The sequence below is a fragment of the Watersipora subatra genome, unplaced genomic scaffold (assembly GCF_963576615.1).
Source record: "Watersipora subatra unplaced genomic scaffold, tzWatSuba1.1 SCAFFOLD_29, whole genome shotgun sequence".
Classification (NCBI taxonomy): Eukaryota; Metazoa; Bryozoa; class Gymnolaemata; order Cheilostomatida; family Watersiporidae; genus Watersipora; species Watersipora subatra.
In genome coordinates, this window is record NW_027045232.1 from 286,670 (window position 1) to 358,758 (window position 72,089).

The window sequence follows — 72,089 nt, forward strand, 5'->3', positions numbered from 1 at the left end:
CAGCATTAACTTTTAAGTGGAGGTTATAGAATTCTACTAACCAGCTTGTGAGCTAGCAAAATGTTTTTTTACACAAACGGGTCCATTAGAAAACTCGAATTCATCAAAGTCGTAGGGTTCGTAGAATTAGCTATTCTCAAATTGTTTGTTCAAAACACAAGTTTTAAACAATAAGCTTAGAAGATGTGTCAGTTTTAATGCTTGAGAATTGCTTCCATCTTATAAACACTTGCTTTGCCTTCATGCTCAAAGATAGTCAAGTTTAAAAATGAACGTTTTAATATGATTATATAATATTGCAACTATTTCTAGTCAAAATTTCCCAAAGCTCTGTCTATTTTTACAATTTAAAAAGTTGATAAAAACCAGTACATGTTTAAAGTTACACAACAATATTACTCAACCACTAATCTGTAATGTTATCTCTGATTATTAATACAGTAACAGTTTGTGTCATCACTGTACTTTTAAACAGGCCATGATAAGTGAGTGTTGTGTCTTGTTACCATATTAGCTGTTGTGAATGTGTTTTATCAGAGCAGCTAATCCGCACTTGAATATGATAGATTATTCATTGTATAAAATAAACGTGTACATGGTCATATTTTTATAGCAGCCTCCTTAATGGGCTTAAAATAGGCAATAAACCTATAGCGTTGCATTTCACCAGATATTATCTACTAAGAAGTTCTTGTTTTACCACCACACTTCAATTTTACACAACATCTGAATTCTCAGTAGTGATTAGCCCATTTCTCACAGCACAAACTACTGCTTCCAATTAAAAGGCGCCCAAACTTTTTCATAGCTTAGAAATGCTGGTTCTTTTGTAATTAGTATTAAATGCTTGTCTTTATTACTATTACTACTATTTTCTTCTGGCAGTTAATGTTTTCATGTTAAAATATAGAAGGTTGTGATCAGACACTCAAATATTAAGTTTGTAGTTTCAGTGTTTTCATGTACTAGGTCATACTTTAAAATTATTAACAAAGACAAATCCTTACAACTAAACAGTCTGCACCCTAAAATATTTTACATGTTATTATCAAATTGTATACTTCTTTATACCCCTAATTGTCTGTTTGTTTGTTTCACCTGACATCCAATAGCAACCCAGAGCGGATGTTTAAACAGTGACAGCAATTATTTCACCAACATCTATGGGAAATGGTTAAACAATGATTATAGTTTAACCTGAATCTTCCCGTTATAAAGGCACAAACAAGCATACTTTTATCTATGACAGGAAATCATAGCATAAACTAATAATAAAATATGATTCTGTAAAAAATTCAGAACAAATTCTTAACAATTAACTTGTTACATACACTTAAATCATTTCAATTTGTCTCAAGGCAGAATTCGTATTAGTGCAATCAAGCTAAGAAGTTTCATCTTTCTGAAAAGCTCTTATCACAGCTTTTCTTATCAACTTAAACCATAACTGCCACGAACAACTTTTATCGTATTTACTCGGTAAATCAGACATGCTGATTCCGATTTTGTAATCAAAATAAAGATTAGGCCACTAACTTTCAGAGTAATAAAGGATTTTTTATAGCGTTTTAATATCGGTCTCGAAAACAACACGATCGGCATAACAAGCTCCGCCCGTAAATACTTGATGTAACCTAGCTTTTTAGGAACAGAAGTTACGTAAAGATGTTTAGACCGATTTAGAATAATAGAGATGGGTGTTTTAAAATCTATTAATATCTAAATCCAGCTTTAAAAATAATATCAGTTTTTTCTGAAAGATAGATAAGCTATTCAGCATTGCGTATTTAAAAAGCGCGATGACAACGCTAGCTCGTGATAAAACCGCGCTTTTTGAGCTCCTTTTTCTCGGCGTCCAGCCCATTTAAACGTCATGTAACAAGCTGCGAGCAATTTTAAATAGTTTATATCCCTTTAATAAAAAAACTGAAAATATTTTACAGGCTGGATTTAGACAATAATGGGTTTTAAGACACCCATCTCTATTATTTTAAATCGGACTAAACTTTCCTAACTTCCGTTTCTGAAAAAGCTAGGTTTCGTCACATATTTATGGGCGGAGCTTGTAATGCCGATTGTGTTGTTTTCGAAACGGATATTGAAACGCTTTAAAAAAGCCTAAATGACTTTGAAGGTTAGTGGACTAATCTTTATTTTGAGTACAAAATCGAAATCAGCGTGTCTGATTTACCTAGTAAATACAATAAAAGTTGTTCGTGACAGTTATGGTTTAATAGATGATACAGTTTTATCAGCTTATGTATTTACATTAACTGATATCACAATCTACGGTATCTTTTACAGGAACTAAAATTTCCGTTACAAACATTTGCGCACATAATTTTATTCTGTAAGCAAACTGAGCAAAGCAATGAATTTAAACAAACTACAAGACTTAAAACTATCCCAATGACTAGAAATGTTTCAATTAATAATACAAAAATCAGCTTGCATAAAAAATCAAATGACAGAAAACAAGACTTTCTATAAAAAAACAATGGCAACCCAAAATGCTGGTAGAGATAAAAGAGAGAATGAAAAACCTGTGAACAATGAAGCAAAGAGTAGCGAAATTGACAACTACAAAGAAAGGTACTTTTTAAGTCACCTAAAAGACCACACTGTGGTAACAATGATAGACCTCTGCACAGCGGGGTTCGAATATACACCATGTAAATGTTTGCATTTGCTTGTGTAACTATTTGGGTACTTACTAATGTACACCCATTTCAGTATTATGTTTGATATTATCCAGATGTATTTGATTGCTATCTACCTTTTCATCCTTACTGTAAAATATGAAGAATGCGGAGCCATACTGAGCAACCGGTGGTGTTGCTTGCAGCGATTGAGGTTGTGCATGAAAGCTCTTACTTATCCCTTGTAAGACAACTCGGACGCCGAACAAACTCACCAGTGGCTGGTCGACACCGACTTTCTCAACACTTTTTATACAAACTAACCATCTGATCTCTTGAAATCTTCTGGTTTTTCGAAATGATATAATGCATAAAAAGCTATTGAAAATTCACTATTTACTATTTTTGATTATAGCCGTGTGATCAAATTTTAAACGAACAAAATGATCATTGAAATTACTATTGAACTTATTGTTTGTTAGTCGTTAGTATGACTAAATTTTCAAGTAAAAGATCAATGAGAATAACGAAAGCAAATTTAATTTTCCTTATCTGTAGAAAAAGTCAGATCAATATTGTAAATCAAGTCTTTTAGGTTAATTCATGTAGCCCTTGTCGCCAGTAAGGCTTACCAAACAACTGAAAAAATAGCACACCTGAAGCAAATGTCATCTGTGACATACAAACAATCCCTCGCATTACACAGCCTCCCGTTATTACGATGGCAGACTGGATTCAAACGGTCAGGTATAATTGCAGTGGCTCAAAACCTGGTCAGTTTCTGGGTCGTTTTGTAAAGGTGGAGCTTAATCCGGAAATGCAAATGTTTTGTCGGCACTAAGCGACGAGGTTTTACGCAAGTGCCGTTACCTCCACAAGCACAAGTCGGTTAGAAATTGAGTCTGTAATCTTTTTATTTTTTGTAACAAAATAAAGCATAAACATCATTTTAGACAAATCTTTAATCAAAAATATGAGATCTTTCATCAAACTAGCATAACGTATTCACATAGTTGTTTATCGTAGTTTTATCGTGTTAAGACGAAATAGTAGCATGCTCACGAAACGGAAAAAAGTCTTCTCAAAAATACATCATTAATTATTCTGTGTTCGTTTATACAGTGTGTATGAAAAATATCTTACATACGTTGTAATATGATTGCACTTACATGTATGTAACGCAGTATTATATAAGTTATTGAATATTTGTGATTATGTTCTAACCAAATAAAATGCACATTGAAACAATTGTCTACTTTGCTACCATTCTGAGAGCTAAAGAAGATTCTATTTCATTTTAGTGTAACTATTTATGTTAGCGTATCGTAAGACAAAGATTGTGAAAAGGCAACAGAAGACATTAGTCTATCTTATCTTTACTACAAACACCGACTTCTCCAACAACTAACTTTATTTAGATTTTGAACATGACCGCACTCTGTAGGTATTCATTTGTCAATTTGCTTATATATTTATTATTTATGTACAGCATTGTGTGACCAAAAAAGTTTTCTTGATTTGTTGGGCAAAAAATATTTTCTTACTGTTGGCATGATGATGTATTTTCTTGCTCCAATATAAATAATGCATGTGGCAATTGTTGTGCATCATTGTTAGCAGCTTTGCCGTTACCTCCACAAGCACAATGTAGCCAATTCTGGAAAATCAGAGGGCAGCACACACACAAAACCTTTAGCATGATGTATGTCTATTGGCATTGCTGACGTTGTACAACATATATTGTTTGAAAAGTCGATGCGCAATGACAAAATGTCTGGTGATGGACCACTGGAACAATGATGGGAAGTAGGTTGTTTTAGTTATCGGACAAATCTATCATGATAAATTGTAAAGTTTAATAATTTTATTTTATATAAAAAGAAAATGTTGCGCATAACTTAATTACTACCACATCAGCACCAAAGTCATAAAAGGCCTTTAACAAGCACAAATGAGAACAGAATAACACAGTAGAAAAGGGCTACATATACTACATGTAGGTATGTGAAAATAAGTGAATATAGGTCTGGGTTATTTAAAAAAAATCAGTGTTGAAAATCCTGTATGTTTTATGTATGTAGGTATGTTTTAATTTGATCAATATATACACTCAAAATTGAGCACAGTACAAGCTGAAACAGTTCGAGTTGTTGCATATAAAAGTATTCCTATCTAGAACAAGTTTGTTCTCTATGGCTGCAGATGAATTGGCAATGAGGTGGAGGGCACGCCAGATGCCCTCTGGCATGACCTCCCTTCATTGCCAGTTCACCCACAGCTATAGGGAACAAACTTGTTTATGCCTATTTAGATATTGCATGTATTAGAAAGCCTCAGGAAGCATTTATGCTCTGTCATTTCTTACTCCCTGCAAACTCCTCTTGGAGATCCTTGATCTAAAATAAAAACAATCATAGCATGTGTATTTACATCTCCTTGAACTCGTAAAGTACTGTGAATGCAGTATTCAAGTGGCATTATTTGCGACGATTTTTGACTTGGACAGGAATATTATTTGTTAATTTAATGAAGTAGATTGGAAAGTTACATTGGACATTGTGATTAGCTGGAAGTTAATTTGGCGATCTCAAAGAACCGGGCAAATCTGCTTTTGCTAGTTCCTGACTTTATTACTGTTTTTACAGTAGTTTTATTTCATAATTATTTCCTGGCTTCATATATCTTCTCCGATCCTACATTGCTCAACCGACTTAGCCCATAGAGTTGACTTGTAGAAGACAACAGCGAAATTAGTCCAAGTACTCAGTCTATGAATCGGATGGTGTTGCGGCACCTTGTTATCAATTTCTCAAAGAGTTGATAACAACTCCAGAGATGCTCCCAAATCCTAATTAGAGATTTGCTAATAACATCAAATCACCAATCATGAGATTGGCATCAAAGCACCATAAAAATGGATTACCCAGTTTGTAAATTAAATCAAATTAAACCCATCAATTACATAGTGGATGATGGTTTTAATTTCATTTTATTTGAAAGCTGAGCAGTCACCCTTCTAAGTGATTTGATTTGGAGCAAAACGCATGCCAGCAATTTGATATGCTTTACAAATCTGGAATCAAAGATTTGGGAGCATCGCTGCACAACTCTCTCCAATTCAGACACTGAGCACTTACACTAAAGTGACACAAAAGCATCATGCAACAGGGTTCTAATTTTAAAACTGAGTTACTGAATATTACCACTCACCGGACTGTTAGGTATGAAAGTAACATCAGGTGTCTGAGTTACATATATAATGCTGTCGTTTGTGGCGTTTCGTAGATGCTCCCCACATCTATGGAAGCTCGCATAGCCTCTGCTCTTACTACGTACCCGTTCTGAGCAAGCACTGCATTTCCTCCTTATCTTGAGCTATAAATCAGAATGCTCGAGACATTGAACGTTCGGCTGGGTGTGAACAGGCAACTTAACAAATATCGAAGTTGGCAGCAAATAATTTGTTTCTAAAACCTAATCCTGCCTACACAAGGGGTTCTTCTGCATTATCCTACTATAACTTCACGTTTTTCTAGCTACTAATCTAGGGCTATAAATGGCTTGAAGATCCGCCTACCAATGAAATTCCACATTTAACCATAATTAATATTGCACGATTTGCCTAAAATTTTATTGCTGGTTATGTGAGTGAGTACCTCCGTGTTACTATCAGATGCATTGTCTTGAGGATGCGGTCTCTTGGTTGGATTCTGTGACTAAAAATGTAAACAATACGTAAATTATGTATATCGACACCATGTGACAACATATATGAATTTATGCACATGCATAGCATATTTATATTTGTGGGCACAATTTAACTAAATTCAAATTGGCAAAAGAGTCCAAACAAAGGCTTTGTTGCCAGGGCTCCAAAATAAGCATTCATTTTATCTTGCTTTTAATGATTGTTTTTGCGAATTTTAGGTGTGAAATATTAAATGTAAAATAAAATATTACATCCAAGTTTAACCAAAGGGGTGAACTGCGATATAATACTATCTGGCGCATGTGTGAGGCCTCGGGATGAGAAATTCTCAAGAAAAATGAGACAGATTGCCATAAACTTCACTGGCTATTGGGTCAAGGATATTGTATCTGAGCATTCCAATCAAGTCCTTGTTTTTTTGTAATTCTACCAAATTTCTATGAGAGTGTAGTTGAATTAAAATAAGAGAAAATGTTTTTGAACTTTGATGTACTGTGAGACCGAAAGCAAAGTATCGAATACAGCTTAGACATGTCGCAACCCTCACAGTAGTGTAGACTTAGATTTACTGCATTCTCTGATTTCGGCTTACAAGAATATAAATGTGCACGCATGCTTTTGTTACAAGATAGCTATTTCAGAAATAAGACAAATTAAAATCCATAAAAGTAATAAATATTATTTATCATCTCTATGTAAAATCCATACTATACTATCTGTGCATTTGCAAAGACATGGAAGGATAGCCCTGTCTAAATATATTGGACATACAATGACCGAGTTTTGCTGTCCAAAAATATCCCTTATAATAGGCTGAGTAAAATATTCTTGGTGTATACCGGTAACTTACCCTCCGCTGTTCTTTGTACTTTTCCTTCTGGATTTGCTGTCTTTCAGGGCCGTACATGCAGCCATACTCTTTTTCTTCGCCATACTCTTTTTCTTCGCCATACATACATAAATAGCCTTGACTGTCATGAATGACGTTCTTACCTCTCCAAATATCTTCACCTTGCTAAATTAGAGCAGATAAAATTTTAAAATTAAGAAACATGGTACAGATTTTTTAGATTCATTGGCTGAAGACGTTGTAGATTTTTAGCCTTACTTGATTGCTAACACTCAATTGGGAACTAACTGCTGCATGTATATGATGCTTGATACATTTATAGCTTGCTTGATGGTAGTTATTAATATATACAATGATTTTTAATGTCATTTCAATTGCATGCCAATGCTTGTACACTGAAGCCCATGTATATCTTCTAATCAAGGCTGCACTATAAGCTTGATTGTAATCCACTGCATGTCTGTATATACACGAATATCCACTTCGTCAAATTAAGCTTAAGAGTTGAGTGTCTATAGAGAGTAATCCTTTATTGCTGAGAGGTAGATGGTGTGTATCCAGAGTGAGTTGCTAGTGAACTGATGAAAATTGTGTCAACTCTGCTTCAAGTAGGGCCTGTGACGCCATAGATCACATGGTACAAAAACAAACCAAAAAGGGCTTCATAAAACTGCAGCATAAAAACATATAAGCTACTATTGACATGTACTTCTATTGCACAACAACCAAGCATAGGCCTACATTTTACAATCAAGGTTACACTTCGCAATCAAGGTTACACTAAAATATCCGAGGTATAAAATGTTCATTTTCAGCACAAGATCACAAATTACGCAGTGGAAAAAAAGTGCTTTAAGGATATGAGATTACCTCCAAAAAGTCATTCATGCTTGTTGAATATGCCGTCCTCATGGTTTGTGTAAAACTTGTTGCCATATTCGATTTCATGGGCTTTGATGGCTTGCTCAGCCTCGTCTAACAATGAGGCAAGAAGGAGCGGCATAATGCTTAAATGCACTGCAATTAAAAAATATATTTGGTAGGCCCTCAGGCTCCTCGTAGAAGTTGACTGTCGTCAGCGATCATGTCATTCAGCTCTCGAGGCTTCGATAACCTACCGACATGATTGCTGACTACAGGCACAGGAGGCCTATAGGTAGGCCTATAATTAAGATCAAATGATGAATACAAAAAGTCAGTTATGAATACATGATGACCCACTGAGGTCTTCTTTTAGGGTTGAAGCAATATGAATATGCAGTGCATTTCAATTAATTTTTTAAGACAAATTGCAAGCAGTAAGCGACTCTGACTACTGAAGACTACTGATCACAGACAGGCTGTCTAGTCCGAAAATATAACTGCCCTGCATTGCAGAAGACTAAAAAAACTTGCTTTACCTTGCCTCCTCTCCTACACTTTTTGTGAACCAAACAGATGAGATACAGCCTAGGCCTGGCGGTGCTACTGACAGCGCACCATTGTAGTAACAAGTTCAAATAAAATTTGAAATACACAATTAAATGGTTGTTCCTTAGGTAGCTACATACTGTCGTTGTTTCAAAATGTGCTACAGTTGAGACTTGGTAGTAATATAAAGTTAGTTGTTAAAAAAGTGTGTGCTTGCAGCAAATACAGTAAAGATAAGAAACTGATGTCTTCTGTTGCCTTCATTTTTACAATCAATGCCTAACGAGATGCTAATACTAATATTTACAGTGAAATAAAATAGAATCATTTTAGGCTCTCAGAATGGTAACAAAGGGGACAACCGTTTTAATGTGCATTTTATTTGTTCAGAACATAATCGTAACTTTTCAATATTTTATGTAATACCGCTTTACAAAAGTGTATTCATATTAAAAAAATATAAAACTATTTTTCAAATATAAACGAATACAGAATAATTAATGGTGTATTTTTGAGAAGATTTTTTCCGTTTTGTGAGCGTGTTACCATTTATTCTTAACAAGAAAAAACTACGATAAACAGCTATGTAAATACTCTATGTTATTTTGCTAAAAGAACTCATATTTGTAATTAAAAATTTGCTTGGAAAAGATGCTTACGTGATATTTTGTTAAACAAAAAGATAACTACTCGATTTCTCAACAACTAAACGTTTGCAGTGGTTCGGCTAACTTTAAAACTTTTGTATTTCCGGATTAAGCTCCACCCCTACAAAACGACCCAGAAACTGACCAGGTTTTGAGCCACTGCAATTATACCTGACCGATTCAAACAGCTTCGTTACTAAGCTCCGCCTACTTAATTAGTTAATGACATAGAGCGTGTATGTGATTGCACTTGCGAGCTTATGTGTCAAAAAATAGTTAGCGTAACGTAAATGTCAAGGAACTCTGCCGTCATAACGTGTCCATTGTTGTACGTTTATACAAAAACAAATCGCTCATAATAACCGTGGCCAGGCTATTAGCAAACCATTCACAGCTAGTATTATGAACGGTTTCCACTGTGCAATAAACTTTTCCATAGTGTAAGTAAAACAAAGGTCAAGTAGCCCTACAACTTTGTATTAAGTCATTATATCTTGTTTTGTTTATCGCGTGTCAATGGCGTACGTGTCATTTAAACCTCGCCTTGTTACATATGAGCAATCTTTATTGTGGTAATCAATAGTCATATTTTACAATATGTTTTCCACAAGGTACCACGGCAAGTAAACTAACTAAAAAGCGGTGTACAACAAAAAAAATAAAAAGGACTGCAAAGAAACTATAGTCTAACTAAAAAACTAGTGAATAGTCTAACTAATATAATAATATTAGAACTGAATGCATAAAATATGTAGAACACAAGCTTGAAGATTGATATGAGTATTGTTTAAACAAAAAGTGGACAAATAATAGCTCAGTGAAAATAGTATACAAATAAATGACAAGTTTTCTAGTCATGAAAACAAAGTGTAATATGAAATGGTTAAAATAGGTAAGGCTATATGGTGAATGGTATTATTGGTCAGAGGAAAGTAGATGTAGTTTGAGTTTTTTTTTAAAAGATTGCAGAGGAAGAGTTCTTAAATGAGTGCAGAGATTATTAAATGAATTTAGCAGGTTGCTGTTGAGTTTGTTGTGGCTTATGGCACTAGGTAATTTGAATCTGTTTCTGGTTTTGTGACTATGGTTTACGGTTTGAAAGCTATAGCTGAGATATTTAGGGCAGTTATCGTGGAGTATTTAATGAGCAGCGAGGCAGGTGAAGTAATGTGATAGCTTAGGTAAGGGAAGAACACCGGCAGTGCTTGTTATTAAGTTGGTAGATGGTAAGTGCTGGTTTTTATGGGGTATGTTTAGGTCTTTGCATATAAGTCGTAAAGCTTTTTTGTAAAATAAATAGTGTGTTGGTATATTTTACAGGTGTTGTAGGGTAAAACACATGCAGGCCATATATAAGATAGGAATGGATAAAATTATAGTGATATAGTCTGGCAGTATCAAAGTTCATAAGATGACGAATGTTATAAAATAAACTTAGGTTAGATTATATTTTATTTGAAATGAATGAGATGTGGTCTAGCCATGATAAAGCGTCGTTGATGATGAAGCCAAGTAGTTTAGAAGTAGATTGTCTTGTTAGGGCACTGTCAAATATAGAAATTGTCAGAGGGAAATTCAATGGTGGATTTACTAAGATATTGTGAGATTTTGAAATTGTTGCTGTACCTTTTCATCACATTTGCTTGCAGTGCTGGACCATCGTTGTCATTGTTTGCTTATCGTTCATGCGGTGTTATTTTTGGTATATTTTTGTAAGGTATATTGTTATATTGCTCGGGGGAGCGATTAAGCACTCACCGTTGACTCAAGATCACAAGAGGCCTTTGTCAGCTTTGTCTCCAGTCACTATATATCCATGGGGGTCACGTGTCTCCTAGGCGTTTAAGCCGCAGCCTAATAGCCGACTAAGCCGTAGCTTCTAGTAGCTATAACTTCTAGTAGTCTATTTAGCCCAGGGGTTCCCAACCTTTTTTACTATGTTCCCCCTCAGACATGTTCAGAAATTTGAATTCCTCCACACATACTTCATGGCTAAAAAGGAAGACTAATACAAATTATAATGAGACTTTATTGTATATTTGCAAACACATAACAAAATATTTTTATACAACATGTAACTATGTAATTATTGAGAATTCTGTTGCCGCTCATTCGCGCACAGTACTTCAACGAGAGGCTTTGTTTTGGACAGAGCACAGCGCTGATCATTTTGTACGATCAATTGATCACAAGTTTTAGACTGAATGGGAAGTACGTGTAATGTTGAGAAGCCTGACTCGCACAGTTATGTAGTCACAAATGGCAGCAGTTTGTGGAGTTCAATTTTCACTACCTTGGGATAACATGCGGTCATTGTTGGCTAAAAGTCAGCAATGGACGTTATTCCAAATGAAAGTTTTGCAGCCGACTCAAGTTTTAACTCTAGAAACTTTTTCTGACAGTCATCTGGTACCATGTTGACTTCACACTGAAATGGATGGTCAGATCCAAGTCTTCGCTAGGTATTTTAGGGAAATATCTTTTGGACTCTGTGTGAAGGTGTTCTAGATGTTCTGCAATCTCGTCCTGGATTTCAGGAGGAAGATCCAAGTTGCCACTGTCCAGCAAGTTGTCTAAGCTTTAAACATTGCAAAGTTTCCACAGCAGACTTTCCTCTTCTAGCTCATCAGCTTTGCTTGAAAAGCATTCAGCTGGTTGATAAATATGATCATGTCAGTATTAGGACCCTGCATCTTCAGATTTAGTTAATTAAACTGCTCAAAAATATCTACTAGATATGCAATCTGAATAATCCAGTTGTTGTCTGTGAGATGCTTATGGAAACTCTCTTTTCCCTGTTGCTCGGTAAACAATATCAGTTCATTTCGGAGGCTGTAAACTCGAGCTGTGACATTACCTCGTGATAACCAACAAACATGTGTGTGATACAAACGTGTTTGGTGCTCAACATCCATGTCTTTGCAAAGTACCTTAAATAGCCTTGTGTGCAGTGCATTGCTCTTCATGTAGTTAATTAATTCGATTACCTCCTGTAAGACAATGGAAAGAGATGAAGGAAGGGTTCTAACTGCCAATGCATGCCGGTGCAGCATACAGTGAGTGCTCTCTACATTAAGTGAAACTTTTTTACAAGAGCTTGAAAGCCTGATTTTGTGCCTAGCATAGCTGGTGCCCCATCTGTACAACAGCTAATAACATTTTCCCATTTTAGATCTACTTCATCAAAAAAGTTGGAGACAACATTAAAAATGTCTTTAGCTTTGGTTGTGGTTTCCAGAGGTACACGAAACAGAAAATCCTTTTTTATTTCTTCGTTGTGTACATAGCGGGCATACACCATTAACTGTGAGCATGAAGCTACATCAGTTGACTCATCCAACTGAATAGCAAAGAGCCCAAATGGAGATAACATTATCTGCTGGACAACCTGATCGTTAATGTCATTGACCATGCTGCAATTTCTTCTCTGCACTGTGTTATTAGACAATGACACTGCAGCCAGCTTCTTCTCAGCCTCCTTTCCCAATATAGGTTTCGCCATCATCAGTGTACATGGCTTTAATAAATCTTCTCCAATGGTATGGGGTTTTTTCTGATTAGCGATTTCATATGCTACCTTGTACGGAGGCTTCCAGTAGTTTGGAGTTTCATTCATGAAAAGCCCCAATTGTGTCTAGCCTCATCTGCTTGAACGGTTTTCCATGTCGCTCAAAGAAGTTTTGTTCCTTTGCTGAGGAGAGATGATGCTTCAATTTGTTAGGTCGTATTGAATCATTGCCCAATACTTTTATGCATTACATACATTTGGCTTTTCTTCACCCTTGCTAACTAGACATTGAAATAAATATTGCATGTAGCTTGCATCATATTTTTGTTTCTTGCTAGTACTCATTCTGTAATGAAAGATATTATTAGTTCAATATTTAGGCCGCATTTTAACATGAAATCTGTAGTAAGAACAATATTACACACTGTATTACATCCCAAATACACAAATGCAAATTATATAATATATACCGTAAGTTCTCGTGCTCAAGTCGCGCGGCTTGTCGTTGGGCATGGCTTCTGGTTCAAGGTCATAGACAGGCGTGGCTAAGGCCATTCTTTTAAAACTTATGTGGAGCTCAGGGCGGCTTCTCGATAAATGCGGTCTCTGCTCAGTTGCCGCACTATAACCATAGAAGCGCATTCATAATAAACTTTTATGTATGGGGTCTTGGCAACCTACTTGTTTATTTTCAAGAACATGTTTAAGGAATACTTTACACTAAAGAAGAATTTATCGCCCAAGTCGAGATGAATTATCAGTGAATTATCAATGAAGAATTTGTTTAGTTTGAATTCATGACACTCAAATTCTTGGGTGTTTTTTCGGTATTTTTTAAAAGTAAATTTAAATTCCAAACGAAATTTTTATCTATGAAGATGATGAGGTATGTTTAGCTCACCACAGTCATAGATTATTAACACCTTTTCATTCTTGACCGGCATCTTTTCATAAAGATGAAGCCCTCCAACAGTGCAATAATGATCTAGCTGAGACATGGCAAGTGAGTTCTTGATGCAAGGGTTCAGGAATTTTAATTTGAACATGGAAGTGAACGAAAATTCTTTTCACATGCACTGATGTAGCCTGTTTTCTTATTCAAAAGGACACAAGTATAGCGAAACCCGTCTCAACACTCGCTCCCGAAAGAGTCAATGATGACAAAACTTCAGTCGTTAGCCGCGTGTTCTGTGAGCATATGGGGCTTGTTGGTAAGGGCGGCTAGATACCACTGACAGCTTATTTGAGAGTTATTTTTCCGTCATGAGTCATCTGTTTGTGAGCATAAGCCCACGGCTTGAGCATGAGGACTTATGGTACTGACCTGATGAAAATCAGAATGTACTGTACTGCAGCTTCCCTGTTGACTGTAGAGTAATTACTGTAATTAACATCCACTATTACTTGGTACAAGCAGCCAATAAAAATGCAGCACTACTAAACATCATACTACAGGAGTTCCCAACCATAGGGGAATTCCCCTGGTTGCCTTATCGTACTACAGTGCACCCTCGAGATACGATGTTAATCCGTTCCAAGATTGGCATCGTATGGTGAAAAAATTGTATGTCCGGGTATAGAAACCATTGTAATTATACAAAGAAAAAAAAGGTAAAAATCGTCCAAATTTTTATAAAAATGCGGTACATATTGAAATTTAGTAACAAAATGGTATGTTAACTTTAGTAACTATAGTTACATACAGTAGCTACATTATATTAAGAGCACCTAGTGATTATAATCTGCAATACTGTAAAACGCAAAATTACGTATAATCTGTTTACCAAATGCAGATTGTACAGTAAGAAGTTCTTACCTTCAAAATGTACACATAACATAAGCATTGAATTCACTTCGAATAAGTTTGGCTTGCAAAACTTACACTTTAAACTGAGTTTTAGTATGTATTTTGAACTATTTTACTGAATTTCAACTGTTTATCACAAAGTTTTATCATTCATAAGTTTCTGTCTTCACTTTCATTATAAAATTTAGCATGTCTGGTTGAGACATTTTTTTTAACCAAAATTAATAAGAAAGGCCGAGCGATGCAGTTATCGAAAGCGGCCTCTCACACGCCTGACCATTTAATGGTTACCGACAAAAATGAGATTTTATTTACTATGCAGGACATACATACCTTTGGAGTAACTTGACTCTAGCTGGCACATATAGCAAATGAAGCAGAAATGAGGGAAAAACGTATCAATGCTAATTATGTTGCTGTACACTTGAAGATTAATTTAATATTTAATGAAATGGAGTTTTTAGCAGTCTAAAGAAGTTGTCTAGTCCTGTCCAATTTTTCTCCTAGTTTAAAAAAAAACTGCTAACTAGCTAACTCTTGTAGAAGGATCCAGAGAGAGTGCTACAGTATTTTTTTTGTATGAAATGTGCACAAGAATCAATGTAGCCATACGTACAAAGTTTGTACGTATTTATACCGTAGAGGACAGGGCTTTAACAAGTTTCAGAAAGTAAAGTGGATGCGTCAACTATCTTGAGTAGTTAGATATATGAGTTACATACATATGATGAATTGTATTCACGTAGGAGATAACAAGCCTACCTGCAAAGACATGGTTAAACAAGGAAATAAAACATAAAATCAGAAGGAAACAAATAAAATGAATAAAATATGAAAAACCTGTCACACAAGAGATAAAATATTATACATGCATTGTTTTAATATACCAGTCCATATAACTAAATTAATCACTTGAAATATTTCTGCCGATGTGGGGATTGCTGTATCTTCTACTTCCTCGTCCTTGCTAAATGTTTGCTCATTTGGAATGCTGGTCGAGTGCATGGCCTTCTAACTGCTTTGAATCTTCAGTCGTAAGCTCCTTCTTGTGCTTGCTTTAATGGAGTTCTTGTTTTGATAATAATTGCAAATGCTGATTGGCTACGATCATATTTATAGTTTATAGTTCATATATCATAGTTTATAGTAAAATATATTATAACGCTGCAAATGAATATTTGCCCTCTTGTGAATTTCACACGAAACTTTCCACGCGGAATGATGCCGTGAGAGAAGTCGATCATCGTGTCTCTTCTAAACGTTCTGAAAATGTATTCGGCAAACTATATTTTGGTGTCTTTTTTATTTCGCCATGCGTTATGAGCACACCGACCGCCAAATTTTAACACGGGCAAAACTTCTTTCAAAATCGTATGGTGAAATAAAACTCGTATAGCGAGGTAAAGATCTCACAATATTCGACTTCGTAAGGTGAAAGAATCGTATATCAGGGTAATCATATCTCGAGGGTACACTGTATAAGCAAAGCATTCATGCCTGGATGTAGCTGAACATGTCAGCATGGCAGTTGTAACTGCCCTCCCAAAATTAGGAATGAAGTTCCGAACAGATGTATAGATGCATTTGTTGTGGTATATTTACATCTTAACACCGTGAAATTAGGTTTTTAAAACTTGATTAACATATGACATTTAGCTAATAAAACATAATGTTAAATGTTGACAAGAATTGCAGAAACTAAAGACATAGATAAACAACATTAATCTAAAAAATAAAGGAATACGTATAGATAGACATACCTTTTTCACTCCTTTCCAGGAGAGAGTTAGGTATACAATCAGTTTTATTTCTTTTTAGTTATTAAAAAGTCTACACTTTCTGAGAGTATAATATGAAATGAATGAGACAACGGTTGCTTAAAATTTATATAAAATTGGAGGGAAATAATCGTATAACAAATAGTGACAACATAAGAGCAGCAGTGATTTCATTTATTTCTTTTACTTTGTGGGGCAAAACTAAAAACAGCTATTTTTAAAGGTAGGAGGATGCTGAAGAGTGGTGAATCTTACCAAGGTAAACAATTAGAGCAGCTTGTGGTTGTCCATTTGAATAAGAATCGGCAGCGATAAGGCTTTGGACTTGATTGCAGACTGGTTTGCACTTGTGGTTATATCATTACATTTATGGATTGGCAGCTAGCTGATAATAAACAAGTTGACCAGAATTTACGTTATAAAATTTCACAATTATTATTCAAAAACATTACAGCAGTTGATTAGTTTTACTTATGGTGGAAAGTGGAAATTGTTAGAGGAAGGCACTCGAGCTTACACTAAAGGGTACCAACAAAACTCTAAAAAGTCAAACACCTCTTTGTTCCATCCTGTATGTTCAAAATTCCCCCCAGGGGGCAATTCCCTCTTGGTTGGGAACCCCTGATTTAGCTGTGGCTCTTTATTGCTGAACATGTTACGGTATGAATATATAACATGCTCTTTTTTTCTCAAGACTACACTGCCTAATCCAAAATACAAACTTTGACTCCAATACACTCAAATTCACCCAAGTGCAACCACAATCAGCAGAACAAATAATCTCTCAAGAAGAGAGTTAAATTCAATGACGCGGGGTTATCAAGCCAAGCAGGTTAGTTAGTCACAAAAGCTTCAAATCATAGTTACCGTATCGAAGATGAGATAAAAATCTTTCTACTCACCCAATATTCTGTTTAATTACTCGTCTTTTCTTCAGTCATCAGTTATCGCAAATTTAACAGTTTTACTCGCAACCCAGTCCGTCTCAATCTATCTCATCTTCATTTACCCAAATCACCTTCATACTGACAATATCCCCATACCAATTGGCCTTCTCAGGTTTCGCCTCCATTACCACCGGGTTATCTGAAACTTTTGGCTCGGAACCAGCAAGCTGGTCGTCATTTCCACTCTAAACTTTTGACTCAGAACCAGCGAACTGGTCGTTGTTGCCACTCTGAACTTTTAGCTCGGAACCAGCGAGCTGGTCGTCATTGCCACTCTTTCCGGAGCTTTCAGGTTGGACCTCCTTTTTGGGTTCCTCAACCTTACTCTTCTCAAAACTAGCATCTCTGCTAGGGACTACTCTCACAACGGAGGTTTCAGATTGGATCTCCTCTTTGGATTCCTCAACCTTACTCTCCTTTCCGGTAATCGTTACAGAACTCGCGTCCCTTGCACCCCTCCTCTGAGCCCTCTTTTGCTTTACAGCAGACAAGTGCAACAGAGCCTCTCTATACTCCTCACTCTTAATCTCCTCCTCCAACTCTCTTATGTCTTTCTTTATAGCAGACAATGCGTGCTTGTACTGCTCCTCTACTTGCCTCCTCCTATGCAACATCATAGCTTTCCTCTGCCTGATGGTAGTCTCAGTCGAAACATACTCTGTCTCCATCTGTTCTGCAAAACTATCCATCTTAGCAACAGAGGGTAAACTCGAACTAGGCTTCTTCAACTTAGAGTCCGGTCCCCTATTGTTACCCTCCTCCACCCTACGCTTAATACCCGCTGCAATATCTCTATAGGAAGACCCACAAAAATTACAACCTTCAAGTCCATGGTCTAACTTCCCACGAAATCTACACAATATCTTTTTGAAACCTACAGCATAATGTCCTTGAACTTTACATTTATAACAAATAAATCCAGGACACTGAGCAGCCTAATGGTCTTTAATGCTTTTGCAGACAACACACTTAATGTTACCTGGCTTACCGTACACTTCTTTCTTACCTTCGCCCTCATTCTTACCCGACTCGCTCACCTTCTGCTTACTAAACACCGTGTTACCCTCCGAATCCTTTGTCACCTTCACACCCCACCCCTGCCTCTACTTACACGGCTGCTCTCGGCACCACCACCTCCCGGCGAATCGCCAGCACTATTCATAAGTGATAGTCCAGTGAGAAGTAAGATTTGTCAGATATCAATCTGAAACTATAACAAAAACATTTATAATATTCCATATCGTATTTCTTAGGTGGTTTACTAACTCGACCTGAGATAGTGACGGCAGGTCTTTTACTAAGAGGCACAATTCCATTTCTAGAATTTCTTCTAGGCAAACATTACTATTTTCTAGAACAAGTCTATTCTCAACAACAGAAGTCTCCTCCTCGTGTTCACCGATGTCGGGAGTTTCCTCCACGTGCTCAGCCACACCAGGTGTTTCCTGCCCTTGTTCAAGAAGCTCTAAATCAGGGATCATGTTCTCCTGACTTTCAGATAAACCGTTGGCATTTTCTACTACTTCAGAGTTGTCATTTTTTTAGGAGTAGCTACCCAAGGGAAGACAATATCATCAGAAGAGTCAAACGATGTATTTTCGTCATCAGATTTCAACAAAAACAAATGTTTTCTATTTCTGCAGATTTCACTCATGCCTACATTGACCCAGTAACTTTCAGAAGATTTATCCTTTCTCAAAACTATACCTTTTGAACCTACATCAGTAGAGGCTTTTGCATAAACCATTTGACCAGCTTTTAACTGGTCTAACTTAGAAACTATACTTTTTATCCCAATGTTTCCTAATTTTGTTTTTGCGGCTAACTTCATTTTCTTCAAACAGTTCATAGTCTTCATCACTTTCTAATGGGAAGCTCAAGTTTGATCTAATAGCTTGACTAAAAATCAGATCACTTGGCGTATATCCTGAAGCCAAAAGTGTAGTCCTATATGCAGACAAAGCCACATCTTTATCTCGACTTTTCTCCCATAATCCTTTAACAATTTTACGGCACTTTTTGCTAAACCATTAGAACAAGGATACCGTGGGCTACTAGTAGTTAGAATGAAACCCATTTTCTCTCAAAAGTTTTTAAATTGTTTACTAGCATGACAAGTTCCATTATCAAACCTGATAACGTTGGGTATACCAAATCAAGAAAACAGATACTTGAGTACTCGAATTATCTCTCTAGCAGTTTGAGATTCTATATGCAGACATTCTATCCACTTTGAATAATAGTCTATAGCTATCAGATAATATTCGTTATCAAACATAAGTATATCCGAACCTATCACCATAGGCTGGTGTTTGACTTTACTATGCGTAATGCAAACATTACATCTATTTATATAATCTGCAATTTCCTTACTATAACCAGACAACCAAAAATGGCACTGAGCTCGTCTACGACGTTTCATTATGCCCTGATGACTTTCATGACAAATTTCTAAATACTTTAGTCCTAATGACTTAGGAATATACAGCCTAGAGTCATATAACAATATATTATTATAACTACTTAATCTCTCACGATCCATATAAACCTATCAGTTCTTTATGAAAATCATCCAATTCAGATTGCCAACCAGATTAAAAATACTCTATACACTTGAGAGCGTCTGAATCTTTACTAACCTCTTCTCTTAGTTTCTCTTCTTTAACATCCCCATATTCAGAAGAGCAAACTATCGAGTTGACATAAGCTTCTAGCTTATTACAAACAGTTTTACTTACCTCATCACAAACAGCCCCACTGTTCGGACGGCTAAGCAAATCAGCAATAAACATATCTTTTCCAGGAGTGTGAAAAATGTCATAATCATATTTCATTAGTCTTAACTTAAAACGTTGTCCTCTTACAGGTAGCTTAGACAAATCCTTTTCACCTAAAATTGCAATTAAAGGCTTGTGGTCAGTTTCTATTTCAAATTTTCTACCAACTAAATATTAATCAAACTTCTCACATGCCCATACCGTAGCTAAAGCTTCCTTTTCAACTATGGCATATCTACTGTCAGTTTCAGTCAGTTTCCTAGAAGCATATTCTACAGGTTGCCACGCATCTTCTTCGTTATACTGTAACAAAATTGTGCCTAGTGCATTTCTACTAGCATCGGCAGAAACTCTATGTTTAGCATTTATTTCAAAAGTACATAATACTGGACTATTAGAAATTTCTTTTTTAACAGTTTATAATGGTTATTTTTTCTTTAATTAAGAGTAACAGAGGACATCCGGAACCTTATACTTCTGCATGCCATTGACAGCGAGGACAAGCTGTTATCAACCTCAATGAGGTCACACGCTTGCATACCAGTAACACCTACTGGTAAAAAGCTCAACTTCCCACATGATCTGATAAATCCAAAAAGTCAGCTCGCTGTTCTCTACTGCAAAGGTACCAGTCAACCTGACAATGTAGAATTGACATCACAAGATAGTTTTAAAACAGTTGTTTTCAAATAAACATGAGTGTTGAATTTGCTTGTCATATTATTCTATTTTGACTATGTTTAGTTTGTGCACTTTTACTTAACTTGTAGGTGCTAATTCAAATATTATTGGTTCAGATATAGTGAAAGTGTTAAGCCCTTGTAAGTAATGCTGATATTTACCAGTACAAGTTACTTCTTTATTCTATAAGTCAAACAATCATCTATTGTACCTGATATATTGTTAGGTTCTATGGTATCTTATCTATTATGAAGCTTTATGGTACCTGATATATTGTAAGGCTCTGTAGTACCTGATATATCGTAAGGTTTTTGGTACTTGATCAATTGTAAGGCTCTATGGTACCTGATCATTTGCAAAGTCCTATAGTAACTGAGCTATTGTCAGGTTCGCCCTTCACTCAGTTAGAGTACAGCAAATGGTGTATCGATAACTAACCATTATATTTAGAAGGTTGAAGTAGAGTAATAAAACTATGATGGTAAAATCTTATTGGTAAAGACAGTGACGGCTGTATTTGTACTTTAACACATTTTTTGTGCTACGCTAGGTAACTCTATGTTTACACATAGAGTTTGCTAGCGTAGCACAAAAATACAGCTCAAGTTGATAGGCTATTACTTACAGCTGTGACAAAACATCTAATACTAGTAGTTAGTAACACAAGAGATCTGTTATAGTTTTTTTCAGGTGGTAAACTGATGAGCTGCTATACACTGTTGCACTATGGAACTGTCACATTTCCCTGTTTTCTTTAGTGCTCGCCGTGGAGGAATGTCAGTTATACCTAAACTTTCATGCCAAGTTCTATACCTGCACCATCTACAGTTATCGCCACACGATAGGTTGTGACAATTTTGAAGGCAGTTCTGATCAGCAAGAGTGTAAATTCATGAATTGCGAAATAATGATTAGGCTTGAGGTACGTTTCTAAAGTTTTTCCATTTTTCCTGACTAAAGGTGATTTTTATTTTGCGTGTAAACATATAAAAGTGACTAGCATTGATAGAAAGCTATGTATTTTCTCTATTGTAAGGTGCTATGGTACCTGATCAATTGCAAAGTTCTATAGTAAATGAGCTAATGTCAGGTTTGCCCTACATACAGTTAGAGTACAGCAAATGTTGTATCGATAACTAACCATTAGATTTGGAAGGTTGAAGTAGAGTAATAAAACTATGATGGTAAAATCTTATTGGTAAAGACAGTGACGGCGGTATTTACACTTTAATACTTTTTTTGTGCTACGCTAGGTAACTCTATGTTTACGCATAGAATTACCTAGCGTAGCACAAAAATACAGTTCAAGTTGATATTATTTACTGCTGTGACAAAACCTCTTTTACTAGTAGTTAGTAACACAAGAGATCTGTTATATTTTTTTGAGGTGGTAAACTGATGAGCCGCTATACACTGTTGCACTATGGAACTGTCACATTTCCCTGTTTTCTTTAGTGCTCGCCGAGGAGGAATGTCAGTTATACCTAAACTTTCATGCCAAGTTCTATACCTGCACCATCTACAGTTATCGCCACCCGATAGATTGTGACAATTTTGCAGGCAGTTCCGATCAGCAAGAGTATAAATTCATGAATTGCGAAATAATGATTCAGCTTGAGGTACGTTCCTAGAGTTGTTCCATTTTTCCTGACTAAAAGTAATTTTTATTTTGCGTGTAAATTTTAATAAGTGGCTAGCATTGATAGAAAGATATGTATTTTCTCTATTTTAAAGTTTTATGGTACCTGACCGATTGTAAAGTTTTATGATATCTGATATATTATCAGGTTCAATGGTATCTGATATATTGTAAGGTTCTATGGTATCTATTCTATTTGGGTGTAGCGGGTTGAAGGTTGCAAATTCGAATCCTACGCAATGTAATGTTTTTCTAAACCTGTAATTGTGGTTTCAGAGAGACAAAAGGACACGACTCATATGATAGCATAGAATGCACATGTTGCATATTATTCATTGAGTATGCTCACTAAATTATTCACTGAAAAAGAAACTGTTCAATTGCTTCACATCTGGTTAAAGTTGAGAATTCTTTTGAAACTAGTTAACATATGTGACAGGTCGTGTCATTTTCAATACAAATGAGGTCAGATCACAAAATAGTTTTTTAGCCCAATGTAATAGAGCAGTTTCTCAGCTTTTCAAAACTGTTTTCGGAATTGAAATCGAAGCAACTTAACCTGAGATACAGGTTTTTATCTTAGAAGGTGTTGGTCAATATGGTCGACACCACAAATTGAGAAATTCGTCTTTAAAGTTGATGGATTGAATTTTAAACCGTAGTATTTGTTGACGTTTTGGAATGTCATAGCAACTGCACGCTACAGACATTATATTTTCATGAATGTTGAGATCTATAGGGAAGAGAACATGGCGAACGATATGAAATGGGTCCCGATGATGTCACTTCAGCTCGAATACATAAAACAGTGAGGTCAAGGTCACATGTTGTGTCATTGAAAAGGAGCACATTGATGCACAGTAAAGGAGTTACTACCAAATTGTGTTGCACATTGAATTGATTATTTTGAGCATAAAATTGATGCAAATGTATCAGTGTTAGAATAATAATCCAATGCACTCACAAAACTTTTACTGAGATGAATGAGTTAGCGTCTTTAGGGTAGACGATCCAGGCTTCTGAGCCCGAGGAGACAATTTGAGATCAATGTTACTTGTTTAGTAGCTAAATTAGATTCAAGTTAAAGCAAGTTAAGATTGATTAAAATATTATCAAAATAACATGAATATAATATAATATTAATAACAAAATAAACTAGTAGCACTGCTGCTACTGTCTATGATTGACGTTTACGTTTCCGTATCGGGGCGATAGAGCTAGCCTTAGTAGACTTTTTAGTAGTCTTTTTGGTTTCTGCGGCGGTTGAGCTGTGATGTATTGAGCTGACGTATTGAGCTGTGATGGCTGTTGAATAGGCGCTGGGCACACAATATCTCTTTTGCTCTCATCACATAACTCCCTGATTTCTTTGAAAATATATTGCTGACGTTCAACAGTCAGACAAGGAGGCGGAATGATTTCAGGCCACCCTGACCTGGCTGACTCTGCAGACATAAGCTGTATATCTTCACTCTCCACGCTATTGGCATGCTTTTTTACTTGGACACTGCCTGCAGCAAAACAACGATTACTGCACACACTGTCTATTAGTATTACATTTATTGTACAACATTATTGAATTTCTCTATGTTGTACTTTCAAAGCCAAAATTCAGGATGGCAAAGAACACAAAACAAAGTAGGCCTAATCTTTCCGCCAATAGGATAAACTGGTGGTAGCTCTTAATTTGGCTGATCTTTTTGCTTTTTGCATGAAAAAATCCACTTCAGTCCTTTATTGGAACAAGCACATTGCCATGATCATCCATGACAAGCTGAGCACTGTTTAGGCAAGCCAAGCCAAGCACTACCTAATTAAATAAAACTCAGATTAAGTAACCAAGAACCTTTAGATAGTTTCTGTATAAATAGCGCAAGCAAGATTTGAAAATTCTCATTTCACTAATTGACAAAATGAGAAACATACCTCACCTATATCAGAAAGAGAGGAACTCTGTTAGTTCTGTATTTCCTTTTTAGCAAGCCAAAGCAGTAATCGCAGCTGAACTTCATGTAACCTGCGACGAGAAAATTAAGTTCAATCTCCTTGTACAGCCCGCTTGCAACGCGCCAAGCCAAGTACTGTATTACTGCGTTGTTTTTATTCTGGCCATTAAAAAAGGTTTGATATACATAATTGTATCAATACATTTTCAATACAAACATGAAACTTCAAAACATTGGTTGTTGCTTGCATACCAACAGTTGTCAGCGTGGAACAAAGCTTTCTCTTCATCAAGGCAATAGGTTTCTAGATACTGATGAATATAAGATATGACGCTGTTGGCTCCTTTTGTCGAACAAGCAGTCTCATCAATCAGATAACTCACTTGTGCAGGGAAGGTGTCACAGACCACTCCAAATAGCGCACACGTCCAAGTGGTTTTGAAATAGAGTGGCCCAGGTTGCTGTGGGTTGGCAGGGTAGTGGACCTAAGAATTAAACAGAAAGAAAATTTGTTGTTTTTCTATAGACATGCAAGTACATTTACTATTTATATTTTATTTTTTAAATGTATATTTTTGCTTATAAATTTGATCGTTTTTATAATTCTTAATTAGCATTTGCAATTGCTAATTGTTAAAACTCAGCAATGTTTCAACTTAAAACACTACGTTCATAGCTTTATACCTTGTAATAGTCCACTAATTAATGTTATATTTTGGACTGCGTGTGCGTTATTGACGAAAACATGAAATAAGATTTGCGTTTTGCAACAAGCAACAAGAAATGTTTAAAACAATGTTTTTGACCTACCTGCTGTGCATAATCAAAGCCATAGTGAGCAACATGAGGTCCAGTCAAAGGAGTGTTGGTACCAAGCTTCGAACCTTCTGTTAGATATTGTCGTGACGACAGGATCTCTAAACTACGACCGTTATCAGTAAAACTTGGCGGAAAATTTTCATCTAATCCATCATTCTCAAGATCTAAATCGATCTTACTGTTTCGAAAATCACTAATACTTCCTTCTCTACCCTGTAAATCTAAATAATTCACATCGACCTCGTCAAATTCTTTCCAAAAGTCACCACCAACGATAAATCAGTAAGACATTTTAAAACGCGATACATAGACTGAATAACCGGAAATGAAATATCGCTATTTTTGTTATCCTTAGCAACCACTTCAAAGTCTGCAAAACAGTCCAATTAAGCATCTTAGCTAATCATACGCCTCAGAAACTGATTCCTGACATGTGATTCGCCCTAGAAAAGTCATGACCTCAAATTCCAAAAGTCTAAGCTGCATGGACCAGTTTCACTTTGAGAGCCTATTGTGCGCTATATGAAATGCCGCGTTTGTATTGAAAATGATACGCGCTGTCACATATGATTGGTTTTTATGACATGGTTATTTTTTCTTTAAGTCAGAGTAGCAGAGGACATTTGGAACCTTATGCTTCTGCATGCCTTTGACAGCGAGGACAAGCTGTTATCAACCTTAATGAGGTCACACGCTTGCATACCAGTAACACCTACTGGTAAATCTCAACTTCCCAAAAGATCTGATAAATCCAAAAAGTCAGCTCGCTGTTCTCTACTGCAAAGGTACCAGTCAACCTGACAATGTAGAATTGACATCACAAGATAGTTTTAAAACAGTTGTTTTCAAATAAACATGAGTGTTGAATTTGCTTGTCATATTATTCTATTTTGACTATGTTTAGTTTGTGCACTTTTACTTAACTTGTAGGTGCTAATTCAAATATTATTGGTTCAGATATAGTGAAAGTGTTAAGCTCTTGTAAGTAATGCTGATATTTACCAGTACAAGTTACTTCTTTATTCTATAAGTCAAACAATCATCTATTGTACCTTATATATTGTTAGGTTCTATGGTATCTTATCTATTATGAAGCTTTATGGTACCTGATATATTGTAAGGCTCTGTAGTACCTGATGTATCGTAAGGTTTTTGGTACTTGATCAATTGTAAGGCTCTATGGTACCTGATCATTTGCAAAGTCCTATAGTAACTGAGCTATTGTCAGGTTCGCCCTTCACTCAGTTAGAGTACAGCAAATGGTGTATCGATAACTAACCATTATATTTAGAAGGTTGAAGTAGAGTAATAAAACTATGATGGTAAAATCCTATTGGTAAAGACAGTGACGGCTGTATTTGTACTTTAATACATTTTTTGTGCTACGCTAGGTAACTCTATGTTTACACATAGAGTTTGCTAGCGTAGCACAAAAATACAGCTCAAGTTGATAGGCTATTACTTACTGCTGTGACAAAACATCTAATACTAGTAGTTAGTAACACAAGAGATCTGTTATATTTTTTTTCAGGTGGTAAACTGATGAGCTGCTATACACTGTTGCACTATGGAACTGTCACATTTCCCTGTTTTCTTTAGTGCTCGCCGTGGAGGAATGTCAGTTATACGTAAACTTTCATGCCAAGTTCTATACCTGCACCATCTACAGTTATCGCCACACGATAGGTTGTGACAATTTTGAAGGCAGTTCTGATCAGCAAGAGTGTAAATTCATGAATTGCGAAATAATGATTAGGCTTGAGGTACGTTTCTAAAGTTTTTCCATTTTTCCTGACTAAAGGTGATTTTTATTTTGCGTGTAAACATATAAAAGTGACTAGCATTGAAAGAAAGATATGTATTTTCTCTATTTGAAAGTTTTATGGTACCTGATCAATTGCAAAGTTCTATGGTAAATGAGCTAATGTCAGGTTTGCCCTACATACAGTTAGAGTACAGCAAATGTTGTATCGATAACTAACCATTAGATTTGAAAGGTTGAAGTAGAGTAAAAAAACTATGATGGTAAAATCTTATTGGTAAAGACAGTGACGGCGGTATTTATACTTTAATACATTTTTTGTGCTACGCTAGGTAACTCTATGTTTACACATAGAATTACCTAGCGTAGCACAAAAATACAGTTCAAGTTGATATTATTTACTGCTGTGACAAAACCTCTTTTACTAGTAGTTAGTAACACAAGAGATCTGTTATATTTTTTTGAGGTGGTAAACTGATGAGCCGCTATACACTGTTGCACTATGGAACTGTCACATTTCCCTGTTTTCTTTAGTGCTCGCCGAGGAGGAATGTCAGTTATACCTAAACTTTCATGCCAAGTTCTATACCTGCACCATCTACAGTTATCGCCACCCGATAGATTGTGACAATTTTGCAGGCAGTTCCGATCAGCAAGAGTATAAATTCATGAATTGCGAAATAATGATTCAGCTTGAGGTACGTTCCTAGAGTTGTTCCATTTTTCCTGACTAAAAGTAATTTTTATTTTGCGTGTAAATTTTAATAAGTGGCTAGCATTGATAGAAAGATATGTATTTTCTCTATTTTAAAGTTTTATGGTACCTGACCGATTGTAAAGTTTTATGATATCTGATATATTATCAGGTTCAATGGTATTTGATATATTGTAAGGTTCTATGGTAACTATTCTATTTGGGTGTAATGGATTGAAGGTTGCAAATTCGAATCCTACGCAATATAATGTTTTTCTAAACCTGTAATTGTGGTTTCAGACAGACAAAAGGACACGACTCATATGATAGCATAGAATGCACATGTTGCATATTATTCATTGAGTATGCTCACTAAATTATTCACTGAAAAAGAAACTGTTCAATTGCTTCACATCTGGTTAAAGTTGAGAATTCTTTTGAAACTAGTTAACATATGATTGGTTTTTATGACATGGTTATTTTTTCTTTAATTCAGAGTAGCAGAGGACATTTGGAACCTTATGCTTCTGCATGCCTTTGACAGCGAGGACAAGCTGTTATCAACCTTAATGAGGTCACACGCTTACCATACCAGTTACCATACACCCGCTTACTGTCATACCAGTAACACCTACTGGTAAAAAGCTCAACTTCCCACAAGATCTGATAAATCCAAAATGTCAGCTCGCTGTTCTCTACTGCAAAGGTACCAGTCAACCTGACAATGTAGAATTGACATCACAAGATAGTTTTAAAACAGTTGTTTTCAAATAAACATGAGTGTTGAATTTGCTTGTCATATTATTCTATTTTGACTATGTTTAGTTTGTGCACTTTTACTTAACTTGTAGGTGCTAATTCAAATATTATTGGTTCAGATATAGTGAAAGTGTTAAGCTCTTGTAAGTAATGCTGATATTTACCAGTACAAGTTACTTCTTTATTCTATAAGTCAAACAATCATCTATTGTACCTTATATATTGTTAGGTTCTATGGTATCTTATCTATTATGAAGCTTTATGGTACCTGATATATTGTAAGGCTCTGTAGTACCTGATGTATCGTAAGGTTTTTGGTACTTGATCAATTGTAAGGCTCTATGGTACCTGATCATTTGCAAAGTCCTATAGTAACTGAGCTATTGTCAGGTTCGCCCTTCACTCAGTTAGAGTACAGCAAATGGTGTATCGATAACTAACCATTATATTTAGAAGGTTGAAGTAGAGTAATAAAACTATGATGGTAAAATCCTATTGGTAAAGACAGTGACGGCTGTATTTGTACTTTAATACATTTTTTGTGCTACGCTAGGTAACTCTATGTTTACACATAGAGTTTGCTAGCGTAGCACAAAAATACAGCTCAAGTTGATAGGCTATTACTTACTGCTGTGACAAAACATCTAATACTAGTAGTTAGTAACACAAGAGATCTGTTATATTTTTTTTCAGGTGGTAAACTGATGAGCTGCTATACACTGTTGCACTATGGAACTGTCACATTTCCCTGTTTTCTTTAGTGCTCGCCGTGGAGGAATGTCAGTTATACCTAAACTTTCATGCCAAGTTCTATACCTGCACCATCTACAGTTATCGCCACACGATAGGTTGTGACAATTTTGAAGGCAGTTCTGATCAGCAAGAGTGTAAATTCATGAATTGCGAAATAATGATTAGGCTTGAGGTACGTTTCTAAAGTTTTTCCATTTTTCCTGACTAAAGGTGATTTTTATTTTGCGTGTAAACATATAAAAGTGACTAGCATTGAAAGAAAGATATGTATTTTCTCTATTTGAAAGTTTTATGGTACCTGATCAATTGCAAAGTTCTATGGTAAATGAGCTAATGTCAGGTTTGCCCTACATACAGTTAGAGTACAGCAAATGTTGTATCGATAACTAACCATTAGATTTGAAAGGTTGAAGTAGAGTAAAAAAACTATGATGGTAAAATCTTATTGGTAAAGACAGTGACGGCGGTATTTATACTTTAATACATTTTTTGTGCTACGCTAGGTAACTCTATGTTTACACATAGAATTACCTAGCGTAGCACAAAAATACAGTTCAAGTTGATATTATTTACTGCTGTGACAAAACCTCTTTTACTAGTAGTTAGTAACACAAGAGATCTGTTATATTTTTTTGAGGTGGTAAACTGATGAGCCGCTATACACTGTTGCACTATGGAACTGTCACATTTCCCTGTTTTCTTTAGTGCTCGCCGAGGAGGAATGTCAGTTATACCTAAACTTTCATGCCAAGTTCTATACCTGCACCATCTACAGTTATCGCCACCCGATAGATTGTGACAATTTTGCAGGCAGTTCCGATCAGCAAGAGTATAAATTCATGAATTGCGAAATAATGATTCAGCTTGAGGTACGTTCCTAGAGTTGTTCCATTTTTCCTGACTAAAAGTAATTTTTATTTTGCGTGTAAATTTTAATGAGTGGCTAGCATTGATAGAAAGATATGTATTTTCTCTATTTTAAAGTTTTATGGTACCTGATCAATTGCAAAGTTCTATGGTAAATGAGCTAATGTCAAGTTTGCCCTACATACAGTTAGAGTACAGCAAATGTTGTATCGATAACTAACCATTAGATTTGGAAGGTTGAAGTAAAGTAATAAAACTATGATGGTAAAATCTTATTGGTAAAGACAGTGACGGCGGTATTTATACTTTAATACATTTTTTGTGCTACGCTAGGTAACTCTATGTTTACACATAGAATTACCTAGCGTAGCACAAAAATACAGTTCAAGTTGATATTATTTACTGCTGTGACAAAACCTCTTTTACTAGTAGTTAGTAACACAAGAGATCTGTTATATTTTTTTGAGGTGGTAAACTGATGAGCCGCTATACACTGTTGCACTATGGAACTGTCACACTTCCCTGTTTTCTTTAGTGCTCGCCGAGGAGGAATGTCAGTTATACCTAAACTTTCATGCCAAGTTCTATACCTGCACCATCTCCAGTTATCGCCACACGATAGGTTGTGACAATTCTGAAGGCAGTTCTGATCAGCAAGAGTGTAAATTCATGAATTGCGAAATAATGATTAGGCTTGAGGTACGTTTCTAAAGTTTTTCCATTTTTCCTGACTAAAGGTGATTTTTATTTTGCGTGTAAACATATAAAAGTGACTAGCATTGATAGAAAGCTATGTATTTTCTCTATTGTAAGGTGCTATGGTACCTGATCAATTGCAAAGTTCTATGGTAAATGAGCTAATGTCAGGTTTGCCCTACATACAGTTAGAGTACAGCAAATGTTGTATCGATAACTAACCATTAGATTTGGAAGGTTGAAGTAGAGTAATAAAACTATGATGGTAAAATCTTATTGGTAAAGACAGTGACGGCGGTATTTATACTTTAATACTTTTTTTGTGCTACGCTAGGTAACTCTATGTTTACACATAGAATTACCTAGCGTAGCACTAAAATACAGTTCAAGTTGATATTATTTACTGCTGTGACAAAACCTCTTTTACTAGTAGTTAGTAACACAAGAGATCTGTTATATTTTTTTGAGGTGGTAAACTGATGAGCCGCTATACACTGTTGCACTATGGAACTGTCACATTTCCCTGTTTTCTTTAGTGCTCGCCGAGGAGGAATGTCAGTTATACCTAAACTTTCATGCCAAGTTCTATACCTGCACCATCTACAGTTATCGCCAGACGATAGGTTGTGACAATTTTGAAGGCAGTTCTGATCAGCAAGAGTGTAAATTCATGAATTGCGAAATAATGATTCAGCTTGAGGTACGTTCCTAGAGTTGTTCCATTTTTCCTGACTAAAAGTAATTTTTATTTTGCGTGTAAATTTTAATAAGTGGCTAGCATTGATAGAAAGATATGTATTTTCTCTATTTTAAAGTTTTATGGTACCTGACCGATTGTAAAGTTTTATGATATCTGATATATTATTAGGTTCAATGGTATTTGATATATTGTAAGGTTCTATGGTATCTATTCTATTTGGGTGTAATGGATTGAAGGTTGCAAATTCGAATCCTACGCAATGTAATGTTTTTCTAAACCTGTAATTGTGGTTTCAGACAGACAAAAGGACACGACTCATATGATAGCATAGAATGCACATGTTGCATATTATTCATTGAGTATGCTCACTAAATTATTCACTGAAAAAGAAACTGTTCAATTGCTTCACATCTGGTTAAAGTTGAGAATTCTTTTGAAACTAGTTAACATATGATTGGTTTTTATGACATGGTTATTTTTTCTTTAATTCAGAGTAGCAGAGGACATTTGGAACCTTATGCTTCTGCATGCCTTTGATAGCGAGGACAAGCTGTTATCAACCTTAATGAGGTCACACGCTTACCATACCAGTTACCATACACCCGCTTACTGTCATACCAGTAACACCTACTGGTAAAAAGCTCAACTTCCCACAAGATCTGATAAATCCAAAAAGTCAGCTCGCTGTTCTCTACTGCAAAGGTACCAGTCAACCTGACAATGTAGAATTGACATCACAAGATAGTTTTAAAACAGTTGTTTTCAAATAAACATGAGTGTTGAATTTGCTTGTCATATTATTCTATTTTGACTATGTTTAGTTTGTGCACTTTTACTTAACTTGTAGGTGCTAATTCAAATATTATTGGTTCAGATATAGTGAAAGTGTTAAGCTCTTGTAAGTAATGCTGATATTTACCAGTACAAGTTACTTCTTTATTCTATAAGTCAAACAATCATCTATTGTACCTTATATATTGTTAGGTTCTATGGTATCTTATCTATTATGAAGCTTTATGGTACCTGATATATTGTAAGGCTCTGTAGTACCTGATGTATCGTAAGGTTTTTGGTACTTGATCAATTGTAAGGCTCTATGGTACCTGATCATTTGCAAAGTCCTATAGTAACTGAGCTATTGTCAGGTTCGCCCTTCACTCAGTTAGAGTACAGCAAATGGTGTATCGATAACTAACCATTATATTTAGAAGGTTGAAGTAGAGTAATAAAACTATGATGGTAAAATCCTATTGGTAAAGACAGTGACGGCTGTATTTGTACTTTAATACATTTTTTGTGCTACGCTAGGTAACTCTATGTTTACACATAGAGTTTGCTAGCGTAGCACAAAAATACAGCTCAAGTTGATAGGCTATTACTTACTGCTGTGACAAAACATCTAATACTAGTAGTTAGTAACACAAGAGATCTGTTATATTTTTTTTCAGGTGGTAAACTGATGAGCTGCTATACACTGTTGCACTATGGAACTGTCACATTTCCCTGTTTTCTTTAGTGCTCGCCGTGGAGGAATGTCAGTTATACGTAAACTTTCATGCCAAGTTCTATACCTGCACCATCTACAGTTATCGCCACACGATAGGTTGTGACAATTTTGAAGGCAGTTCTGATCAGCAAGAGTGTAAATTCATGAATTGCGAAATAATGATTAGGCTTGAGGTACGTTTCTAAAGTTTTTCCATTTTTCCTGACTAAAGGTGATTTTTATTTTGCGTGTAAACATATAAAAGTGACTAGCATTGAAAGAAAGATATGTATTTTCTCTATTTGAAAGTTTTATGGTACCTGATCAATTGCAAAGTTCTATGGTAAATGAGCTAATGTCAGGTTTGCCCTACATACAGTTAGAGTACAGCAAATGTTGTATCGATAACTAACCATTAGATTTGAAAGGTTGAAGTAGAGTAAAAAAACTATGATGGTAAAATCTTATTGGTAAAGACAGTGACGGCGGTATTTATACTTTAATACATTTTTTGTGCTACGCTAGGTAACTCTATGTTTACACATAGAATTACCTAGCGTAGCACAAAAATACAGTTCAAGTTGATATTATTTACTGCTGTGACAAAACCTCTTTTACTAGTAGTTAGTAACACAAGAGATCTGTTATATTTTTTTGAGGTGGTAAACTGATGAGCCGCTATACACTGTTGCACTATGGAACTGTCACATTTCCCTGTTTTCTTTAGTGCTCGCCGAGGAGGAATGTCAGTTATACCTAAACTTTCATGCCAAGTTCTATACCTGCACCATCTACAGTTATCGCCACCCGATAGATTGTGACAATTTTGCAGGCAGTTCCGATCAGCAAGAGTATAAATTCATGAATTGCGAAATAATGATTCAGCTTGAGGTACGTTCCTAGAGTTGTTCCATTTTTCCTGACTAAAAGTAATTTTTATTTTGCGTGTAAATTTTAATAAGTGGCTAGCATTGATAGAAAGATATGTATTTTCTCTATTTTAAAGTTTTATGGTACCTGACCGATTGTAAAGTTTTATGATATCTGATATATTATCAGGTTCAATGGTATTTGATATATTGTAAGGTTCTATGGTAACTATTCTATTTGGGTGTAATGGATTGAAGGTTGCAAATTCGAATCCTACGCAATATAATGTTTTTCTAAACCTGTAATTGTGGTTTCAGACAGACAAAAGGACACGACTCATATGATAGCATAGAATGCACATGTTGCATATTATTCATTGAGTATGCTCACTAAATTATTCACTGAAAAAGAAACTGTTCAATTGCTTCACATCTGGTTAAAGTTGAGAATTCTTTTGAAACTAGTTAACATATGATTGGTTTTTATGACATGGTTATTTTTTCTTTAATTCAGAGTAGCAGAGGACATTTGGAACCTTATGCTTCTGCATGCCTTTGACAGCGAGGACAAGCTGTTATCAACCTTAATGAGGTCACACGCTTACCATACCAGTTACCATACACCCGCTTACTGTCATACCAGTAACACCTACTGGTAAAAAGCTCAACTTCCCACAAGATCTGATAAATCCAAAATGTCAGCTCGCTGTTCTCTACTGCAAAGGTACCAGTCAACCTGACAATGTAGAATTGACATCACAAGATAGTTTTAAAACAGTTGTTTTCAAATAAACATGAGTGTTGAATTTGCTTGTCATATTATTCTATTTTGACTATGTTTAGTTTGTGCACTTTTACTTAACTTGTAGGTGCTAATTCAAATATTATTGGTTCAGATATAGTGAAAGTGTTAAGCTCTTGTAAGTAATGCTGATATTTACCAGTACAAGTTACTTCTTTATTCTATAAGTCAAACAATCATCTATTGTACCTTATATATTGTTAGGTTCTATGGTATCTTATCTATTATGAAGCTTTATGGTACCTGATATATTGTAAGGCTCTGTAGTACCTGATGTATCGTAAGGTTTTTGGTACTTGATCAATTGTAAGGCTCTATGGTACCTGATCATTTGCAAAGTCCTATAGTAACTGAGCTATTGTCAGGTTCGCCCTTCACTCAGTTAGAGTACAGCAAATGGTGTATCGATAACTAACCATTATATTTAGAAGGTTGAAGTAGAGTAATAAAACTATGATGGTAAAATCCTATTGGTAAAGACAGTGACGGCTGTATTTGTACTTTAATACATTTTTTGTGCTACGCTAGGTAACTCTATGTTTACACATAGAGTTTGCTAGCGTAGCACAAAAATACAGCTCAAGTTGATAGGCTATTACTTACTGCTGTGACAAAACATCTAATACTAGTAGTTAGTAACACAAGAGATCTGTTATATTTTTTTTCAGGTGGTAAACTGATGAGCTGCTATACACTGTTGCACTATGGAACTGTCACATTTCCCTGTTTTCTTTAGTGCTCGCCGTGGAGGAATGTCAGTTATACCTAAACTTTCATGCCAAGTTCTATACCTGCACCATCTACAGTTATCGCCACACGATAGGTTGTGACAATTTTGAAGGCAGTTCTGATCAGCAAGAGTGTAAATTCATGAATTGCGAAATAATGATTAGGCTTGAGGTACGTTTCTAAAGTTTTTCCATTTTTCCTGACTAAAGGTGATTTTTATTTTGCGTGTAAACATATAAAAGTGACTAGCATTGAAAGAAAGATATGTATTTTCTCTATTTGAAAGTTTTATGGTACCTGATCAATTGCAAAGTTCTATGGTAAATGAGCTAATGTCAGGTTTGCCCTACATACAGTTAGAGTACAGCAAATGTTGTATCGATAACTAACCATTAGATTTGAAAGGTTGAAGTAGAGTAAAAAAACTATGATGGTAAAATCTTATTGGTAAAGACAGTGACGGCGGTATTTATACTTTAATACATTTTTTGTGCTACGCTAGGTAACTCTATGTTTACACATAGAATTACCTAGCGTAGCACAAAAATACAGTTCAAGTTGATATTATTTACTGCTGTGACAAAACCTCTTTTACTAGTAGTTAGTAACACAAGAGATCTGTTATATTTTTTTGAGGTGGTAAACTGATGAGCCGCTATACACTGTTGCACTATGGAACTGTCACATTTCCCTGTTTTCTTTAGTGCTCGCCGAGGAGGAATGTCAGTTATACCTAAACTTTCATGCCAAGTTCTATACCTGCACCATCTACAGTTATCGCCACCCGATAGATTGTGACAATTTTGCAGGCAGTTCCGATCAGCAAGAGTATAAATTCATGAATTGCGAAATAATGATTCAGCTTGAGGTACGTTCCTAGAGTTGTTCCATTTTTCCTGACTAAAAGTAATTTTTATTTTGCGTGTAAATTTTAATGAGTGGCTAGCATTGATAGAAAGATATGTATTTTCTCTATTTTAAAGTTTTATGGTACCTGATCAATTGCAAAGTTCTATGGTAAATGAGCTAATGTCAAGTTTGCCCTACATACAGTTAGAGTACAGCAAATGTTGTATCGATAACTAACCATTAGATTTGGAAGGTTGAAGTAAAGTAATAAAACTATGATGGTAAAATCTTATTGGTAAAGACAGTGACGGCGGTATTTATACTTTAATACATTTTTTGTGCTACGCTAGGTAACTCTATGTTTACACATAGAATTACCTAGCGTAGCACAAAAATACAGTTCAAGTTGATATTATTTACTGCTGTGACAAAACCTCTTTTACTAGTAGTTAGTAACACAAGAGATCTGTTATATTTTTTTGAGGTGGTAAACTGATGAGCCGCTATACACTGTTGCACTATGGAACTGTCACACTTCCCTGTTTTCTTTAGTGCTCGCCGAGGAGGAATGTCAGTTATACCTAAACTTTCATGCCAAGTTCTATACCTGCACCATCTCCAGTTATCGCCACACGATAGGTTGTGACAATTCTGAAGGCAGTTCTGATCAGCAAGAGTGTAAATTCATGAATTGCGAAATAATGATTAGGCTTGAGGTACGTTTCTAAAGTTTTTCCATTTTTCCTGACTAAAGGTGATTTTTATTTTGCGTGTAAACATATAAAAGTGACTAGCATTGATAGAAAGCTATGTATTTTCTCTATTGTAAGGTGCTATGGTACCTGATCAATTGCAAAGTTCTATGGTAAATGAGCTAATGTCAGGTTTGCCCTACATACAGTTAGAGTACAGCAAATGTTGTATCGATAACTAACCATTAGATTTGGAAGGTTGAAGTAGAGTAATAAAACTATGATGGTAAAATCTTATTGGTAAAGACAGTGACGGCGGTATTTATACTTTAATACTTTTTTTGTGCTACGCTAGGTAACTCTATGTTTACACATAGAATTACCTAGCGTAGCACTAAAATACAGTTCAAGTTGATATTATTTACTGCTGTGACAAAACCTCTTTTACTAGTAGTTAGTAACACAAGAGATCTGTTATATTTTTTTGAGGTGGTAAACTGATGAGCCGCTATACACTGTTGCACTATGGAACTGTCACATTTCCCTGTTTTCTTTAGTGCTCGCCGAGGAGGAATGTCAGTTATACCTAAACTTTCATGCCAAGTTCTATACCTGCACCATCTACAGTTATCGCCAGACGATAGGTTGTGACAATTTTGAAGGCAGTTCTGATCAGCAAGAGTGTAAATTCATGAATTGCGAAATAATGATTCAGCTTGAGGTACGTTCCTAGAGTTGTTCCATTTTTCCTGACTAAAAGTAATTTTTATTTTGCGTGTAAATTTTAATAAGTGGCTAGCATTGATAGAAAGATATGTATTTTCTCTATTTTAAAGTTTTATGGTACCTGACCGATTGTAAAGTTTTATGATATCTGATATATTATTAGGTTCAATGGTATTTGATATATTGTAAGGTTCTATGGTATCTATTCTATTTGGGTGTAATGGATTGAAGGTTGCAAATTCGAATCCTACGCAATGTAATGTTTTTCTAAACCTGTAATTGTGGTTTCAGACAGACAAAAGGACACGACTCATATGATAGCATAGAATGCACATGTTGCATATTATTCATTGAGTATGCTCACTAAATTATTCACTGAAAAAGAAACTGTTCAATTGCTTCACATCTGGTTAAAGTTGAGAATTCTTTTGAAACTAGTTAACATATGATTGGTTTTTATGACATGGTTATTTTTTCTTTAATTCAGAGTAGCAGAGGACATTTGGAACCTTATGCTTCTGCATGCCTTTGATAGCGAGGACAAGCTGTTATCAACCTTAATGAGGTCACACGCTTACCATACCAGTTACCATACACCCGCTTACTGTCATACCAGTAACACCTACTGGTAAAAAGCTCAACTTCCCACAAGATCTGATAAATCCAAAAAGTCAGCTCGCTGTTCTCTACTGCAAAGGTACCAGTCAACCTGACAATGTAGAATTGACATCACAAGATAGTTTTAAAACAGTTGTTTTCAAATAAACATGAGTGTTGAATTTGCTTGTCATATTATTCTATTTTGACTATGTTTAGTTTGTGCACTTTTACTTAACTTGTAGGTGCTAATTCAAATATTATTGGTTCAGATATAGTGAAAGTGTTAAGCTCTTGTAAGTAATGCTGATATTTACCAGTACAAGTTACTTCTTTATTCTATAAGTCAAACAATCATCTATTGTACCTGATATATTGTTAGGTTCTATGGTATCTTATCTATTATGAAGCTTTATGGTACCTGATATATTGTAAGGCTCTGTAGTACCTGATGTATCGTAAGGTTTTTGGTACTTGATCAATTGTAAGGCTCTATGGTACCTGATCATTTGCAAAGTTCTATAGTAACTGAGCTATTGTCAGGTTCGCCCTTCACTCAGTTAGATTACAGCAAATGGTGTATCGATAACTAACCATTATATTTAGAAGGTTGAAGTAGAGTAATAAAACTATGATGGTAAAATCTTATTGGTAAAGACAGTGACGGCTGTATTTGTACTTTAATACTTTTTTTGTGCTACGCTAGGTAACTCTATGTTTACACATAGAGTTTGCTAGCGTAGCACAAAAATACAGCTCAAGTTGATAGGCTATTACTTACTGCTGTGACAAAACATCTAATACTAGTAGTTAGTAACACAAGAGATCTGTTATATTTTTTTTCAGGTGGTAAACTGATGAGCTGCTATACACTGTTGCACTATGGAACTGTCACATTTCCCTGTTTTCTTTAGTGCTCGCCGTGGAGGAATGTCAGTTATACCTAAACTTTCATGCCAAGTTCTATACCTGCACCATCTACAGTTATCGCCACACGATAGGTTGTGACAATTTTGAAGGCAGTTCTGATCAGCAAGAGTGTAAATTCATGAATTGCGAAATAATGATTAGGCTTGAGGTACGTTTCTAAAGTTTTTCCATTTTTCCTGACTAAAGGTGATTTTTATTTTGCGTGTAAACATATAAAAGTGACTAGCATTGAAAGAAAGATATGTATTTTCTCTATTTGAAAGTTTTATGGTACCTGATCAATTGCAAAGTTCTATGGTAAATGAGCTAATGTCAGGTTTGCCCTACATACAGTTAGAGTACAGCAAATGTTGTATCGATAACTAACCATTAGATTTGAAAGGTTGAAGTAGAGTAAAAAAACTATGATGGTAAAATCTTATTGGTAAAGACAGTGACGGCGGTATTTATACTTTAATACATTTTTTGTGCTACGCTAGGTAACTCTATGTTTACACATAGAATTACCTAGCGTAGCACAAAAATACAGTTCAAGTTGATATTATTTACTGCTGTGACAAAACCTCTTTTACTAGTAGTTAGTAACACAAGAGATCTGTTATATTTTTTTGAGGTGGTAAACTGATGAGCCGCTATACACTGTTGCACTATGGAACTGTCACATTTCCCTGTTTTCTTTAGTGCTCGCCGAGGAGGAATGTCAGTTATACCTAAACTTTCATGCCAAGTTCTATACCTGCACCATCTACAGTTATCGCCACCCGATAGATTGTGACAATTTTGCAGGCAGTTCCGATCAGCAAGAGTATAAATTCATGAATTGCGAAATAATGATTCAGCTTGAGGTACGTTCCTAGAGTTGTTCCATTTTTCCTGACTAAAAGTAATTTTTATTTTGCGTGTAAATTTTAATGAGTGGCTAGCATTGATAGAAAGATATGTATTTTCTCTATTTTAAAGTTTTATGGTACCTGATCAATTGCAAAGTTCTATGGTAAATGAGCTAATGTCAAGTTTGCCCTACATACAGTTAGAGTACAGCAAATGTTGTATCGATAACTAACCATTAGATTTGGAAGGTTGAAGTAGAGTAATAAAACTATGATGGTAAAATCTTATTGGTAAAGACAGTGACGGCGGTATTTATACTTTAATACATTTTTTGTGCTACGCTAGGTAACTCTATGTTTACACATAGAATTACCTAGCGTAGCACAAAAATACAGTTCAAGTTGATATTATTTACTGCTGTGACAAAACCTCTTTTACTAGTAGTTAGTAACACAAGAGATCTGTTATATTTTTTTGAGGTGGTAAACTGATGAGCCGCTATACACTGTTGCACTATGGAACTGTCACACTTCCCTGTTTTCTTTAGCGCTCGCCGAGGAGGAATGTCAGTTATACCTAAACTTTCATGCCAAGTTCTATACCTGCACCATCTCCAGTTATCGCCACACGATAGGTTGTGACAATTCTGAAGGCAGTTCTGATCAGCAAGAGTGTAAATTCATGAATTGCGAAATAATGATTAGGCTTGAGGTACGTTTCTAAAGTTTTTCCATTTTTCCTGACTAAAGGTGATTTTTATTTTGCGTGTAAACATATAAAAGTGACTAGCATTGATAGAAAGCTATGTATTTTCTCTATTGTAAGGTGCTATGGTACCTGATCAATTGCAAAGTTCTATGGTAAATGAGCTAATGTCAGGTTTGCCCTACATACAGTTAGAGTACAGCAAATGTTGTATCGATAACTAACCATTAGATTTGGAAGGTTGAAGTAAAGTAATAAAACTATGATGGTAAAATCTTATTGGTAAAGACAGTGACGGCGGTATTTATACTTTAATACTTTTTTTGTGCTACGCTAGGTAACTCTATGTTTACACATAGAATTACCTAGCGTAGCACTAAAATACAGTTCAAGTTGATATTATTTACTGCTGTGACAAAACCTCTTTTACTAGTAGTTAGTAACACAAGAGATCTGTTATATTTTTTTGAGGTGGTAAACTGATGAGCCGCTATACACTGTTGCACTATGGAACTGTCACATTTCCCTGTTTTCTTTAGTGCTCGCCGAGGAGGAATGTCAGTTATACCTAAACTTTCATGCCAAGTTCTATACCTGCACCATCTACAGTTATCGCCAGACGATAGGTTGTGACAATTTTGAAGGCAGTTCTGATCAGCAAGAGTGTAAATTCATGAATTGCGAAATAATGATTCAGCTTGAGGTACGTTCCTAGAGTTGTTCCATTTTTCCTGACTAAAAGTAATTTTTATTTTGCGTGTAAATTTTAATAAGTGGCTAGCATTGATAGAAAGATATGTATTTTCTCTATTTTAAAGTTTTATGGTACCTGACCGATTGTAAAGTTTTATGATATCTGATATATTATTAGGTTCAATGGTCTTTGATATATTGTAAGGTTCTATGGTATCTATTCTATTTGGGTGTAATGGATTGAAGGTTGCAAATTCGAATCCTACGCAATGTAATGTTTTTCTAAACCTGTAATTGTGGTTTCAGACAGACAAAAGGACACGACTCATATGATAGCATAGAATGCACATGTTGCATATTATTCATTGAGTATGCTCACTAAATTATTCACTGAAAAAGAAACTGTTCAATTGCTTCACATCTGGTTAAAGTTGAGAATTCTTTTGAAACTAGTTAACATATGATTGGTTTTTATGACATGGTTATTTTTTCTTTAATTCAGAGTAGCAGAGGACATTTGGAACCTTATGCTTCTGCATGCCTTTGATAGCGAGGACAAGCTGTTATCAACCTTAATGAGGTCACACGCTTACCATACCAGTTACCATACACCCGCTTACTGTCATACCAGTAACACCTACTGGTAAAAAGCTCAACTTCCCACAAGATCTGATAAATCCAAAAAGTCAGCTCGCTGTTCTCTACTGCAAAGGTACCAGTCAACCTGACAATGTACAATTGACATCACAAGATAGTTTTAAAACAGTTGTTTTCAAATAAACATGAGTGTTGAATTTGCTTGTCATATTATTCTATTTTGACTATGTTTAGTTTGTGCACTTTTACTTAACTTGTAGGTGCTAATTCAAATATTATTGGTTCAGATATAGTGAAAGTGTTAAGCTCTTGTAAGTAATGCTGATATTTACCAGTACAAGTTACTTCTTTATTCTATAAGTCAAACAATCATCTATTGTACCTGATATATTGTTAGGTTCTATGGTATCTTATCTATTATGAAGCTTTATGGTACCTGATATATTGTAAGGCTCTGTAGTACCTGATGTATCGTAAGGTTTTTGGTACTTGATCAATTGTAAGGCTCTATGGTACCTGATCATTTGCAAAGTTCTATAGTAACTGAGCTATTGTCAGGTTCGCCCTTCACTCAGTTAGAGTACAGCAAATGGTGTATCGATAACTAACCATTATATTTAGAAGGTTGAAGTAGAGTAATAAAACTATGATGGTAAAATCTTATTGGTAAAGACAGTGACGACTGTATTTGTACTTTAATACTTTTTTTGTGCTACGCTAGGTAACTCTATGTTTACACATAGAGTTTGCTAGCGTAGCACAAAAATACAGCTCAAGTTGATAGGCTATTACTTACTGCTGTGACAAAACATCTAATACTAGTAGTTAGTAACACAAGAGATCTGTTATATTTTTTTTCAGGTGGTAAACTGATGAGCCGCTATACACTGTTGCACTATGGAACTGTCACATTTCCCTGTTTTCTTTAGTGCTCGCCGTGGAGGAATGTCAGTTATACCTAAACTTTCAAGCCAAGTTCTATACCTGCACCATCTACAGTTATCGCCAGACGATAGGTTGTGACAATTTTGAAGGCAGTTCCGATCAGCAAGAGTGTAAATTCATGAATTGCGAAATAATGATTCAGCTTGAGGTACGTTCCTAGAGTTGTTCCATTTTTCCTGACTAAAAGTAATTTTTATTTTGCGTGTAAATTTTAATAAGTGGCTAGCATTGATAGAAAGATATGTATTTTCTCTATTTTAAAGTTTTATGGTACCTGACCGATTGTAAAGTTTTATGATATCTGATATATTATCAGGTTCAATGGTATCTGATATATTGTAAGGTTCTATGGTATCTATTCTATTTGGGTGTAGTGGATTGAAGGTTGCAAATTCGAATCCTACGCAATGTAATGTTTTTCTAAACCTGTAATTGTGGTTTCAGACAGACAAAAGGACACGACTCATATGATAGCATAGAATGCACATGTTGCATATTATTCATTGAGTATGCTCACTAAATTATTCACTGAAAAAGAAACTGTTCAATTGCTTCACATCTGGTTAAAGTTGAGAATTCTTTTGAAACTAGTTAACATATGATTGGTTTTTATGACATGGTTATTTTTTCTTTAATTCAGAGTAGCAGAGGACATTTGGAACCTTATGCTTCTGCATGCCTTTGACAGCGAGGACAAGCTGTTATCAACCTTAATGAGGTCACACGCTTACCATACCAGTTACCATACACCCGCTTACTGTCATACCAGTAACACCTACTGGTAAAAAGCTCACCTTCCCACAAGATCTGATAAATCCAAAAAGTCAGCTCGCTGTTCTCTACTGCAAAGGTACCAGTCAACCTGACAATGTAGAATTGACATCACAAAATAGTTTTAAAACAGTTGTTTTCAAATAAACATGAGTGTTGAATTTGCTTGTCATATTATTCTATTTTGACTATGTTTAGTTTGTGCACTTTTACTTAACTTGTAGGTGCTAATTCAAATATTATTGGTTCAGATATAGTGAAAGTGTTAAGCTCTTGTAAGTAATGCTGATATTTACCAGTACAAGTTACTTCTTTATTCTATAAGTCAAACAATCATCTATTGTACCTGATATATTGTTAGGTTCTATGGTATCTTATCTATTATGAAGCTTTATGGTACCTGATATATTGTAAGGCTCTGTAGTACCTGATGTATCGTAAGGTTTTTGGTACTTGATCAATTGTAAGGCTCTATGGTACCTGATCATTTGCAAAGTTCTATAGTAACTGAGCTATTGTCAGGTTCGCCCTTCACTCAGTTAGAGTACAGCAAATGGTGTATCGATAACTAACCATTATATTTAGAAGGTTGAAGTAGAGTAATAAAACTATGATGGTAAAATCTTATTGGTAAAGACAGTGACGGCTGTATTTGTACTTTAATACTTTTTTTGTGCTACGCTAGGTAACTCTATGTTTACACATAGAGTTTGCTAGCGTAGCACAAAAATACAGCTCAAGTTGATAGGCTATTACTTACTGCTGTGACAAAACATCTAATACTAGTAGTTAGTAACACAAGAGATCTGTTATATTTTTTTTCAGGTGGTAAACTGATGAGCCGCTATACACTGTTGCACTATGGAACTGTCACATTTCCCTGTTTTCTTTAGTGCTCGCCGTGGAGGAATGTCAGTTATACCTAAACTTTCAAGCCAAGTTCTATACCTGCACCATCTACAGTTATCGCCAGACGATAGGTTGTGACAATTTTGAAGGCAGTTCTGATCAGCAAGAGTGTAAATTCATGAATTGCGAAATAATGATTCAGCTTGAGGTACGTTCCTAGAGTTGTTCCATTTTTCCTGACTAAAAGTAATTTTTATTTTGCGTGTAAATTTTAATAAGTGGCTAGCATTGATAGAAAGATATGTATTTTCTCTATTTTAAAGTTTTATGGTACCTGACCGATTGTAAAGTTTTATGATATCTGATATATTATTAGGTTCAATGGTATTTGATATATTGTAAGGTTCTATGGTATCTATTCTATTTGGGTGTAATGGATTGAAGGTTGCAAATTCGAATCCTACGCAATGTAATGTTTTTCTAAACCTGTAATTGTGGTTTCAGACAGACAAAAGGACACGACTCATATGATAGCATAGAATGCACATGTTGCATATTATTCATTGAGTATGCTCACTAAATTATTCACTGAAAAAGAAACTGTTCAATTGCTTCACATCTGGTTAAAGTTGAGAATTCTTTTGAAACTAGTTAACATATGATTGGTTTTTATGACATGGTTATTTTTTCTTTAATTCAGAGTAGCAGAGGACATTTGGAACCTTATGCTTCTGCATGCCTTTGACAGCGAGGACAAGCTGTTATCAACCTTAATGAGGTCACACGCTTACCATACCAGTTACCATACACCCGCTTACTGTCATACCAGTAACACCTACTGGTAAAAAGCTCACCTTCCCACAAGATCTGATAAATCCAAAAAGTCAGCTCGCTGTTCTCTACTGCAAAGGTACCAGTCAACCTGACAATGTAGAATTGACATCACAAAATAGTTTTAAAACAGTTGTTTTCAAATAAACATGAGTGTTGAATTTGCTTGTCATATTATTCTATTTTGACTATGTTTAGTTTGTGCACTTTTACTTAACTTGTAGGTGCTAATTCAAATATTATTGGTTCAGATATAGTGAAAGTGTTAAGCTCTTGTAAGTAATGCTGATATTTACCAGTACAAGTTACTTCTTTATTCTATAAGTCAAACAATCATCTATTGTACCTGATATATTGTTAGGTTCTATGGTATCTTATCTATTATGAAGCTTTATGGTACCTGATATATTGTAAGGCTCTGTAGTACCTGATGTATCGTAAGGTTTTTGGTACTTGATCAATTGTAAGGCTCTATGGTACCTGATCATTTGCAAAGTTCTATAGTAACTGAGCTATTGTCAGGTTCGCCCTTCACTCAGTTAGAGTACAGCAAATGGTGTATCGATAACTAACCATTATATTTAGAAGGTTGAAGTAGAGTAATAAAACTATGATGGTAAAATCTTATTGGTAAAGACAGTGACGGCTGTATTTGTACTTTAATACTTTTTTTGTGCTACGCTAGGTAACTCTATGTTTACACATAGAGTTTGCTAGCGTAGCACAAAAATACAGCTCAAGTTGATAGGCTATTACTTACTGCTGTGACAAAACATCTAATACTAGTAGTTAGTAACACAAGAGATCTGTTATATTTTTTTTCAGGTGGTAAACTGATGAGCCGCTATACACTGTTGCACTATGGAACTGTCACATTTCCCTGTTTTCTTTAGTGCTCGCCGTGGAGGAATGTCAGTTATACCTAAACTTTCAAGCCAAGTTCTATACCTGCACCATCTACAGTTATCGCCAGACGATAGGTTGTGACAATTTTGAAGGCAGTTCCGATCAGCAAGAGTGTAAATTCATGAATTGCGAAATAATGATTCAGCTTGAGGTACGTTCCTAGAGTTGTTCCATTTTTCCTGACTAAAAGTAATTTTTATTTTGCGTGTAAATTTTAATAAGTGGCTAGCATTGATAGAAAGATATGTATTTTCTCTATTTTAAAGTTTTATGGTACCTGACCGATTGTAAAGTTTTATGATATCTGATATATTATCAGGTTCAATGGTATCTGATATATTGTAAGGTTCTATGGTATCTATTCTATTTGGGTGTAGTGGATTGAAGGTTGCAAATTCGAATCCTACGCAATGTAATGTTTTTCTAAACCTGTAATTGTGGTTTCAGACAGACAAAAGGACACGACTCATATGATAGCATAGAATGCACATGTTGCATATTATTCATTGAGTATGCTCACTAAATTATTCACTGAAAAAGAAACTGTTCAATTGCTTCACATCTGGTTAAAGTTGAGAATTCTTTTGAAACTAGTTAACATATGATTGGTTTTTATGACATGGTTATTTTTTCTTTAATTCAGAGTAGCAGAGGACATTTGGAACCTTATGCTTCTGCATGCCTTTGACAGCGAGGACAAGCTGTTATCAACCTTAATGAGGTCACACGCTTACCATACCAGTTACCATACACCCGCTTACTGTCATACCAGTAACACCTACTGGTAAAAAGCTCACCTTCCCACAAGATCTGATAAATCCAAAAAGTCAGCTCGCTGTTCTCTACTGCAAAGGTACCAGTCAACCTGACAATGTAGAATTGACATCACAAAATAGTTTTAAAACAGTTGTTTTCAAATAAACATGAGTGTTGAATTTGCTTGTCATATTATTCTATTTTGACTATGTTTAGTTTGTGCACTTTTACTTAACTTGTAGGTGCTAATTCAAATATTATTGGTTCAGATATAGTGAAAGTGTTAAGCTCTTGTAAGTAATGCTGATATTTACCAGTACAAGTTACTTCTTTATTCTATAAGTCAAACAATCATCTATTGTACCTTATATATTGTTAGGTTCTATGGTATCTTATCTATTATGAAGCTTTATGGTACCTGATATATTGTAAGGCTCTGTAGTACCTGATGTATCGTAAGGTTTTTGGTACTTGATCAATTGTAAGGCTCTATGGTACCTGATCATTTGCAAAGTCCTATAGTAACTGAGCTATTGTCAGGTTCGCCCTTCACTCAGTTAGAGTACAGCAAATGGTGTATCGATAACTAACCATTATATTTAGAAGGTTGAAGTAGAGTAATAAAACTATGATGGTAAAATCCTATTGGTAAAGACAGTGACGGCTGTATTTGTACTTTAATACATTTTTTGTGCTACGCTAGGTAACTCTATGTTTACACATAGAGTTTGCTAGCGTAGCACAAAAATACAGCTCAAGTTGATAGGCTATTACTTACTGCTGTGACAAAACATCTAATACTAGTAGTTAGTAACACAAGAGATCTGTTATATTTTTTTTCAGGTGGTAAACTGATGAGCTGCTATACACTGTTGCACTATGGAACTGTCACATTTCCCTGTTTTCTTTAGTGCTCGCCGTGGAGGAATGTCAGTTATACCTAAACTTTCATGCCAAGTTCTATACCTGCACCATCTACAGTTATCGCCACACGATAGGTTGTGACAATTTTGAAGGCAGTTCTGATCAGCAAGAGTGTAAATTCATGAATTGCGAAATAATGATTAGGCTTGAGGTACGTTTCTAAAGTTTTTCCATTTTTCCTGACTAAAGGTGATTTTTATTTTGCGTGTAAACATATAAAAGTGACTAGCATTGAAAGAATGATATGTATTTTCTCTATTTGAAAGTTTTATGGTACCTGATCAATTGCAAAGTTCTATGGTAAATGAGCTAATGTCAGGTTTGCCCTACATACAGTTAGAGTACAGCAAATGTTGTATCGATAACTAACCATTAGATTTGAAAGGTTGAAGTAGAGTAAAAAAACTATGATGGTAAAATCTTATTGGTAAAGACAGTGACGGCGGTATTTATACTTTAATACATTTTTTGTGCTACGCTAGGTAACTCTATGTTTACACATAGAATTACCTAGCGTAGCACAAAAATACAGTTCAAGTTGATATTATTTACTGCTGTGACAAAACCTCTTTTCCTAGTAGTTAGTAACACAAGAGATTTGTTATATTTTTTTGAGGTGGTAAACTGATGAGCCGCTATACACTGTTGCACTATGGAACTGTCACATTTCCCTGTTTTCTTTAGTGCTCGCCGAGGAGGAATGTCAGTTATACCTAAACTTTCATGCCAAGTTCTATACCTGCACCATCTACAGTTATCGCCACCCGATAGATTGTGACAATTTTGCAGGCAGTTCCGATCAGCAAGAGTATAAATTTATGAATTGCGAAATAATGATTCAGCTTGAGGTACGTTCCTAGAGTTGTTCCATTTTTCCTGACTAAAAGTAATTTTTATTTTGCGTGTAAACTTTAATAAGTGGCTAGCATTGATAGAAAGATATGTATTTTCTCTATTTTAAAGTTTTATGGTACCTGATCAATTGCAAAGTTCTATGGTAAATGAGCTAATGTCAGGTTTGCCCTACATACAGTTAGAGTACAGCAAATGTTGTATCGATAACTAACCATTAGATTTGGAAGGTTGAAGTAGAGTAATAAAACTATGATGGTAAAATCTTATTGGTAAAGACAGTGACGGCGGTATTTATACTTTAATACATTTTTTGTGCTACGCTAGGTAACTCTATGTTTACACATAGAATTACCTAGCGTAGCACAAAAATACAGTTCAAGTTGATATTATTTACTGCTGTGACAAAACCTCTTTTACTAGTAGTTAGTAACACAAGAGATCTGTTATATTTTTTTGAGGTGGTAAACTGATGAGCCGCTATACACTGTTGCACTATGGAACTGTCACACTTCCCTGTTTTCTTTAGTGCTCGCCGTGGAGGAATGTCAGTTATACCTAAACTTTCATGCCAAGTTCTATACCTGCACCATCTCCAGTTATCGCTACACGATAGGTTGTGACAATTTTGAAGGCAGTTCTGATCAGCAAGAGTGTAAATTCATGAATTGCGAAATAATGATTAGGCTTGAGGTACGTTTCTAAAGTTTTTCCATTTTTCCTGACTAAAGGTGATTTTTATTTTGCGTGTAACATATTGTAAGGCTCTGTAGTACCTGATGTATCGTAAGGTTTTTGGTACTTGATCAATTGTAAGGTTCTATGGTACCTGATCATTTGCAAAGTTCTATAGTAACTGAGCTATTGTCAGGTTCGCCCTTCACTCAGTTAGAGTACAGCAAATGGTGTATCGATAACTAACCATTACATTTAGAAGGTTGAAGTAGAGTAATAAAACTATGATGGTAAAATCTTATTGGTAAAGACAGTGACGGCTGTATTTGTACTTTAATACTTTTTTTGTGCTACGCTAGGTAACTCTACGTTTACACATAGAGTTTGCTAGCGTAGCACAAAAATACAGCTCAAGTTGATAGGCTATTACTTACTGCTGTGACAAAACATCTAATACTAGTAGTTAGTAACACAAGAGATCTGTTATATTTTTTTGAGGTGGTAAACTGATGAGCCGCTATACACTGTTGCACTATGGAACTGTCACATTTCCCTGTTTTCTTTAGTGCTCGCCGTGGAGGAATGTCAGTTATACCTAAACTTTCATGCCAAGTTCTATACCTGCACCATCTACAGTTATCGCCACCCGATAGATTGTGACAATTTTGCAGGCAGTTCCGATCAGCAAGAGTATATATTCATGAATTGCGAAATAATCATTCAGCTTGAGGTACGTTCCTAGAGTTGTTCCATTTTTCCTGACTAAAAGTAATTTTTATTTTGCGTGTAAATTTTAATAAGTGGCTAGCATTGATAGAAAGATATGTATTTTCTCTATTTTAAAGTTTTATGGTACCTGACCGATTGTAAAGTTTTATGATATCTGATATATTATCAGGTTCAATGGTATCTGATATATTGTAAGGTTCTATGGTATCTATTCTATTTGGGTGTAGTGGATTGAAGGTTGCAAATTCGAATCCTACGCAATGTAATGTTTTTCTAAACCTGTAATTGTGGTTTCAGACAGACAAAAGGACACGACTCATATGATAGCATAGAATGCACATGTTGCATATTATTCATTGAGTATGCTCACTAAATTATTCACTGAAAAAGAAACTGTTCAATTGCTTCACATCTGGTTAAAGTTGAGAATTCTTTTGAAACTAGTTAACATATGATTGGTTTTTATGACATGGTTATTTTTTCTTTAATTCAGAGTAGCAGAGGACATTTGGAACCTTATGCTTCTGCATGCCTTTGACAGCGAGCACAAGCTGTTATCAACCTTAATGAGGTCACACGCTTACCATACCAGTTACCATACACCCGCTTACTGTCATACCAGTAACGCCTACTGGTAAAAAGCTCAACTTCCCACAAAATTTGATAAATCCAAAAAGTCAGCTCGCTGTTCTCTACTGCAAAGGTACCAGTCAACCTGACAATGTAGAATTGACATCACAAGATAGTTTTAAAACAGTTGTTTTCAAATAAACATGAGTGTTGAATTTGCTTGTCATATTATTCTATTTTGACTATGTTTAGTTTGTGCACTTTTACTTAACTTGTAGGTGCTAATTCAAATATTATTGGTTCAGATATAGTGAAAGTGTTAAGCTCTTGTAAGTAATGCTGATATTTACCAGTACAAGTTACTTCTTTATTCTATAAGTCAAACAATCATCTATTGTACCTGATATATTGTTAGGTTCTATGGTATCTTATCTATTATGAAGCTTTATGGTACCTGATATATTGTAAGGCTCTGTAGTACCTGATGTATCGTAAGGTTTTTGGTACTTGATCAATTGTAAGGTTCTATGGTACCTGATCATTTGCAAAGTTCTATAGTAACTGAGCTATTGTCAGGTTCGCCCTTCACTCAGTTAGAGTACAGCAAATGGTGTATCGATAACTAACCATTATATTTAGAAGGTTGAAGTAGAGTAATAAAACTATGATGGTAAAATCTTATTGGTAAAGACAGTGACGGCTGTATTTGTACTTTAATACTTTTTTTGTGCTACGCTAGGTAACTCTATGTTTACACATAGAGTTTGCTAGCGTAGCACAAAAATACAGCTCAAGTTGATAGGCTATTACTTACTGCTGTGACAAAACATCTAATACTAGTAGTTAGTAACACAAGAGATCTGTTATATGTTTTTGAGGTGGTACACTGATGAGCTGCTATACACTGTTGCACTATGGAACTGTCACATTTCCCTGTTTTCTTTAGTGCTCGCCGTGGAGGAATGTCAGTTATACCTAAACTTTCATGCCAAGTTCTATACCTGCACCATCTACAGTTATCGCCAGACGATAGGTTGTGACAATTTTGAAGGCAGTTCTGATCAGCAAGAGTGTAAATTCATGAATTGCGAAATAATGATTCAGCTTGAGGTACGTTCCTAGAGTTGTTCCATTTTTCCTGACTAAAAGTAATTTTTATTTTGCGTGTAAATTTTAATAAGTGGCTAGCATTGATAGAAAGATATGTATTTTCTCTATTTTAAAGTTTTATGGTACCTGACCGATTGTAAAGTTTTATGATATCTGATATATTATCAGGTTCAATGGTATCTGATATATTGTAAGGTTCTATGGTATCTATTCTATTTGGGTGTAGTGGATTGAAGGTTGCAAATTCGAATCCTACGCAATGTAATGTTTTTCTAAACCTGTAATTGTGGTTTCAGACAGACAAAAGGACACGACTCATATGATAGCATAGAATGCACATGTTGCATATTATTCATTGAGTATGCTCACTAAATTATTCACTGAAAAAGAAACTGTTCAATTGCTTCACATCTGGTTAAAGTTGAGAATTCTTTTGAAACTAGTTAACATATGATTGGTTTTTATGACATGGTTATTTTTTCTTTAATTCAGAGTAGCAGAGGACATTTGGAACCTTATGCTTCTGCATGCCTTTGACAGCGAGCACAAGCTGTTATCAACCTTAATGAGGTCACACGCTTACCATACCAGTTACCATACACCCGCTTACTGTCATACCAGTAACGCCTACTGGTAAAACGCTCAACTTCCCACAAGATTTGATAAATCCAAAAAGTCAGCTCGCTGTTCTCTACTGCAAAGGTACCAGTCAACCTGACAATGTAGAATTGACATCACAAGATAGTTTTAAAACAGTTGTTTTCAAATAAACATGAGTGTTGAATTTGCTTGTCATATTATTCTATTTTGACTATGTTTAGTTTGTGCACTTTTACTTAACTTGTAGGTGCTAATTCAAATATTATTGGTTCAGATATAGTGAAAGTGTTAAGCTCTTGTAAGTAATGCTGATATTTACCAGTACAAGTTACTTCTTTATTCTATAAGTCAAACAATCATCTATTGTACCTGATATATTGTTAGGTTCTATGGTATCTTATCTATTATGAAGCTTTATGGTACCTGATATATTGTAAGGCTCTGTAGTACCTGATGTATCGTAAGGTTTTTGGTACTTGATCAATTGTAAGGTTCTATGGTACCTGATCATTTGCAAAGTTCTATAGTAACTGAGCTATTGTCAGGTTCGCCCTTCACTCAGTTAGAGTACAGCAAATGGTGTATCAATAACTAACCATTATATTTAGAAGGTTGAAGTAGAGTAATAAAACTATGATGGTAAAATCTTATTGGTAAAGACAGTGACGGCTGTATTTGTACTTTAATACTTTTTTTGTGCTACGCTAGGTAACTCTATGTTTACACATAGAGTTTGCTAGCGTAGCACAAAAATACAGCTCAAGTTGATAGGCTATTACTTACTGCTGTGACAAAACATCTAATACTAGTAGTTAGTAACACAAGAGATCTGTTATATTTTTTTTCAGGTGGTAAACTGATGAGCTGCTATACACTGTTGCACTATGGAACTGTCACATTTCCCTGTTTTCTTTAGTGCTCGCCGTGGAGGAATGTCAGTTATACCTAAACTTTCATGCCAAGTTCTATACCTGCACCATCTACAGTTATCGCCACACGATAGGTTGTGACAATTTTGAAGGCAGTTCTGATCAGCAAGAGTGTAAATTCATGAATTGCGAAATAATGATTAGGCTTGAGGTACGTTTCTAAAGTTTTTCCATTTTTCCTGACTAAAGGTGATTTTTATTTTGCGTGTAAACATATAAAAGTGACTAGCATTGATAGAAAGCTATGTATTTTCTCTATTGTAAGGTGCTATGGTACCTGATCAATTGCAAAGTTCTATGGTAAATGAGCTAATGTCAGGTTTGCCCTACATACAGTTAGAGTACAGCAAATGTTGTATCGATAACTAACCATTAGATTTGGAAGGTTGAAGTAGAGTAATAAAACTATGATGGTAAAATCTTATTGGTAAAGACAGTGACGGCGGTATTTATACTTTAATACTTTTTTTGTGCTACGCTAGGTAACTCTATGTTTACACATAGAATTACCTAGCGTAGCACAAAATACAGTTCAAGTTGATATTATTTACTGCTGTGACAAAACCTCTTTTACTAGTAGTTAGTAACACAAGAGATCTGTTATATTTTTTTGAGGTGGTAAACTGATGAGCCGCTATACACTGTTGCACTATGGAACTGTCACATTTCCCTGTTTTCTTTAGTGCTCGCCGAGGAGGAATGTCAGTTATACCTAAACTTTCATGCCAAGTTCTATACCTGCACCATCTACAGTTATCGCCACCCGATAGATTGTGACAATTTTGCAGGCAGTTCCGATCAGCAAGAGTATAAATTCATGAATTGCGAAATAATGATTCAGCTTGAGGTACGTTCCTAGAGTTGTTCCATTTTTCCTGACTAAAAGTAATTTTTATTTTGCGTGTAAATTTTAATAAGTGGCTAGCATTGATAGAAAGATATGTATTTTCTCTATTTTAAAGTTTTATGGTACCTGATCAATTGCAAAGTTCTATGGTAAATGAGCTAATGTCAGGTTTGCCCTACATACAGTTAGAGTACAGCAAATGTTGTATCGATAACTAACCATTAGATTTGGAAGGTTGAAGTAGAGTAATAAAACTATGATGGTAAAATCTTATTGGTAAAGACAGTGACGGCGGTATTTATACTTTAATACATTTTTTGTGCTACGCTAGGTAACTCTATGTTTACACATAGAATTACCTAGCGTAGCACAAAAATACAGTTCAAGTTGATATTATTTACTGCTGTGACAAAACCTCTTTTACTAGTAGTTAGTAACACAAGAGATCTGTTATATTTTTTGAGGTGGTAAACTGATGAGCCGCTATACACTGTTGCACTATGGAACTGTCACATTTCCCTGTTTTCTTTAGTGCTCGCCGAGGAGGAATGTCAGTTATACCTAAACTTTCATGCCAAGTTCTATACCTGCACCATCTACAGTTATCGCCACCCGATAGATTGTGACAATTTTGCAGGCAGTTCCGATCAGCAAGAGTATAAATTCATGAATTGCGAAATAATGATTCAGCTTGAGGTACGTTCCTAGAGTTGTTCCATTTTTCCTGACTAAAAGGAATTTTTATTTTGCGTGTAAATTTTAATAAGTGGCTAGCATTGATAGAAAGATATGTATTTTCTCTATTTTAAAGTTTTATGGTACCTGACCGATTGTAAAGTTTTATGATATCTGATATATTATCAGGTTCAATGGTATCTGATATATTGTAAGGTTCTATGGTATCTATTCTATTTCGGTGTAGTGGATTGAAGGTTGCAAATTCGAATCCTACGCAATGTAATGTTTTTCTAAACCTGTAATTGTGGTTTCAGACAGACAAAAGGACACGACTCATATGATAGCATAGAATGCACATGTTGCATATTATTCATTGAGTATGCTCACTAAATTATTCACTGAAAAAGAAACTGTTCAATTGCTTCACATCTGGTTAAAGTTGAGAATTCTTTTGAAACTAGTTAACATATGATTGGTTTTTATGACATGGTTATTTTTTCTTTAATTCAGAGTAGCAGAGGACATTTGGAACCTTATGCTTCTGCATGCCTTTGACAGCGAGGACAAGCTGTTATCAACCTTAATGAGGTCACACGCTTACCATACCAGTTACCATACACCCGCTTACTGTCATACCAGTAACACCTACTGGTAAAAAGCTCAACTTCCCACAAGATCTGATAAATCCAAAAAGTCAGCTCGCTGTTCTCTACTGCAAAGGTACCAGTCAACCTGACAATGTAGAATTGACATCACAAGATAGTTTTAAAACAGTTGTTTTCAAATAAACATGAGTGTTGAATTTGCTTGTCATATTATTCTATTTTGACTATGTTTAGTTTGTGCACTTTTACTTAACTTGTAGGTGCTAATTCAAATATTATTGGTTCAGATATAGTGAAAGTGTTAAGCTCTTGTAAGTAATGCTGATATTTACCAGTACAAGTTACTTCTTTATTCTATAAGTCAAACAATCATCTATTGTACCTGATATATTGTTAGGTTCTATGGTATCTTATCTATTATGAAGCTTTATGGTACCTGATATATTGTAAGGCTCTGTAGTACCTGATGTATCGTAAGGTTTTTGGTACTTGATCAATTGTAAGGTTCTATGGTACCTGATCATTTGCAAAGTTCTATAGTAACTGAGCTATTGTCAGGTTCGCCCTTCACTCAGTTAGAGTACAGCAAATGGTGTATCGATAACTAACCATTATATTTAGAAGGTTGAAGTAGAGTAATAAAACTATGATGGTAAAATCTTATTGGTAAAGACAGTGACGGCTGTATTTGTACTTTAATACTTTTTTTGTGCTACGCTAGGTAACTCTATGTTTACACATAGAGTTTGCTAGCGTAGCACAAAAATACAGCTCAAGTTGATAGGCTATTACTTACTGCTGTGACAAAACATCTAATACTAGTAGTTAGTAACACAAGAGATCTGTTATATTTTTTTTCAGGTGGTAAACTGATGAGCTGCTATACACTGTTGCACTATGGAACTGTCACATTTCCCTGTTTTCTTTAGTGCTCGCCGTGGAGGAATGTCAGTTATACCTAAACTTTCATGCCAAGTTCTATACCTGCACCATCTACAGTTATCGCCAGACGATAGGTTGTGACAATTTTGAAGGCAGTTCTGATCAGCAAGAGTGTAAATTCATGAATTGCGAAATAATGATTCAGCTTGAGGTACGTTCCTAGAGTTGTTCCATTTTTCCTGACTAAAAGTAATTTTTATTTTGCGTGTAAATTTTAATAAGTGGCTAGCATTGATAGAAAGATATGTATTTTCTCTATTTTAAAGTTTTATGGTACCTGACCGATTGTAAAGTTTTATGATATCTGATATATTATCAGGTTCAATGGTATCTGATATATTGTAAGGTTCTATGGTATCTATTCTATTTGGGTGTAGTGGATTGAAGGTTGCAAATTCGAATCCTACGCAATGTAATGTTTTTCTAAACCTGTAATTGTGGTTTCAGACAGACAAAAGGACACGACTCATATGATAGCATAGAATGCACATGTTGCATATTATTCATTGAGTATGCTCACTAAATTATTCACTGAAAAAGAAACTGTTCAATTGCTTCACATCTGGTTAAAGTTGAGAATTCTTTTGAAACTAGTTAACATATGATTGGTTTTTATGACATGGTTATTTTTTCTTTAATTCAGAGTAGCAGAGGACATTTGGAACCTTATGCTTCTGCATGCCTTTGACAGCGAGGACAAGCTGTTATCAACCTTAATGAGGTCACACGCTTACCATACCAGTTACCATACACCCGCTTACTGTCATACCAGTAACACCTACTGGTAAAAAGCTCAACTTCCAACAAGATCTGATAAATCCAAAAAGTCAGCTCGCTGTTCTCTACTGCAAAGGTACCAGTCAACCTGACAATGTAGAATTGACATCACAAGATAGTTTTAAAACAGTTGTTTTCAAATAAACATGAGTGTTGAATTTGCTTGTCATATTATTCTATTTTGACTATGTTTAGTTTGTTCACTTTTACTTAACTTGTAGGTGCTAATTCAAATATTATTGGTTCAGATATAGTGAAAGTGTTAAGCTCTTGTAAGTAATGCTGATATTTACCAGTACAAGTTACTTCTTTATTCTATAAGTCAAACAATCATCTATTGTACCTGATATATTGTTAGGTTCTATGGTATCTTATCTATTATGAAGCTTTATGGTACCTGATATATTGTAAGGCTCTGTAGTACCTGATGTATCGTAAGGTTTTTGGTACTTGATCAATTGTAAGATTCTATGGTACCTGATCATTTGCAAAGTTCTATAGTAACTGAGCTATTGTCAGGTTCGCCCTTCACTCAGTTAGAGTACAGCAAATGGTGTATCGATAACTAACCATTATATTTAGAAGGTTGAAGTAGAGTAAAAAAACTATGATGGTAAAATCCTATTGGTAAAGACAGTGACGGCTGTATTTGTACTTTAATACTTTTTTTGTGCTACGCTAGGTAACTCTATGTTTACACATAGAGTTTGCTAGCGTAGCACAAAAATACAGCTCAAGTTGATAGGCTATTACTTACTGCTGTGACAAAACATCTAATACTAGTAGTTACTAACACAAGAGATCTGTTATATTTTTTTTTAGGTGGTAAACTGATGAGCTGCTATACACTGTTGCACTATGGAACTGTCACATTTCCCTGTTTTCTTTAGTGCTCGCCGTGGAGGAATGTCAGTTATACCTAAACTTTCATGCCAAGTTCTATACCTGCACCATCTACAGTTATCGCCACACGATAGGTTGTGACAATTTTGAAGGCAGTTCTGATCAGCAAGAGTGTAAATTCATGAATTGCGAAATAATGATTAGGCTTGAAGTACGTTTCTAAAGTTTTTCCATTTTTCCTGACTAAAGGTGATTTTTATTTTGCGTGTAAACATATAAAAGTGACTAGCATTGATAGAAAGCTATTTATTTTCTCTATTGTAAGGTGCTATGGTACCTGATCAATTGCAAAGTTCTATGGTAAATGAGCTAATGTCAGGTTTGCCCTACATACAGTTAGAGTACAGCAAATGTTGTATCGATAACTAACCATCAGATTTGGAAGGTTGAAGTAGAGTAATAAAACTATGATGGTAAAATCTTATTGGTAAAGACAGTGACGGCGGTATTTATACTTTAATACATTTTTTGTGCTACGCTAGGTAACTCTATGTTTACACATAGAATTACCTAGCGTAGCACAAAAATACAGTTCAAGTTGATATTATTTACTGCTGTGACAAAACCTCTTTTACTAGTAGTTAGTAACACAAGAGATCTGTTATATTTTTTGAGGTGGTAAACTGATGAGCCGCTATACACTGTTGCACTATGGAACTGTCACATTTCCCTGTTTTCTTTAGTGCTCGCCGAGGAGGAATGTCAGTTATACCTAAACTTTCATGCCAAGTTCTATACCTGCACCATCTACAGTTATCGCCACCCGATAGATTGTGACAATTTTGCAGGCAGTTCCGATCAGCAAGAGTATAAATTCATGAATTGCGAAATAATGATTCAGCTTGAGGTACGTTCCTAGAGTTGTTCCATTTTTCCTGACTAAAAGTAATTTTTATTTTGCGTGTAATTTTTAATAAGTGGCTAGCATTGATAGAAAGATATGTATTTTCTCTATTTTAAAGTTTTATGGTACCTGATCAATTGCAAAGTTCTATGGTAAATGAGCTAATGTCAGGTTTGCCCTACATACAGTTAGAGTACAGCAAATGTTGTATCGATAACTAACCATTAGATTTGGAAGGTTGAAGTAGAGTAATAAAACTATGATGGTAAAATCTTATTGGTAAAGACAGTGACGGCGGTATTTATACTTTAATACATTTTTTGTGCTACGCTAGGTAACTCTATGTTTACACATAGAATTACCTAGCGTAGCACAAAAATACAGTTCAAGTTGATATTATTTATTGCTGTGACAAAACCTCTTTTACTAGTAGTTAGTAACACAAGAGATCTGTTATATTTTTTTGAGGTGGTAAACTGATGAGCCGCTATACACTGTTGCACTATGGAACTGTCACATTTCCCTGTTTTCTTTAGTGCTCGCCGAGGAGGAATGTCAGTTATACCTAAACTTTCATGCCAAGTTCTATACCTGCACCATCTACAGTTATCGCCACCCGATAGATTGTGACAATTTTGCAGGCAGTTCCGATCAGCAAGAGTATAAATTCATGAATTGCGAAATAATGATTCAGCTTGAGGTACGTTCCTAGAGTTGTTCCATTTTTCCTGACTAAAAGTAATTTTTATTTTGCGTGTAAATTTTAATAAGTGGCTAGCATTGATAGAAGGATATGTATTTTCTCTATTTTAAAGTTTTATGGTACCTGACCGATTGTAAAGTTTTATGATATCTGATATATTATCAGGTTCAATGGTATCTGATATATTGTAAGGTTCTATGGTATCTATTCTATTTGGGTGTAGTGGATTGAAGGTTGCAAATTCGAATCCTACGCAATGTAATGTTTTTCTAAACCTGTAATTGTGGTTTCAGACAGACAAAAGGACACGACTCATATGATAGCATAGAATGCACATGTTGCATATTATTCATTGAGTATGCTCACTAAATTATTCACTGAAAAAGAAACTGTTCAATTGCTTCACATCTGGTTAAAGTTGAGAATTCTTTTGAAACTAGTTAACATATGATTGGTTTTTATGACATGGTTATTTTTTCTTTAATTCAGAGTAGCAGAGGACATTTGGAACCTTATGCTTCTGCATGCCTTTGACAGCGAGGACAAGCTGTTATCAACCTTAATGAGGTCACACGCTTACCATACCAGTTACCATACACCCGCTTACTGTCATACCAGTAACACCTACTGGTAAAAAGCTCAACTTCCAACAAGATCTGATGAATCCAAAAAGTCAGCTCGCTGTTCTCTACTGCAAAGGTACCAGTCAACCTGACAATGTAGAATTGACATCACAAGATAGTTTTAAAACAGTTGTTTTCAAATAAACATGAGTGTTGAATTTGCTTGTCATATTATTCTATTTTGACTATGTTTAGTTTGTTCACTTTTACTTAACTTGTAGGTGCTAAATCAAATATTATTGGTTCAGATATAGTGAAAGTGTTAAGCTCTTGTAAGTAATGCTGATATTTACCAGTACAAGTTACTTCTTTATTCTATAAGTCAAACAATCATCTATTGTACCTGATATATTGTTAGGTTCTATGGTATCTTATCTATTATGAAGCTTTATGGTACCTGATATATTGTAAGGCTCTGTAGTACCTGATGTATCGTAAGGTTTTTGGTACTTGATCAATTGTAAGGTTCTATGGTACCTGATCATTTGCAAAGTTCTATAGTAACTGAGCTATTGTCAGGTTCGCCCTTCACTCAGTTAGAGTACAGCAAATGGTGTATCGATAACTAACCATTATATTTAGAAGGTTGAAGTAGAGTAATAAAACTATGATGGTAAAATCTTATTGGTAAAGACAGTGACGGCTGTATTTGTACTTTAATACTTTTTTTGTGCTACGCTAGGTAACTCTATGTTTACACATAGAGTTTGCTAGCGTAGCACAAAAATACAGCTCAAGTTGATAGGCTATTACTTACTGCTGTGACAAAACATCTAATACTAGTAGTTACTAACACAAGAGATCTGTTATATTTTTTTTAGGTGGTAAACTGATGAGCTGCTATACACTGTTGCACTATGGAACTGTCACATTTCCCTGTTTTCTTTAGTGCTCGCCGTGGAGGAATGTCAGTTATACCTAAGCTTTCATGCCAAGTTCTATACCTGCACCATCTACAGTTATCGCCACCCGATAGATTGTGACAATTTTGCAGGCAGTTCCGATCAGCAAGAGTATAAATTCATGAATTGCGAAATAATGATTAGGCTTGAAGTACGTTTCTAAAGTTTTTCCATTTTTCCTGACTAAAGGTGATTTTTATTTTGCGTGTAAACATATAAAAGTGACTAGCATTGATAGAAAGCTATTTATTTTCTCTATTGTAAGGTGCTATGGTACCTGATCAATTGCAAAGTTCTATGGTAAATGAGCTAATGTCAGGTTTGCCCTACATACAGTTAGAGTACAGCAAATGTTGTATCGATAACTAACCATCAGATTTGGAAGGTTGAAGTAGAGTAATAAAACTATGATGGTAAAATCTTATTGGTAAAGACAGTGACGGCGGTATTTATACTTTAATACATTTTTTGTGCTACGCTAGGTAACTCTATGTTTACACATAGAATTACCTAGCGTAGCACAAAAATACAGTTCAAGTTGATATTATTTACTGCTGTGACAAAACCTCTTTTACTAGTAGTTAGTAACACAAGAGATCTGTTATATTTTTTGAGGTGGTAAACTGATGAGCCGCTATACACTGTTGCACTATGGAACTGTCACATTTCCCTGTTTTCTTTAGTGCTCGCCGAGGAGGAATGTCAGTTATACCTAAACTTTCATGCCAAGTTCTATACCTGCACCATCTACAGTTATCGCCACCCGATAGATTGTGACAATTTTGCAGGCAGTTCCGATCAGCAAGAGTATAAATTCATGAATTGCGAAATAATGATTCAGCTTGAGGTACGTTCCTAGAGTTGTTCCATTTTTCCTGACTAAAAGTAATTTTTATTTTGCGTGTAAATTTTAATAAGTGGCTAGCATTGATAGAAAGATATGTATTTTCTCTATTTTAAAGTTTTATGGTACCTGATAAATTGCAAAGTTCTATGGTAAATGAGCTAATGTCAGGTTTGCCCTACATACAGTTAGAGTACAGCAAATGTTGTATCGATAACTAACCATTAGATTTGGAAGGTTGAAGTAGAGTAATAAAACTATGATGGTAAAATCTTATTGGTAAAGACAGTGACGGCGGTATTTATACTTTAATACATTTTTTGTGCTACGCTAGGTAACTCTATGTTTACACATAGAATTACCTAGCGTAGCACAAAAATACAGTTCAAGTTGATATTATTTATTGCTGTGACAAAACCTCTTTTACTAGTAGTTAGTAACACAAGAGATCTGTTATATTTTTTTGAGGTGGTAAACTGATGAGCCGCTATACACTGTTGCACTATGGAACTGTCACATTTCCCTGTTTTCTTTAGTGCTCGCCGAGGAGGAATGTCAGTTATACCTAAACTTTCATGCCAAGTTCTATACCTGCACCATCTACAGTTATCGCCACCCGATAGATTGTGACAATTTTGCAGGCAGTTCCGATCAGCAAGAGTATAAATTCATGAATTGCGAAATAATGATTCAGCTTGAGGTACGTTCCTAGAGTTGTTCCATTTTTCCTGACTAAAAGTAATTTTTATTTTGCGTGTAAACTTTAATAAGTGGCTAGCATTGATAGAAGGATATGTATTTTCTCTATTTTAAAGTTTTATGGTACCTGACCGATTGTAAAGTTTTATGATATCTGATATATTATCAGGTTCAATGGTATCTGATATATTGTAAGGTTCTATGGTATCTATTCTATTTGGGTGTAGTGGATTGAAGGTTGCAAATTCGAATCCTACGCAATGTAATGTTTTTCTAAACCTGTAATTGTGGTTTCAGACAGACAAAAGGACACGACTCATATGATAGCATAGAATGCACATGTTGCATATTATTCATTGAGTATGCTCACTAAATTATTCACTGAAAAAGAAACTGTTCAATTGCTTCACATCTGGTTAAAGTTGAGAATTCTTTTGAAACTAGTTAACATATGATTGGTTTTTATGACATGGTTATTTTTTCTTTAATTCAGAGTAGCAGAGGACATTTGGAACCTTATGCTTCTGCATGCCTTTGACAGCGAGGACAAGCTGTTATCAACCTTAATGAGGTCACACGCTTACCATACCAGTTACCATACACCCGCTTACTGTCATACCAGTAACACCTACTGGTAAAAAGCTCAACTTCCAACAAGATCTGATGAATCCAAAAAGTCAGCTCGCTGTTCTCTACTGCAAAGGTACCAGTCAACCTGACAATGTAGAATTGACATCACAAGATAGTTTTAAAACAGTTGTTTTCAAATAAACATGAGTGTTGAATTTGCTTGTCATATTATTCTATTTTGACTATGTTTAGTTTGTTCACTTTTACTTAACTTGTAGGTGCTAAATCAAATATTATTGGTTCAGATATAGTGAAAGTGTTAAGCTCTTGTAAGTAATGCTGATATTTACCAGTACAAGTTACTTCTTTATTCTATAAGTCAAACAATCATCTATTGTACCTGATATATTGTTAGGTTCTATGGTATCTTATCTATTATGAAGCTTTATGGTACCTGATATATTGTAAGGCTCTGTAGTACCTGATGTATCGTAAGGTTTTTGGTACTTGATCAATTGTAAGGTTCTATGGTACCTGATCATTTGCAAAGTTCTATAGTAACTGAGCTATTGTCAGGTTCGCCCTTCACTCAGTTAGAGTACAGCAAATGGTGTATCGATAACTAACCATTATATTTAGAAGGTTGAAGTAGAGTAATAAAACTATGATGGTAAAATCTTATTGGTAAAGACAGTGACGGCTGTATTTGTACTTTAATACTTTTTTTGTGCTACGCTAGGTAACTCTATGTTTACACATAGAGTTTGCTAGCGTAGCACAAAAATACAGCTCAAGTTGATAGGCTATTACTTACTGCTGTGACAAAACATCTAATACTAGTAGTTACTAACACAAGAGATCTGTTATATTTTTTTTTAGGTGGTAAACTGATGAGCTGCTATACACTGTTGCACTATGGAACTGTCACATTTCCCTGTTTTCTTTAGTGCTCGCCGTGGAGGAATGTCAGTTATACCTAAGCTTTCATGCCAAGTTCTATACCTGCACCATCTACAGTTATCGCCACACGATAGGTTGTGACAATTTTGAAGGCAGTTCTGATCAGCAAGAGTGTAAATTCATGAATTGCGAAATAATGATTAGGCTTGAAGTACGTTTCTAAAGTTTTTCCATTTTTCCTGACTAAAGGTGATTTTTATTTTGCGTGTAAATTTTAATAAGTGGCTAGCATTGATAGAAAGATATGTATTTTCTCTATTTTAAAGTTTTATGGTACCTGATCAATTGCAAAGTTCTATGGTAAATGAGCTAATGTCAGTTTTGCCCTACATACAGTTAGAGTACAGCAAATGTTGTATCGATAACTAACCATTAGATTTGGAAGGTTGAAGTAGAGTAATAAAACTATGATGGTAAAATCTTATTGGTAAAGACAGTGACGGCGGTATTTATACTTTAATACATTTTTTGTGCTACGCTAGGTAACTCTATGTTTACACATAGAATTACCTAGCGTAGCACAAAAATACAGTTCAAGTTGATATTATTTACTGCTGTGACAAAACCTCTTTTACTAGTAGTTAGTAACACAAGAGATCTGTTATATTTTTTTGAGGTGGTAAACTGATGAGCCGCTATACACTGTTGCACTATGGAACTGTCACATTTCCCTGTTTTCTTTAGTGCTCGCCGAGGAGGAATGTCAGTTATACCTAAACTTTCATGCCAAGTTCTATACCTGCACCATCTACAGTTATCGCCACCCGATAGATTGTGACAATTTTGCAGGCAGTTCCGATCAGCAAGAGTATAAATTCATGAATTGCGAAATAATGATTCAGCTTGAGGTACGTTCCTAGAGTTGTTCCATTTTTCCTGACTAAAAGTAATTTTTATTTTGCGTGTAAATTTTAATAAGTGGCTAGCATTGATAGAAAGATATGTATTTTCTCTATTTTAAAGTTTTATGGTACCTGATCAATTGCAAAGTTCTATGGTAAATGAGCTAATGTCAGGTTTGCCCTACATACAGTTAGAGTACAGCAAATGTTGTATCGATAACTAACCATTAGATTTGGAAGGTTGAAGTAGAGTAATAAAACTATGATGGTAAAATCTTATTGGTAAAGACAGTGACGGCGGTATTTATACTTTAATACATTTTTTGTGCTACGCTAGGTAACTCTATGTTTACACATAGAATTACCTAGCGTAGCACAAAAATACAGTTCAAGTTGATATTATTTACTGCTGTGACAAAACCTCTTTTACTAGTAGTTAGTAACACAAGAGATCTGTTATATTTTTTTGAGGTGGTAAACTGATGAGCCGCTATACACTGTTGCACTATGGAACTGTCACATTTCCCTGTTTTCTTTAGTGCTCGCCGAGGAGGAATGTCAGTTATACCTAAACTTTCATGCCAAGTTCTATACCTGCACCATCTACAGTTATCGCCACCCGATAGATTGTGACAATTTTGCAGGCAGTTCCGATCAGCAAGAGTATAAATTCATGAATAGCGAAATAATGATTCAGCTTGAGGTACGTTCCTAGAGTTGTTCCATTTTTCCTGACTAAAAGTAATTTTTATTTTGCGTGTAAATTTTAATAAGTGGCTAGCATTGATAGAAAGATATGTATTTTCTCTATTTTAAAGTTTTATGGTACCTGACCGATTGTAAAGTTTTATGATATCTGATATATTATCAGGTTCAATGGTATCTGATATATTGTAAGGTTCTATGGTATCTATTCTATTTGGGTGTAGTGGATTGAAGGTTGCAAATTCGAATCCTACGCAATGTAATGTTTTTCTAAACCTGTAATTGTGGTTTCAGACAGACAAAAGGACACGACTCATATGATAGCATAGAATGCACATGTTGCATATTATTCATTGAGTATGCTCACTAAATTATTCACTGAAAAAGAAACTGTTCAATTGCTTCACATCTGGTTAAAGTTGAGAATTCTTTTGAAACTAGTTAACATATGATTGGTTTTTATGACATGGTTATTTTTTCTTTAATTCAGAGTAGCAGAGGACATTTGGAACCTTATGCTTCTGCATGCCTTTGACAGCGAGGACAAGCTGTTATCAACCTTAATGAGGTCACACGCTTACCATACCAGTTACCATACACCCGCTTACTGTCATACCAGTAACACCTACTGGTAAAAAGCTCAACTTCCCACAAGATCTGATAAATCCAAAAAGTCAGCTCGCTGTTCTCTACTGCAAAGGTACCAGTCAACCTGACAATGTAGAATTGACATCACAAAATAGTTTTAAAACAGTTGTTTTCAAATAAACATGAGTGTTGAATTTGCTTGTCATATTATTCTATTTTGACTATGTTTAGTTTGTGCACTTTTACTTAACTTGTAGGTGCTAATTCAAATATTATTGGTTCAGATATAGTGAAAGTGTTAAGCTCTTGTGAGTAATGCTGATATTTACCAGTACAAGTTACTTCTTTATTCTATAAGTCAAACAATCATCTATTGTACCTTATATATTGTTAGGTTCTATGGTATCTTATCTATTATGAAGCTTTATGGTACCTGATATATTGTAAGGCTCTGTAGTACCTGATGTATCGTAAGGTTTTTGGTACTTGATCAATTGTAAGGCTCTATGGTACCTGATCATTTGCAAAGTCCTATAGTAACTGAGCTATTGTCAGGTTCGCCCTTCACTCAGTTAGAGTACAGCAAATGGTGTATCGATAACTAACCATTATATTTAGAAGGTTGAAGTAGAGTAATAAAACTATGATGGTAAAATCCTATTGGTAAAGACAGTGACGGCTGTATTTGTACTTTAATACATTTTTTGTGCTACGCTAGGTAACTCTATGTTTACACATAGAGTTTGCTAGCGTAGCACAAAAATACAGCTCAAGTTGATAGGCTATTACGTACTGCTGTGACAAAACATCTAATACTAGTAGTTAGTAACACAAGAGATCTGTTATATTTTTTTTCAGGTGGTAAACTGATGAGCTGCTATACACTGTTGCACTATGGAACTGTCACATTTCCCTGTTTTCTTTAGTGCTCGCCGTGGAGGAATGTCAGTTATACCTAAACTTTCATGCCAAGTTCTATACCTGCACCATCTACAGTTATCGCCACACGATAGGTTGTGACAATTTTGAAGGCAGTTTTGATCAGCAAGAGTGTAAATTCATGAATTGCGAAATAATGATTAGGCTTGAGGTACGTTTCTAAAGTTTTTCCATTTTTTCTGACTAAAGGTGATTTTTATTTTGCGTGTAAACATATAAAAGTGACTAGCATTGAAAGAAAGATATGTATTTTCTCTATTTGAAAGTTTTATGGTACCTGATCAATTGCAAAGTTCTATGGTAAATGAGCTAATGTCAGGTTTGCCCTACATACAGTTAGAGTACAGGAAATGTTGTATCGATAACTAACCATTAGATTTGAAAGGTTGAAGTAGAGTAATAAAACTATGATGGTAAAATCTTATTGGTAAAGACAGTGATGGCGGTATTTATACTTTAATACTTTTTTTGTGCTACGCTAGGTAACTCTATGTTTACACATAGAGTTTGCTAGCGTAGCACAAAAATACAGCTCAAGTTGATAGGCTATTACTTACTGCTGTGACAAAACATCTAATACTAGTAGTTAGTAACACAAGAGATCTGTTATATTTTTTTTCAGGTGGTAAACTGATGAGCTGCTATACACTGTTGCACTATGGAACTGTCACATTTCCCTGTTTTCTTTAGTGCTCGCCGTGGAGGAATGTCAGTTATACCTAAACTTTCATGCCAAGTTCTATACCTGCACCATCTACAGTTATTGCCACACGATAGGTTGTGACAATTTTGAAGGCAGTTCTGATCAGCAAGAGTGTAAATTCATGAATTGCGAAATAATGATTAGGCTTGAGGTACGTTTCTAAAGTTTTTCCATTTTTCCTGACTAAAGGTGGTTTTTATTTTGCGTGTAACATATTGTAAGGCTCTGTAGTACCTGATGTATCGTAAGGTTTTTGGTACTTGATCAATTGTAAGGCTCTATGGTACCTGATCATTTGCAAAGCCCTATAGTAACTGAGCTATTGTCAGGTTCGCCCTTCACTCAGTTAGAGTACAGCAAATGGTGTATCGATAACTAACCATTATATTTAGAAGGTTGAAGTAGAGTAATAAAACTATGATGGTAAAATCCTATTGGTAAAGACAGTGACGGCTGTATTTGTACTTTAATACATTTTTTGTGCTACGCTAGGTAACTCTATGTTTACACATGAAGGTTAAATTCATGAATTGCGAAATAATGATTAGGCTTGAGGTACGTTTCTAAAGTTTTTCCATTTTTCCTGACTAAAGGTGATTTTTGTTTTGCGTGTAAACATATAAAAGTGACTAGCATTGATAGAAATATATGTATTTTCTCTATTTGAAAGTTTTATGGTACCTGATCAATTGCAAAGTTCTATGGTAAATGAGCTAATGTCAGGTTTGCCCTACATACAGTTAGAGTACAGCAAATGTTGTATCGATAACTAACCATCAGATTTGGAAGGTTGAAGTAGAGTAATAAAACTATGATGGTAAAATCTTATTGGTAAAGACAGTGACGGCGGTATTTATACTTTAATACTTTTTTTGTGCTACGCTAGGTAACTCTATGTTTACACATAGAATTACCTAGCGTAGCACAAAAATACAGTTCAAGTTGATATTATTTACTGTTGTGACAAAACCTCTTTTACTAGTAGTTAGTAACACAAGAGATCTGTTATATTTTTTTGAGGTGGTAAACTGATGAGCCGCTATACACTGTTGCACTATGGAACTGTCACATTTCCCTGTTTTCTTTAGTGCTCGCCGAGGAGGAATGTCAGTTATACCTAAACTTTCATGCCAAGTTCTATACCTGCACCATCTACAGTTATCGCCACCCGATAGATTGTGACAATTTTGCAGGCAGTTCCGATCAACAAGAGTATAAATTCATGAATTGCGAAATAATGATTCAGCTTGAGGTACGTTCCTAGAGTTGTTCCATTTTTCCTGACTAAAAGTAATTTTTATTTTGCGTGTAAATTTTAATAAGTGGCTAGCATTGATAGAAAGATATGTATTTTCTCTATTTTAAAGTTTTATGGTACCTGACCGATTGTAAAGTTTTATGATATCTGATATATTATCAGGTTCAATGGTATCTGATATATTGTAAGGTTCTATGGTATCTATTCTATTTGGGTGTAGTGGATTGAAGGTTGCAAATTCAAATCCTACGCAATGTAATGTTTTTCTAAACCTGTAATTGTGGTTTCAGACAGACAAAAGGACACGACTCATATGATAGCATAGAATGCACATGTTGCATATTATTCATTGAGTATGCTCACTAAATTATTCACTGAAAAAGAAACTGTTCAATTGCTTCACATCTGGTTAAAGTTGAGAATTCTTTTGAAACTAGTTAACATATGATTGGTTTTTATGACATGGTTATTTTTTCTTTAATTCAGAGTAGCAGAGGACATTTGGAACCTTATGCTTCTGCATGCCTTTGACAGCGAGGACAAGCTGTTATCAACCTTAATGAGGTCACACGCTTACCATACCAGTTACCATACACCCGCTTACTGTCATACCAGTAACACCTACTGGTAAAAAGCTCAACTTCCCACAAGATCTGATAAATCCAAAAAGTCAGCTCGCTGTTCTCTACTGCAAAGGTACCAGTCAACCTGACAATGTAGAATTGACATCACAAAATAGTTTTAAAACAGTTGTTTTCAAATAAACATGAGTGTTGAATTTGCTTGTCATATTATTCTATTTTGACTATGTTTAGTTTGTGCACTTTTACTTAACTTGTAGGTGCTAATTCAAATATTATTGGTTCAGATATAGTGAAAGTGTTAAGCTCTTGTAAGTAATGCTGATATTTACCAGTACAAGTTACTTCTTTATTCTATAAGTCAAACAATCATCTATTGTACCTTATATATTGTTAGGTTCTATGGTATCTTATCTATTATGAAGCTTTATGGTACCTGATATATTGTAAGGCTCTGTAGTACCTGATGTATCGTAAGGTTTTTGGTACTTGATCAATTGTAAGGTTCTATGGTACCTGATCATTTGCAAAGTTCTATAGTAACTGAGCTATTGTCAGGTTCGCCCTTCACTCAGTTAGAGTACAGCAAATGGTGTATCGATAACTAACCATTACATTTAGAAGGTTGAAGTAGAGTAATAAAACTATGATGGTAAAATCTTATTGGTAAAGACAGTGACGGCTGTATTTGTACTTTAATACTTTTTTTGTGCTACGCTAGGTAACTCTATGTTTACACATAGAGTTTGCTAGCGTAGCACAAAAATACAGCTCAAGTTGATAGGCTATTACTTACTGCTGTGACAAAACATCTAATACTAGTAGTTAGTAACACAAGAGATCTGTTATATTTTTTTTCAGGTGGTAAACTGATGAGCTGCTATACACTGTTGCACTATGGAACTGTCACATTTCCCTGTTTTCTTTAGTGCTCGCCGTGGAGGAATGTCAGTTATACCTAAACTTTCATGCCAAGTTCTATACCTGCACCATCTACAGTTATCGCCAGACGATAGGTTGTGACAATTTTGAAGGCAGTTCCGATCAGCAAGAGTGTAAATTCATGAATTGCGAAATAATGATTCAGCTTGAGGTACGTTCCTAGAGTTGTTCCATTTTTCCTGACTAAAAGTAATTTTTATTTTGCGTGTAAATTTTAATAAGTGGCTAGCATTGATAGAAAGATATGTATTTTCTCTATTTTAAAGTTTTATGGTACCTGACCGATTGTAAAGTTTTATGATATCTGATATATTATCAGGTTCAATGGTATCTGATATATTGTAAGGTTCTATGGTATCTATTCTATTTGGGTGTAGTGGATTGAAGGTTGCAAATTCGAATCCTACGCAATGTAATGTTTTTCTAAACCTGTAATTGTGGTTTCAGACAGACAAAAGGACACGACTCATATGATAGCATAGAATGCACATGTTGCATATTATTCATTGAGTATGCTCACTAAATTATTCACTGAAAAAGAAACTGTTCAATTGCTTCACATCTGGTTAAAGTTGAGAATTCTTTTGAAACTAGTTAACATATGATTGGTTTTTATGACATGGTTATTTTTTCTTTAATTCAGAGTAGCAGAGGACATTTGGAACCTTATGCTTCTGCATGCCTTTGACAGCGAGGACAAGCTGTTATCAACCTTAATGAGGTCACACGCTTACCATACCAGTTACCATACACCCGCTTACTGTCATACCAGTAACACCTACTGGTAAAAAGCTCAACTTCCCACAAGATCTGATAAATCCAAAAAGTCAGCTCGCTGTTCTCTACTGCAAAGGTACCAGTCAACCTGACAATGTAGAATTGACATCACAAGATAGTTTTAAAACAGTTGTTTTCAAATAAACATGAGTGTTGAATTTGCTTGTCATATTATTCTATTTTGACTATGTTTAGTTTGTGCACTTTTACTTAACTTGTAGGTGCTAATTCAAATATTATTGGTTCAGATATAGTGAAAGTGTTAAGCTCTTGTAAGTAATGCTGATATTTACCAGTACAAGTTACTTCTTTATTCTATAAGTCAAACAATCATCTATTGTACCTGATATATTGTTAGGTTCTATGGTATCTTATCTATTATGAAGCTTTATGGTACCTGATATATTGTAAGGCTCTGTAGTACCTGATGTATCGTAAGGTTTTTGGTACTTGATCAATTGTAAGGCTCTATGGTACCTGATCATTTGCAAAGTCCTATAGTAACTGAGCTATTGT

General features: G+C 35.2%; 2 protein-coding genes across 2 annotated transcripts; both read right to left on the bottom strand.

Annotated features, from left to right (window-relative positions):
- Positions 1-12,322: 12,322 nt before the first annotated feature.
- LOC137410069 (protein FAM200C-like) lies at positions 12,323-12,757 on the bottom strand. Its single transcript, XM_068095652.1, has one exon. It carries the CDS (start codon positions 12,755-12,757, stop codon positions 12,323-12,325), a length of 435 nt encoding a protein of 144 aa, XP_067951753.1.
- A 4,723-nt stretch (positions 12,758-17,480) lies between these two features.
- On the bottom strand, positions 17,481-18,776 carry LOC137410070 (uncharacterized protein PF3D7_1120000-like). The gene is made up of 2 exons (XM_068095654.1): positions 18,562-18,776; positions 17,481-18,087 (listed from the first exon to the last, which is right to left on the bottom strand). Exons 1-2 carry the CDS (start codon positions 18,774-18,776, stop codon positions 17,481-17,483), a joined length of 822 nt encoding a protein of 273 aa, XP_067951755.1.
- Between the last annotated feature and the right edge of the window lie 53,313 nt (positions 18,777-72,089).

Bases quoted from the DNA above. Each gene is read 5' to 3' on its own strand.
- LOC137410069 (XM_068095652.1), bottom strand. From the start codon at position 12,757: ATGGCGAAACCTATATTGGGAAAGGAGGCTGAGAAGAAGCTGGCTGCA.
- LOC137410070 (XM_068095654.1), bottom strand. From the start codon at position 18,776: ATGATCCCTGATTTAGAGCTTCTTGAACAAGGGCAGGAAACACCTGGT. The intron at 18,088-18,561 runs GTTAGTAAACCA...GTCTTCCTATAG, and splicing joins CCGTCACTATCTCAGGTCGA to AGATATTGCAGCGGGTATTA.